The sequence below is a fragment of the Pongo pygmaeus genome, chromosome 14, assembly GCF_028885625.2.
Source record: "Pongo pygmaeus isolate AG05252 chromosome 14, NHGRI_mPonPyg2-v2.0_pri, whole genome shotgun sequence".
Lineage (NCBI taxonomy): Eukaryota > Metazoa > Chordata > Mammalia > Primates > Hominidae > Pongo > Pongo pygmaeus.
The window spans coordinates 124,210,731-124,282,393 of record NC_072387.2 but is presented as its reverse complement, the minus strand read 5'-3'; the positions used below and the strand labels follow the sequence as shown (position 1 = coordinate 124,282,393).

General features: G+C 44.1%; 2 protein-coding genes and 1 pseudogene across 15 annotated transcripts; all 3 read right to left on the bottom strand.

The window, feature by feature from the left end:
• Positions 1-22,487: 22,487 nt before the first annotated feature.
• On the bottom strand, positions 22,488-35,809 carry CHAMP1 (chromosome alignment maintaining phosphoprotein 1). 3 transcript variants are annotated; one of them, XM_054447134.2, is made up of 3 exons: positions 35,485-35,809; positions 28,565-28,687; positions 22,488-26,023 (listed from the first exon to the last, which is right to left on the bottom strand). In XM_054447134.2, exon 3 carries the CDS (start codon positions 25,966-25,968, stop codon positions 23,527-23,529), a length of 2,442 nt encoding a protein of 813 aa, XP_054303109.1. In that variant the 5' UTR covers positions 25,969-26,023; positions 28,565-28,687; positions 35,485-35,809; the 3' UTR covers positions 22,488-23,526. The 3 variants fall into 3 exon arrangements, with proteins under 3 accessions (XP_054303109.1, XP_054303110.1, XP_054303111.1); XM_054447135.2 differs by having other exon boundaries at positions 22,488-25,976; XM_054447136.2 differs by having other exon boundaries at positions 22,488-26,020; positions 35,485-35,793.
• A 5,708-nt stretch (positions 35,810-41,517) lies between these two features.
• Positions 41,518-44,253, bottom strand: LOC129011840 (galectin-10-like; annotated as a pseudogene).
• A 136-nt stretch (positions 44,254-44,389) lies between these two features.
• On the bottom strand, positions 44,390-69,579 carry UPF3A (UPF3A regulator of nonsense mediated mRNA decay). 12 transcript variants are annotated; one of them, XM_054447125.2, is made up of 10 exons: positions 68,568-69,579; positions 68,160-68,266; positions 67,340-67,446; positions 63,863-63,961; positions 63,634-63,744; positions 58,691-58,746; positions 58,443-58,601; positions 51,283-51,443; positions 48,256-48,550; positions 44,390-45,407 (listed from the first exon to the last, which is right to left on the bottom strand). In XM_054447125.2, exons 1-10 carry the CDS (start codon positions 68,772-68,774, stop codon positions 45,279-45,281), a joined length of 1,431 nt encoding a protein of 476 aa, XP_054303100.1. In that variant the 5' UTR covers positions 68,775-69,579; the 3' UTR covers positions 44,390-45,278. The 12 variants fall into 12 exon arrangements, 11 of the variants coding, with proteins under 11 accessions (XP_054303100.1, XP_063506756.1, XP_054303101.1 ...); XM_063650686.1 differs by having other exon boundaries at positions 48,414-48,550; XM_054447126.2 differs by lacking the exon at positions 63,863-63,961.
• Between the last annotated feature and the right edge of the window lie 2,084 nt (positions 69,580-71,663).

Here is a 71,663-nt window from a genome sequence, read left to right as displayed (position 1 = left end):
GCAGGCCACACCTTCAAATGTAAACTTATGTTTAGTTTAATATAGACACATACAGTTCCACCTAGAAACCTTTATAATTAGGTGTGTGTAGGTAGGTTAGATACACACATATACTTCCTAGCATTGCTAATGAGGGACAAGATACAATGTGCTCATTCGGCAGCCAGATGTAAGTTTTCCTACCATTCTGAAAGGAATCAGGCTCTTTGAAGAAATGTCTGATACTAGAACTGGGACAGTAAATATAGGAGCCAGGATAATCTTGAAGTATCAGAAAGTAAGTAAGTACTAAAAAATTTTAACATATATCAAAGAAAGAAAAATAAGAGCCAATAAAAACAGCTACCAATGGCCAACACAGGAATGAATTGTGCAACATAATGCTGCAGTGTTGAATAATAACTAAAGCATAAAGTAATTATCTAGGTGTCTGTATTTGCATACATACGTGAATAAGCAAATGGAGTTGCATAGAAATCTCCTTTGCAAAAGAATTTCAGATAACTGATGTAGACACTCAGCCATCAAGAAGGTGGAGCCAACTCCTCACTCCGTAAGGAGTGAGGCTCTGCATAGTGACTTGCTCCAAAAGAACACATGCAGTATGGACAAGGAAGAAAAATAACTTCACAGTGAAGAAACCTGACAAACAGTAGCTCTGCCAAATGATCCAAGTGAACATCAAAGGTGACAGTTCACCTTGAGAACATGAAGTGACAATGGGGGACATTCTACAAAATGCCTGACCAATCCTCCTGAGTACTATCAAGGTCATCATGAGATGGAAAGCCTGATACACTGTCACAGCCAGGAAGAGCCTACGTGATGACTTCATGTCATGTGGGATCCTGGATGGGATCCTGGGTCAGAGTAAGACAGAACTAAGGGAATCCAAATGAAATGTGAACTTTAGTTAATAATAGTCTATCAGTATTGGTTCATTAACTGTGACAAATTATGTAAGATATTAATAAGCCATGTGAGACACACTGATAGAAGATGTTAATAAGAGAGGAAACTAGGTTGCAGCTACATGGGAAATCTCTGCTTTTTTTTTTGGTAATTTCTGTGTAAGTAAAAAAAATGATGTAAAATAAAACTTTATTTAAAACATTGTTATATTTTTGAACGCTTCCTTGTTTAATTATTTATACTGTGAATTACCAGTAATTGACATTGTTAACTAGTCCTGTTTTTTAAATAAGAGCATTTATGACACAAAATATTAAACAGTGCAGAGTGGTATATAAATCAAAACAAATGTTCTTTACCTGTTTTCTATTACAGTAGTAACACATATGTTTAAACTTAATTATCATATTTTTCTCTTGTGCTGTGGTTCTGTCCTGGGTTCATTCTCTAAAATGCTGTTCACCTTAGACAAGGAAAAAAAATAACCTTACAGACTCTGTTTCAATTCATGGCTAAATATTTTCAAAATGGCAAATTGATTCATTGTGATGGGATCACTTACTCCAAAGACTTCTTGTCTTTATTTTGTTGCCATGTCTACCTTTTAGCCATAATACAACAGAATCAAATATTGGCCACTGGGAAAAAATATTCAAAGAAAAAAAGAATGTGAACAGAACTTATGACCATGATGATTCAATGTTTTACCACAATGCTTTCTAAAACAGAAGAGTGTAAAAGGATATTCAAAGTCAATTTCCTCAGCGAGGCTTTGCAGAAAATGAGGAAACTAGAAAAACAAAAATGGCAGGACATTCTACGGGTGATTTTAAATGTTGCTGTGTTTTATGGGGAAAAAATACTTTACCTTTTAAAGAATTAATCACAAAGAATTATTGGAAACCCAAACTCTGGAATGTTTCCAAATTTAGTTGAACTTCTATGTAATTATGTCTATATAGTCACGAAGTTGATGATTTTTTTTAAATCTGTGCCTTATTTGTGCAATAAAATACACAATGAATAATTAATGCTCATAGGAAAACATGTTACACCTTGTGAAAGGAAAATCAATCTTGGGGGCCCAAAATCACTAAGCTAAAGGGAAAAGTCAAGCTGGGAGCTGCTGAGGGCAATCCTGCCTCCCATTCTATCCAAAGTCACTCGTCTTCTCACCGAGATAAATGCATATCTGAGTGCCTCATCTGGAGAGCATAATTGGCAACTCAAAAGAATGAAACCATTTGTCTCTTACCTACCTATGACCTGGAAGGCCCATGTCTGGCCTTCTCTTCAAATTGTCTCACCTTTCTGGACTGAACCAATGTACATCTCTCACATATTGATTGATGTCTCATGTCTCCCTAAAGTGTACAAAACCAAGTTGTGCCCCGACCACCTTGGGCCCATGTTGTCAGGACCTCCTGAGGAGGCATCAAGGGCAAGCATCCTCAAGCTTGGCAAAATAAACTTTCTAAGAAATCTGAGACCTGTCTCAGATTTTCAGGGTTCACACATGTAATGTAGGATGTCAATGTTTATAAAACAGACATTATTCTATCTGCTATTACAAATATACTGCCAATTAACCTTAGACTTTCTCAACAAAATAATGTTGATGAGGTACAAATAATATATTTAAACTTAAATAATGTTGCAAGATTTAATATGCCTACTTTTCAATTTTTCAATACTGTTTTTACTACTTTAACACTGTAAGAAAAATGAGTAATTAAAACACGAATTAAAGTGTTTGCAGGGGGTGCACATGCTTCCTCCAGCCTCTGCCCATCCCCAGCTTTCATCCCATGCTTAGAGTCCTGAGGGTGGCTCTAAGCATTTCTTCTTTCTCTACACCAAGATCTCTCCCCAGAAGCAAACCCAAATCTTACAAAATGTTATAGCATGCTATGACGATGAGCAGCCAAAGCCTCAAGGAAGGGATGCTTTTGTAAAACAAGACTTGTAGAATATAACGTGTGAAAGTAAAGCCCATGGCAGAGCTCCCTCCTCAGCACACAGGGAGCAGACAGGAAGCTTTTGCCTCACCTTCCTCAATGGCCTGCAGCCACGTCTCCCCAGGTCAGTCTTGAGGAAAACGAAACTCTGGTCTTCACTGTGGACATGCTACCAGGGGCTCCAAAGCCATGGCCTCTCCTCAGGTGGGTCCTAACCTCTGGTTCTAATCCTAACCATAACCCTGTCCCCAGAATTTGACCCTGACCCTAAACCCTGATCCCTACCCTGGTCCCTAATTCTGACCCTTACTTTGACCCTGACTTTGATCTCGACCCTGACCATGACCCCACTTCTAACCATACTTCTGGCCCTGACTCTGAGGCTGACCCTAATCCTAACCCTATTATTATCTTTATATCTCTAATCTTACCCTCTAGTGGTAAATAGTTGTACCCAAAAGCACTTTTAAATTATTTAACTTCTTTTCCTTGAATTCTCTAAGGACATCCTAAAGGAGATATCATTATGTATTTTGCAGTCTCTCTGAGTGGTATGGCTTCAGATAGGAAGTTCTAATACTTTGCAAGACATAAAAAGTTTGGAGGGTAACAGCACTGGGTTGTTAGGGATGCATGTTGGGATTCAAGAGAGTCATTGGTGCTGTTCTCCAGATATTTTCAGTTCATTTTTTATGAATGCATTCTGACTGTTCCATCCCAACTACTTAAATTTTTGCATGGCACATGACTTTTTTTTTTTTTTTGCCGATGGAGGTGAGAAGAAATAACATGTGAATTTTTCAGGTGAAATCGCCAAGAAATACAGTTTTATTCACCATGCTTTTTCTCTTTTCTATAGCAATGGGGATCTTATTGATGGTCCCTCCTTCTGCCTGGATTCCTGTGTTAGGATGACACAACACAGAGCTACCTCTCACCTGACCCATGATGAAATGTAAATAAACGAGGAAGAAGATCTTTGAGCCACTGAAATTTGGAGGTTTTTTGTCATCATGGTTTAACCTAGCCCCCACTGGCTGATGCAGGGCTGAAGAATGAGTCAGAACTGGATCTAGACGAGACATGTGAAGAGCACTCCAGGCCGAGTAAAATTCAAGTCTTGTCTCGAAGATAACAGTGAACATGATGTGTTATTGGGGTGGTTGTGGGATAAATAAGGTATGTCAGGTGAGAATAATGAGAAACTCAACTTTAAAAGACGGTGCTAATTTGGACTGTGGAGAGATTCAAATGGCCTGCTTAGCATTTGAGATTGTGATGGTTGAACAAACTAATTAAGAGCCCTAAATGAAGGCTTGGGATATATATATCTGAGGATGTCTAATATCCCAGTTTTTCTTCCTAGAATGGGCAAAGTCCTTGACCCCATTCTATGGAGACTTCCAAAAGAAAAAAGACCTGCATTTCTGCAACAACTCACATTGAGAGACTTTCCTGCACTTTTGACCTGTGGCTAACACTCCTCACCTTTCATTCTAACCTCAGTATTTTGGGGAAACACCTTTAACTCTCTATGACTTACAGGTTATTAAGTGGCCCTTATAATTCCCTCCAGAGGTGGAAAGGACTAGTGATGAGGGTATCTGAGTTCACAGCAGCAAGCAGGCATGTGCGCTCAGCAGCCATGTGGCTCATCTGCTAGGAGCTTATGAAATACGATGTTCTACAACATTGCTTAACACAAGGGGAGGTGCTCCTGACTCAGAGGGTTTAATTTCTCACCTACTTCTTTTTCTGCCCTCTTGGGCTCCTAAAATGGAAAGAATCCTGGGGTGATAAAGTGAATCAAAGGGGTGCCAGCTGCATCACAGCAAAATAAAGATGCCTAAAAAATCCCTGGCCTAGGATGACAGCCTTGGCTGGATACGTTTGAATGTGCTGACAGTGGACACGGGAGAGTGAAGGTGGTTAAAACGTTCATATTAAAGAACTTCCACCCAGATTGCAAGAAAAGAGAGGGGAATGGAGATGGCAGCACGAGTCCCTACAATAGAAGCAGATGTTTTGAGATCAGTTATATTTGTTCTGACAAAAATTAAAGACAGAAACCAAAGTTTAGCCTGAGGCTACAATTAATTGGGCAATAAGGCAGAGGCACATATGGCATAGACAGATTTAAACATTTCTCCCTTATAATAATACAAATACTAAAATTACAAATAAATTGATTTCAAACAAAACAAATATTTAAAAAATTTAATGAATAAACACTGGGGTCTACAGTAGTATTTCAAGGAGATCTCACAAACAGGTTTGGTTTGTGAAGGTTAGAACTGATGGTCTAGAGAATTTATTTCATTCCAGAGACAGAAAGAGAGCAAATTCTTGGGTTCCTTCAGGAATGTGTCTGGCTTTGCCTCATCTTTGTATGTGTGAACTATGCATATGGCAGAAGAAAACATGAGGATTTCACAGACTGAAGGTGCAAAAAGTCGCTGGGTTCTCTAAGAAGCCCAGGATTCTCCTGCTGGAAAAATAAGTTTGTTGAGAAAAAAATGAGTTGGAGGAGGCTGTTACAGAAGTGAAGCAGAATTGTTTTAACTAATCTGCTTATTATCCACTCTGTAGTGTGCAAACAAATTATTCATGCACAAGGTCCTCTTACTGTTCCTGGAATGCAGTGGGAAGAGAACAGATTAGTTTTTCTCCCTCAGAATGCAACCACTAGAAACGTCCTAACTCAGATGAGATATTGCCTAGTTATTTTCAAAAGACAGTGAAAAATGATGGATGTAAATGTTTGCTGCAAAATAAATACATGCTAGAAACAGAAGCATCTGGGTCACAGCTATATTAGAGCTACCTGTATTCCCCTGTCATTGAGATTAAACAAAAATGTCCAATAGAAATCATTCACAGTGTGGGAGAGGGGAAGTTGAAGGATGGAAAGGCCAGGCATAAAAGGATTTCAGAATTTCAGTCTGTAAGGAAGTGGCTTTGTGCACTGTCTGTTGCTGTGTGCAAGGTGAAGGCTGGGGCAAGAAAACGTGCAGTGAAAAGGGCTCCTTTGTCCATCTCACCTCTCTAGATACCAAGTTTCAGACATGCTGCATTTTAATTGAAAGGTTGATATAATTTTTTTAACAGAACACTAGTGGTGTTTGAAGTGACAAAGGCTGCTGTGACCAAAAAAGCAGGGAAAGGTTTTTAAGAAAAAGCAAACAACAAAAACCCCACAAAAAAAACCAAAAAAACAAAAAAACAACCAAACAAAAAAACAGAGGAAGAAGTTGAAACACCCTGGGCTGTGACTACTTCCGGGAAGGGGCTATGAGAAGCAGTTAGAAATTCTATTTGCTTTGCAACTGTGGGTTTTCTGGCCTGCTTCCTTTCTAAAGCATATTACTCTGCTTTTGGTTCATGAAGTTATCCCTTTCTGTTTTATGGAACAGCTATGTATTTTCTTTATCTATCATCTATCTATCTACCTGCCTATCATCTATCTATTTACTATCTTTTCTACCTTTTGCTATCAGGAGCTTGGGTCAAGCAGGATAGAATTCCAGTGTATGTTCACTCTACCATTTAAAAGAAGAGCTCTTGTAGGCATTCTCTATCACATCACAAACCTGAGCTTCCTAAAACTGGGTGTGGCAAACTACCATGCATGGGCCATGTCTGACACAGTCTGCTTTTGTAAGTAAAGTTGTATTGGGACACAGCCACATACATGTGTTACACAACATCTCTGTCTGCTTTCATGGTACGATGGAAGAGCTGAGTCATTGAGAGAGAGACCATATGGCTTGAAAAACATAATATTTAACATTTAGCCCTTTGCAGAGAATATTTGCTGACTCTTGTTCTAAAAGATCTCTGTTTAGAATTCTACCTATTGCCTTCTGGATAGAATCACAACTCTTTACCACAATCGACACAGCTTCAGCCCTGCTTCTATATCCAGCCTCATCTATTTCTGCTCCTCCTCCATATTTTGCTTCTGGCCATGCTGATGGACTGTCAGCTTCCCAGATGTGCAAGAATCTCTCTTCCCTTCCCAACATTCTCATGCTCTCCCTTTGCCTCTAGAGAATTTCCTGTCCCATCTCTCATGACAAATCCCTTCTTCATTCTTTATGATGCAGCCCCTTCTGCATCTCCTAGAGCCATCCTGTGTCTGTCAGCTACTGCATTCCTTTGCATTTCTGTGTCATATATCACCAAATCTGCCTAAGCCTGCATGAGTCACTGCATGACAACTTCAGACTCCACCAGTATTGTCCCCACTAACCACGAGGCTTATACATTTCTCCAGTATCCTCGGGGTTGTGGGGTGGTAGGAGTAACCAGCTGGTGAGCATCATCTCTTACAACAGAATCAAATCTGTAGATCTCTGCCATTCTTAAGTATTTGGAGTTTAAAGTTAGCATAAAGATTTTCCTTAAAATAAGAACAAATGGCTTGAGCAGGCTTTTGGAATGTATGAGATTTCTGCTGGTTCATTTTTGTGTTTGGGAAAGTCGCTCAATCTCCCTCAGCTAAATTTTGTTGTGTAAGTAATGAGAAGAGAGCTGTTATTTCTATTTAGTGAATAATAACAAATACAAGGCATTTACCCTTCTGGAACCTGGTATGTAGTAGATCCTCATGAAATACTAGCTCTGTTGATAAAACTAGACTGAAAGGAGCTTTCAAAGTCAACAACAACATCATGCAGTGAAGGACATAGATGAGAAGCTGCTGCTGCAGCCTGGAGCTCCTGGAGGCCTGTTTTGTCCAGGACTTAGCAGGAATGCACTACCTTTCCATGAGGAGACACTGCCAACAGAAACCAAGGCCATTCTTTGAAGACAAACATGTTTTAATAGCTTTTACATTATGTAATGGTGTAATATAAATAATATTAATAAGGTAAAATTATTTACATTATTATGTTATGACTTTTGTACAGAGCTTTACACCTAGATATTCTGAAGTTGATGGTCTGTGAGTGGCATCAAGTGATGACTGACACACTCTGACCTGGGGTGGAACAACACGTGCCCCATGCGGTTTGCTGAATTTCAGGGCATCACCACCTGTTTTCCAGAGTGTGTTTTCCTATCCTCTAGAGTTTTGCCCACTTAAGCAATAGCTTTGCTGTAATACAGAACTCCACAATTTATCAAAATATGAATTTGGAGAATACTGGTTCACATAGTTCATTTTCAAGTTTTCTTAAACTATCAGGCCCATAGCTGATACCAGCGGCTCCAAGGATGAGAAGGTAAAAGCCTTTTTTGTTTTTGTTTTTGGCAAGAGAAAAAAACACATTTCAAACCTTACTCTCTCATGCTATTCATTGGAAAAGTAGAAGTGAACATACTCCCCTCCCAGCCCAATCACAGCTACTAAATAACCAAGATCTCCTGCAGGTGCCTTTGCTTTGGCTTTGTGAGCCTGGAGTTGCTGGCTGGCACTGGGCAGCAAGAAGCAGAGCTGGTCCCATTCCTCCGTGCTTTCCCCATGCTGTGGGGACACAGACACATTGAAAAACCTGGGTCCTGGTCTGGCACTGGCTGGGAAGCTATCTGACGTCAGGCTCATAGTGGACTTCTGAGTTGAAAAGAGAGTATGGGTCACCCAGCCCCACTTACTCATTTTACAAAGAATGAAAACGGGTCTCTATGCCAGACATGAGAGTACACATTGTAAGGCTGTGCAAGCTCGCCGCACTTGTATTCGCTCAGCACACACTTACTGAGTGCCGAGTGTCTCCAGCATGAGAGGGGCTCTAGTTCCCGGGGTCCCACACTCCACAGAGGACAGCAGCACCTCAAGGGACAGAGGTGCAAACAGCAAGGTGGGGGCCCTTCTGCTGGAGAGGCAGCTAGAGAGGGTCCTTACAGGAAGTGACACCTGAGCTCTTCTCTGAAGGATGAAGCTGAATTACTTGAAGCTTAGGGTGAAGGGGTGTCCGCAGAAGTGGAGCCTGTGAGCCAAAGGCACGAGTATAATGACTTGTCCAGAGAAGTGTAACAAGTTCCATATTGTTTCTACGCCAAATCTGCACAGGAGTCACCAAAGGAAAGAGCAGGATCCGGGAGCCAGGGCCTTGCATTTCACCCACTGACAATGGGAATGTTCACTGGGAATTTTAGGGGGCAAAACGTGAAAATGTTTCCTCTTAAAAATAAATAAAAATAAGAAGGAAAGTGTTTCCCTTAGCTCCAATTCTCTCTCTCTCTTTCTGTCCCTCTCTCTCTCCCGTATCTTTAATTTCTGTATTATCATAAGAAAACACAGACGTGTCAGACGTGGGAATTAGCAGCCTGCTTCTTTCTGGATGACTCAGGGGAGCACTTTGGCCTCTGTGAGCTTATTTACAATAATTCACGAATCTTGCAAAAAAAAAAAAAACAAAAGTCATGGCAGCAGAAGTTAGAAAATCTCCTAGTATTTCTTCTGATACTTTGAATTTATGATTAATATGTTTCATCTTCATCTTCTGAAAAGTCACCAGTTGCACAGTGAGGACCATAAAGGGCTTGTGTTTCTGTGGTTTGTGGCTTCAACAGTCAGTGGTTTTGCAGCAGCAGCACTGCATGTGGGTTTTAGGCTGATGATGCTCAACAGTGGACAATTCTCTTTACCTGCCTGAACCCCAATGCCCACCCTTTCATACAGTGCAGGGTCACAGCTGAGCTCTCCAAGACACCTCGCAGGATCTCGGTTTCTGAACTGTCGGGTGTCTTCTAGGAGAAGGCTTCATCTCATAGCCTTTGTGGCTTCCTCCAGGTAACACTTGGTTTTCTGACCTAATCCCGGTATTTGTGTGACACGTGTGTGAATGTGCTCCCTGTGGCAGCACTGAGAAAAGACTCAGTCATCACAGATGCCGAAAGGCAAACGCAGTGTGCTTTTTTCCAGCATCTCCAGTCTTGCATTATTTTTACCCATCATCCCATTTGAAAAAGAAAAAAAAAAGCCTCGTGTTATAATTAAATCCCCTCTAGAGGTAACGGGTATTTTGTAAATCTTTCATTTTTTTTATAGTCACATTTGCGCCAGAATCCACTAGAGGGCAGACACACCCATGTGTATTTGTGTGGCACTTGCTGAGTGGTAATAAAAACAGACACCCTGCCCTCCAGGAGCCAACCTCCAGTGCCAGGGCCAGCGGCAGCAAGTAAGAAAACCTCAGTTTCCACATCTGCATCAGCTACACAGTGCTCACACACAGGAGGCATCAGTTTTCTCAGTTACAGAGACAGAAACGAAACGTGTCCTCACTACTTTTTTGAATTTACCACGTTATCCAATGTTTTAACTTAATTGAATGAATAAACTCCTTATGCATCTGGACACATGCATGGAAAATTCACAAACACTTCAAAACAAAATAGTTTGCTAAAAGAAAATTTCTTTGATACATGAATTTCACTTTTTTCTATCTTTTAGTGATTTTAATGTAATGAAATTGAGAAGTCTGTGCCTCTAAAAGACTTTTTAAAAAGCACGGTTCTTCTCCATTTTGAAAAAATATTGGCAAAATATCTTCTACTGCAGATAGAAGTTAATTGGCTGAGGGTAATAAACAGAAGATTAAAAAATGAGCTTTATCTCCTGCTATTCTGTCAAGGGCTACAGTGAATTACACACCCTGGCATGGGTTTGCATGCCACGTGCTGGAAGCCAGCAGTCATGCAGGCCATGCTCTCCTACACTTGGAAAAAAAGCCCATGAGAAAGAGCTCCATCAAGTTCACACACAATGACCTCCAGCCAGACCTGGAAAATGCTCAGTTCCACAAAATACCTGTGTCCAAATACTTTCAGCGCACAGCTCTGGCATCAGGTTCCTGTGAGGACAGACCCTGAGATGAATTTCTGGATAGAGGCTGCTGCCAGAGGAGACAATGTGACTGCAGATGGCTCACACTTCTCCCCACACTGCAGGGGCCAGTGACTTGGGGCTCCCGCCCACCGTCCTGTTGGGTAACTGTGGAGATTCACCCCAGCTGGGTGGACTCTGCTGTGTCCCCTGTCAAGAAGCCCCTCAGCTTACCTTGGTTTTTCCTTTTTAAAACTCTCTGGTGTTTTTCTCTCCCGTGGGGGCTGCATCTCACCTTAGAAGAAAAGATTTTCCAACTAGGGGCTGTCTTGGTAGCTGGTCCAGAGGAAGGTCTCCTCTCTCGGGAGTGAAGCCCAGCCAAGTAACTCCAGCCAGAACTCTCACTGAGTGGGGCTGGATCTGCCCTGTTCTCCTCCCATCCTCATGACTGTGAAAATCCATCCATGCCCTATGCAAAGTCCTGCATCTGGGACTGTAAAATGGCAAAAGCCGAATTTAAACTAGATGATTATATTGACTCTATGAGGAAAAGAAAATTCTGAGGTAGACAATTGGTAAGCAAGCAATTATGTGTAACTTGTTAGAACACTAGGGTGTAGTTTATTTGTCTCTCTGATTATTTTCTGTTTAACAGACTGGCTAAAAGCCAGAGGGAGAGAAGGCTGGCTGGGAATTGAGAGGCATGAGGTCACCTCAGCCCCAACATTTCCATGTAAATGATGATGCGAGGTGGGCTGGTGGCAGGAGTCCCTGGAAATTCTCACAATCTCAGCTCTTAACTTCTGTAAAATATTATGTCATTTATGATCTCTTTAACAAATAACTTTTTTCTAATTAAAAAAGTGTACAATCTCTTTGGAGGATCTTTGGTAAATATAAAATGAGTTATCAAAGAAAGAAAAATTATTCATAATTTTATCACTCAAATTTTGATAATTATATTCCTGCATTTTTAACAAAACATAGAAATTTTAGATTATACTGTACATAAAATATTGTATCTGTTTTTTCATCCAATATTAGATTATAAACGTTTTACATGGCATAAACTATATATGTAAGTCAGCTATTTCCACACCAACTTGATTTAACCTTCCTTATACTGTTAGCCATTTAAATGATTTCTACTTTATCCTATGAATAACACTTCAACCAGTTATTATTCTTATATATAGCTCAATCACTCATAATCTCGTTGAGCATTTATTTATAATTTAATTGCATATTACCTGAATGGATTGTGGTTATATGTTTATATGCTTATTCCAAATATAGTGCTAAGATTAGCATTAGAGACAGGAAAATATTCACAGGTTTTGAAACTAGAAGGAGCCAAACAAATCCATGATCCAGCTCTGCATACTCTCACCCATCCTTAGTTTTCTCACACAGAAAGTGAAGACAGTGCTATTTGCCTTGTGGCATCTCTGTGAACTTAAAGAAGGCACCGATTGTACACGCAGCAGTGCATGGACAGTGGAAGGCTGGGCCCCGACCAGCTCTAGGGACAATCACCATTGAATGCCCCACGATCCTACTCTCAGGATGCTTGTATGCCACATGCCATGTGAGTGTCACTTACTCAGTGAACACATATTTGTTGATTATAAATTACTCCCGTACTCTTTCTTTTACATGTTCAAATATCTGTAAAAAAAAAAAAAAAAAAAAAGATACAGTTATGAAATTAAAAGTTAACTAAAGAGGGATGTTTTCATTATCTCTGAAATTTAACCCCCTAAATCCAGATTATAAAGCAAGGAAATGGCTTATGGCCCAACACTTGCCATCAATATTTTTTCGAAGTTAGTGGGCAGGGCAGGGTAGTGGAAGTGAAGGAATCAGAGCTCTGATGGGTGCACATTGTCTTCCCTACAAATCCATTTCTTGTCTGGCCTACCTTCCTCATTGGGGCTGCTCTTCCTCTTCGGAACATTTAAACTGCTCCCCTGTGAGCTATTCTCATTTGCTTCACTTCCTAATCTGAATTCCATGGGACCCGCATTTAAGGAGAGGGGAACCACTTTGGGACTGGAGGAAGTTCACCTTATGAGTTATGCCTGCCTCTTTCCTCTACAGTGGACGGTCTCTGGTGTCCCTAGGTGTTCAGTTTCTTTCCACTCATGTGTTACTGACTGTTCAGGTGGCAAATGGCCCATGACCTTTATGGTATTAAAGAGAAAAAAATAAAAAGCTGTGTTTCTTTTTTTTTTTTTAACTTTTATTTTAGGTTTGGGGGTATATGGGAGGGTTTGTTACATGGGTAAACACGTGTCACAGGGGTTTGTTGTACATGTTATTTCATCATCCAGGTATTAAGCCCAGTGCCCAATAGTTATCTCTTCTGCTCCTCTCCCTCCTCCCACCCTCCCCCCTCAAGCAGACACCAGTGTCTTTTGTTTCCTTCTTTGTGTTTACAAGTTCTTATCATTTAGCTCCCATTTATAAGTGAGAACAGGCTGTATTTGGTTTTCTGTTCCTGTGTTAGTTTGCTAAGGATAATATCCTTCAGCTTCATCCATACTAATGCAAAAGACATAATCTTGTTCTTTTTTATGGCTGCATAGTATTCCATGGCATATATGTAGCATATTTTCTTTATCCAGTCCATGACTGATGGGCATTTGGGTTGATTCTGTCTTTGCTATTGTGAATAGTGCTGCGATGAACATTTGCATGCATGTATCTTCATGGTAGAATGATTTATATTTGTCTGGGTATATACCCAGTAATGGGATTGCTATGTCGAATGGTAGTTCTGCTTTTAGCTCTTTGAGGAATCACCAGACTGCTTTCCACCATGGTTGAATTAACTTACACTCCCACCAACATTGTATAAGTGTTCACTTTTCCCTGTAACCTTGCCAGCATCTGTTAGTTTTTTACTTTTTAGTAGTAGCCATTCTGACTGGTGTGAGATGATGCCTCACTGTGGTTTTGATGAGCATTTCTCTAGTGATGAGTGATCTAGAGCTTTTTTCTATATGCTTGTTTGCCACATTTTTTTTTTTTTTTTTTTTTTTTTTTTTTAGCCGGAGTCTCACTCTGTCGCCCAGGCTAGAGTGCAGTGGCGCGATCTCAGCTAACTGCAAGCTCTGCCTCCTGGGTTCATGCTATTCTCCTGCCTCAGCCTCCCAAGTAGCTGGGACTACAGGCGCCCACCACCACACCTGGCTAATTTTTTGTATTTTTAGTAGAGACGGGGTTTCACCATATTAGTCAGGATGGTCTCAATCTCCTGATGTTGTGATCCACCCACCTCGGCCTCCCAAAGTGCAGGAATTACAGGCGTGAGCCACCGCACCCGGCCCACATGTTTGTCTTCTTTGGATAAGTGTCTCTTCATGTCCTTGGCCCATTTTTAATGGGGTTGTTTTTCTCTTGTAAATTTAAGTTCCTTATAGATGCTGGATATTAGACCTTTGTCAGATGCATAGTTTGTAAGTACTTTCTCCCAATCTGTAAGTTGCCTGTTTACTTTGTTGATAGTTTCTTTTGCTGTGTAGAAGCTCTTTAGTTTAATTAGATCCTACTTGTCAGTTTTTGCTTTCTTTGATATTGCTTTTGGTGTCTTTGTCACGAAATCTTTGCCTGTTCTTGTGTCCAGGATGGTATTGCCTAGGTTGTCTTCCAGGGTTTTTATATTTTTGGGTTTTACACTTAAGTCTTTAATCCATCCTGAGTTCATTTTTGTGTATGGTGTAAGAAAGGGGCCCAGCTCCCAGCACCATTTATTGAATGGAGTCTTTTCCCCATTGCTTGTCAGAAAAGCTGTTTCTAAGGCTTTGCCCAACATACATTTAACTTTTGACCACATCTTTCCCCCAGTCAATAGGCTCCAGGAAATGGGACAGGATTCTTGGAAATAAAGAGCTGACCCTGAGACAACGCAGGTGAACACAGACTAACTGCTGCATAAGTAAACCAAATTTGTGTCTTTCATTCAATATTAAACAATGATAGACTGAGTATGTAAGCATGTTACCATCACAGGTATGGAAGTGCCTAACTATGACTTAAATTGTAGAGCCTCAGATTTTAGATCTGGAAGAGCCATGGGTTTTAATCCATGTTGGGAGAGGCTCAAGGTTACTCTGGAGAAACACGTAGTTTGGGGAGGCTGGAGACTGAGGGGTGGGCTCCCATTCCCCAGCTCCTTCAATGAATCTGATCTATTTTATAAATCAGTTATTGGAAAATGATTCAAACAACTCAACCCAATTCCCTATTATTTGGTCAAAGCCATCAGCCCGTAGACTTCTTGCCACTGCAGCTGTGGGCTCCTGCTCTCCACCTGCTCTCCTGCTCAGGTTGGGGCAGCCAAAGACCTTCTCTTCCTAGGGAGAGAGGTTAGGGAGGGACCGTTTTTTGATTATTTGAGGGTGTGGTTCAGTTGTAAACAGTATAAGTTTTAGAATTTGTGTTATTGTGATGGCAAAGACCAACTGCAAAATATTTCCCATTTGCCTTGTAATAACAAGAGGACATATTTTACGCAATTGAAGTTTCTGGATCCTACTTAATTAAGAATAGTGACGTTTGAGCAGAGTTCTAATTTTGCATCAGAGTCAAAAGTGAAAATGAAAGGAACTGACCCATGAAGGAACAGGTGAGCTATTTACTTCATTCCTGCCCGTCCTGGTTGATGTTGAGCTCTTGCCCTGCATCCCACTTTCAAATGTGGTGAATGCCTCACGTAGGAAAGGCCCTCGCCACACTGGCTTGCTCTGCTCACCCAACTGTACTTACTTCTCTTAATCCCCTATGAACACTGTTTTCTAGGTTGGGTGTGTTTTCTGTAATAAAAAGGTATTCTTGCACCACTTACTGAAGACTTTTTGGATGCCATGCTAAGCATTTCATAGTCACGAGCTCATTGTATAAACTACCCTTTATAACACTCCTATGAATTTATATTCCCATATGAATTGGCCTGAGGAAGTGGCGTGCTGGAGAGATTAAGTAATTGAATGACAGCATACAGTTAATTACTGAGGGGATTTGGGTTTGGACCTGGATCTGTGATTCAAACACTCATGTCTATAACCACAAGTGCTGCCACATCATTTGCATCAGGATTTAGAATCCCTGCTGGCAGGCCTGGGAAGATGCATTGTAACCAGATAAGAGGTAATTACCACATTTGCTGAGTTGTGAGAACCACTGTACTGCCTCTGAGAGAATGCCAGGCGCTCCTGTGTTTGTCTCAGTGTCTCCAGCTTGAATTGCTTCACCCCTGGCTCTGGCAATGCTGCTCCTCTCTCCTGCATGGATCACCTGTTGCTGGAATTCATTCTCCTATTTCTTAGGTTGCCACTTTACTGTAGCTTCCTGATCAAAGGTAAAGCTTTGATGCTGTGCATGTCCCAAAATGCCTGAGCACGATTCTCACACTGGGTTGGCAGTTTAGTTGGGTTTAAAATATATATATTTCTCTCAGAATGTTAAGGCCAAATTTCATTTTCTTATTATATCTAAAATTTCAATGAGAAACTTCAGTGCCATTTTGGTTCTTGATTCTTTGCAGGTGATCTTTTTCTTTCACTTCTCTGGAAGCTTTTCAGATCTTTTTCTCTGATGTTATCAAATTTCACAACAATGTGCTTTAGTGTAGAAGAATTTTGAAATTCATTTTGAAGGGAACTCAATAGATCTTTTAAATCTGAAAATTCTTAAACTTTACTTCTGGAAAATGTTCTTGATTTTTAAGTTGAGATATAATTCACATACTACGTTTTATTCATTTGAAGTGTACAATTTAGCACTTTCTGGAAGTAGCACAGACTTCACCACTATTTAATTCTAACATATTTTCAGCACCCAAAAAAGAAATACTGTATTTTCCATTTTTTCCTCCTCCAACCTCTGGCAACCATTCTTTTTGAGGCTGAGTAATAGTCCATTGTATGAATATACTCCATATTATTTATCCGCTCATCAGTTGGTGGACATTTTGGTTGTTTCTACCTTTTGGCTATTATGGATAATGCTGCTATGGACATCTGTGTCCCAGTTTTTGTGTGGACATGTTTTTAATCCTCTTCAGTATGAAGACTTCAGTAGAATTGATGGGTCAAAGAGTAATTCTATGTCTTACTTTCTGAGGAACTGCCAGACTGTTTTCCAAAGCAGCTGTACCATTTAAATCCCATTGATTTCTTTTCTGACATTTTTATTCCTTCAGTCTGCTTTTATTTTTTTCTTTTTGTGAAATTCTATTTTAAACTCTGAAGATGAATCAGGAAAATCAACGCAGCTTCTTCAACTAATAAATTACAAGAAAATGATATATAGGAGATACAGGGGAAATGTATAAATTACATAGACTAAAAAACACATCAGCTAATCACAATGTATGAATTTTATTTGGGAATATAGACAGAACAGAATTGGCCATGTGTTTCTGGTTGTTCTGAAAGCTTATAGACATATAGGGGTTTGTTAAATTCATTGTTTATTTACACAAATGTTTAACATTATCTATATAAGGGTTTTAAAAATTCCATTGGAAGCCTTATGTTTTAAGATGTACTCAGAATTTTTTTTTTTTTTTTTTTTTTTGAGACGGAGGCAGTGGCACAATCTCGGCTCTCTGCAAGCTCCGCCTCCTGGGTTCACACCATTCTCCTGCCTCTACAGGAGCCTGCTACCACGCCCGGCTAATTTTTTGTATTTTTTAGTAGAGACGGGGTTTCACCGCGTTAGCCAGGATGGTCTCCATCTCCCAAACTCGTGATCCGCCTACCTTGGCCTCCCAAAGTGCTGGGATTACAGGCGTGAGCCACCACACCCGGCCGAGCACAGTGCTTTAAAGACGTATGTGATGCTGCATGGAGATAATGCAATGAGTATAAGACCTGCAGGAGCACACTTACCTCACCCACCAGAGGGTACAAATCAGAGGCTACTCACCCTGCAGGTTTGGGCAACCCCAAGCCAGAACAGATCTAGGCCTCTGTCTTCACCACTTTTCTTAGATTATCACTAACTGATAATGGGCCTCATGTTATTATTTTTCAGAGGAAAGAGTGCAAAGGTGTACTCATGAGTAAATTTCAGTCAGGCATTCTCCTGTGAAATCATTTTCCAAGTAAAGAATGTGCACCCCATATGTAAGTGAAAAGATTTTGAAGCTAGATTAGAAGACAACATTCAGGAACCAGTGTTGTCTGTAGGGAGCTTCCTGAATTTAGAGTTAGGCCTAAAGACCTGCCGGTGAGACCCTGTAGACTATGTCGGTGGGCCCATGACATAGAACATGGGGAGATATGCCATCCCTTCTGCAGACCCCTGGGAGCAGCCTCTGCAGTTAGAAGGTTCCAGATGCAGGCTCTGGGGCCTCAGGCTCAAAAGGAGCCATGGGCTGCTTCCTGTTATCTTGCCTTCTGCTGGGTCTGGTGCCAGGAAAGGTGAGACTGAAAGGAAGATGCCATCTCAAGAATAACAGCTGGGCCAGGCGCGGTGGCTCACGCCTGTAATCCCAGCACTTTGGGAGGCTGAGGCAAGCAGATCACGAGATCAAGAGATCAAGACCATCCTGGCTAACACGGTGAAACCCCGTCTCTATTAAAAAAATACAAAAAAATTAGCTGGGTGTGGTGGTGGGCGCCTGTAGTCCCAGCTACTGGGGAGGTTGAGGCAGGAGAAAGGCATGAACCTGGGAGGCGGAGCTTGTAGTGAGCTGAGATCGCGCCACTGTACACCAGCCTGGGTGACAGAGCAAGACTTCATCTCAAAAAAAAAAAAAAAAAAATGACAGCTGTAGGGATCAAAGGTTGGCACCTGCAAACACAGTGAGGCTGGGGGCACCCTGTGCTCTAAGAATGGCTGTGTTCTTCTGGGTGACCAGCCATCCCAAGTTGCTGGGACAGTCATGGGCAAACCAGAGCAGGTGGTTGCTGTTATTTACAACCATCTACCAACAGAAATTTAACCAAATCAGAATGCCCATCGGGTCCATTATACCCAGTACTATACTTGTATTTGTGAATATCAGTGCCTCAGCCCCACGCAAGTCAAATGGAGACCTTATTGCCTGTATCCAACTCAGTAAAGTAGTAAATATAGAAAAAGTGCTGAGTCCTTGAAATCCCACCCCCACACAGACCCTGTTTGTATACAGTCGGTTATCTCCATGGAAGTGGAAGGCACTAACCCCACAGTCTTGGCTGGAGAACAGATTAGGGAATAATGAATAATGGGGTCACTTGAACTCCTTGATACCTTCAGGCCACTTATTACCTGGTTTTCAACCTTCACATGTCCTCCTCAGGGAAGTCATAGTCCTCTGGATGACCACTGCCAATTGTGTTTATTGCTTAATTATTTTACCTGCTTTTATTTTTTTATTTTTTGACAGAGTCTTGCTCTGTCACCCAGGCCGGAATGCCATGGCATGATCTCGGCTCACTGCAACCTCCACCTCCTGGGTTCAAGCGATTCTTCTGTCTCAGCCTCCTGAGTAGCTGGGACTACACGTGCGTGCCACCACACCTGGCTAGTTTTTGTATTTTCAGTACAGATGGGGTTTTGCCATATTGGCTAGGCTGGTCTTGAACTCCAGACCTCGTGATCCACCCGCCTCAGCCTCCCAAAGTGCTGGGATTACAGGCTTGTGCCACTGCGCCTGGTCACCTGCCTCTTATTAATTACTTGTATCTAGTCTAGGCTTGTCACAGGCCTGTTCAAAGTGGGTGATTTGCAACAGCCTGAGCGTGGCTTTCCTGATTAAAGACAAGTAATTTTCTAATGCTAATAGAGCATGCAAAAAGCTGGAGTTACAGAAAATCCCTGGCTCTGGGACCAGGAGTGCTAAGCGCATGGGAAGAGAACGTTGGGTGGAGAGAGAGAGCTTATTTTCACTAATGTGGTGATTTCACTTAGGGGTGTGGTGGCTTTTACGGCCTTTCACAGAGTGTAATGAAGAGCCATCTCATTTCTGGGTGTTTATCCACAGAAAAATGAAATCGGGATCCCAAAGAAATAGCTGCATTCCCACGTTCATTGCAGCATTACTCACAATAACTAAGATATGGAATCTACCCGTGTCCATCAATGAATGAACTGATAAAGACAATGTAGTATGTGTGTGTGTATATATATATATGACGGTAATACATACACAGATAAAGTAGGTCGTTAGGTGTATGGGTTCTGGATTGGTAGTTTAATTGCCTGGCCCTGGAAAAGGCGATCTTTTCCCAGTAAACCCCAGATGCTAGAGCATCAAGAAAACAGAAAATAAGAAAGTATAATCAATGCAGTCTGTGTGCACTGATGGAGTCTTCCTTTGCTTCCCCAAAGGAACAGTGCACAGGAGCCTGGCACTCCTGGACCTGAGGAAACCCTGAAACTGTTGGTATTTGCAGATCCTCTCCAAAAAAAAGAGTTCACCAATCTCCTAAGACTGCAAACCTGACCCCAACATGCTGGGAGCCAAGAGGGTCTGCGGATCTCCCTGCTTAGCAAATTGTGTGTATATATATATATACACACAATGAAATACTATTCAGCCAGAAAAGAAGAAAATCCTGTCACTTATGGCAACAGGGATGAACTTGGAGGACATTATGTTAAGTAAAATAAACCAGACACAGAAAGACAAATACTGCATAATCTCACTTGTATGTGGAATCTAGAAAAGTTAGACTCATAAAAACAGAGTAGAATGCTGGTTACCATTCTATACCATATATATATCCTATTGGTTCTGACTCTCTGGAGAACCCTAAAACATATGGCAACTTGAAAATATAAACTGGTTCACAAATTATTTAAACAAACTAGTGAATGGCATACATTGAATTGGTAGGGGACTAATAAGGTTAGAATAATAATTACCACCACGGATTGAGTGCCTCCTTGGTGCTCAGTGCTTTTAAATACGTCTCCATCCTCCACTTTGGGAGGCCAAGGTGGGTGGATCACCTGAGGTCAGGAGTTCAAGACCAGCCTGGCCAAAATAGTAAAACCTTGTCTCTACTAAAAATACAAAAATTAGCTGGGCGTGGTGGCAGGCGCCTGTAATCCCAGCTACTTGGGAGGCTGACACAGGAGAATCGCTTGAACCCGGGAGGCAGAGTTTGTGGTGAGTTGAGATCACGCCACTGCACTCCAGTGTGGGAGACAAGAGCAAAACTCAGTCTCAAAAAAAGGAAAAAAAGAGAGTGGAAGCCAGTGAGGTAAACCAACAACACAGGGATTTAGCCAAATAGAGTTAAGGCCTTAAAGCCAAAACTACACATGCATCACTACCACTTACCCAGGCAATTAACCCTTATCCTATGGCACTATTATAAAAAACCACACATCAGATGGCAGGTCATGTGACTTAGTTGGTGCCACCTGGAGCAAAGGTCTAGGATGAACTGCCAGGTTTGCACCAGACAGGGTGAAGTCTTAGAAAAGAGTCTGTGTAACAGGGTTGGTCTGAGACTGCAGGAGCCAGGAGAGTTTCTAGGTAATGCAGACCCTTTTTGTTTCTCAAAAACAATTTCAGTCAGTCAGTATGGACAAGAAAAGGACAACTAATATGTCCAAGATATCTTACCTGTCCTATTTGTTGGCATCACTGCCTAGAAGGGAACTCCTGATCTGGAAGCTCGTTCTCAAAGTGCCATGTAAATTGATAGCAGCAGCTACTCAGTGCTGTGTTCACCAAAGTTAACAGATCTGAGGCTTCTAAGACCTTACTTGGTATTATCTAAATGTATTACCATGTTCTTACACCACTGCAAAGACCTGAGACCAGGTAATTCATAAAGAAAAGAGGTTTAATTAGCTAACGGTTCCACACGCTGCAGAGGAAACACAGCTGGGGCAGGAGGCAGGGAGGCTCTGGAAACTTACAATCACAGCAGAAGGCGAAGGGGAAGCTGGCACATCCAACATGGCTGGAGCAGGAGGAAGAGAGCGAAGGGGAAGGACTAAACACTTTTAAATAACTCACACACTATCACGAGAACAGCAAGGGGAAGTCCACCCCCCTGATCCAATCACTTCTCACCAGGCTGGCCCCTCCTCCAACACTGGGGATTACAATTCAATATGACATTTGGGTGGGGGTCAGGTGTGGTGGCCCACAGCTGTAATCCCAGCACTTTGGGAAGCTGAGGCAGGTGGATCACTTGAGCCCAAGAGTTCAAGACCAGCCTGGCCAACATGGCAAAACCCCATCTCTATTAAACTACAAAAATTAGCTAGATGTGGTGGCACACACATGTAGTCCCAGCTACTCAGGAGGCTGAGGCACGAGACTCCCTTGAACCTGAAAGGCGGAGATTGCAGTGAGCCAAGATCACACCACTGCACAGCAACCTGGGTGACAGAGCAAGGATCGATCTCAAAATAAAAAATAAAAGAGAGATTTGAGTGTGGACACAGAGCCAAACCATATCTCTAAATATTGTTAAGCTATCCCAATGGGCATATTAATAGGGAAACCAGCGGGTGGGGAACTAGGACAAAACTGTTCCTTGTTAAAAAATGTCTGGGAATAGCTAAATTAAACCCAGTACAGCATCTCAATCCTGGCTACACATCAGAATCCTTTGAGATTAAATGCCTCACACTGTTTAGAGGCAGGCAGGATAGGCAACCACTAGAATTAAAAAACCTTTCATATGAAAGGATGAGATTTTTCACATGCAGTCCTCCCTATACAAGCATTTCCCTAACTTACTTGACCACAGAACTTGGAGAAAACACAGCTAAGAAAATGCTGCTCCAGATATGAAAACTCCTATGTTGAAAACATGGAAATAATGGATTTGTGTATCATGCAATGAAAATTACACAAAAGAAAACACACATGAAGATGTTGCTGACATGAAAGCCTTTCTTTTTAATTTGGTTGATACACATTTGACAGAATATTTTAGAATAAAATAATCCATGAACAGGTACAAGGTATTTACAGTAACATAACTGAAAAACATAAAATCGATATATTTCTTTAACAGAAATGTCTATAAAATTTTCTACTGTGAATCTGGAAGACTTTCAGTTCCTACTTATCAACCTGGTCTTAAGCCCCAACAGGTGACATGTAAGGCCCAGGAGTAGAATATACAAACTCTAACACATTTGGCAATTAAGAATCATCTATTAGTGTGAGCTGGCAGGCGGTGGGTGGGGGGTGGGGATGGGGAGGGAAGAACCAGATCTTAGGGTAAGATACAGAATGGAAGACTCCACTGAAAACAACTATGGACAAGAAAGATCTAAAATCACACTTATCTTTCACTTGTCTCCTGTGGGAGAAGGCTGCAAACTATTTTAAAGACTTACTCAATTTTTCCCATTAGCAGAAAATCAGCAACCCTGAGACTGCAACATTTCATGACATAAAAGCTAATAAACATCTAGAAGCTGATTAAGATTTATAAACTAATTTTACATCAGATAGAAAATAACTCTTATGATTTAAAAATACATGTAAGGAAACAAAATTTCTCAAATTTGTTTTTCATGCCTAATTCTTAAACATTTCAACTAATATTTTCTATTGTCTGAAATTAGTTCCACACACAGATATACTTTAACTGAATGCTTTGAGTACAACTTGCTCTTGATTATTAAATGGAATGCCTACTTCCTTGTATTATTATTCATACATATTTAAAAGAAATGAGAAGTTTAATCCATCTGGACTATATAGAAATTTATTGATTTACAAGATAGTCACATAGACAAAGACCAAAAAAAAAATCAAATGCTCATTCTTAGTAACACAACTGAGACAGTGAAACACGGTACACTATACATGTCATCTACTGATCCAACTAGGCTATTTGATAAGCTATACTTACAAAGAACGGTTTCAACAAACACCTTTGTAGACAAATATTCACAACTGTGTTATCAAATTTGCTGCTCCTCCAGTGGCGGTTCAAGAGCTTCCATTAGCTTTTTATTTGCCTCTTCATTATGCCGGCTTTGACAATGAGTTAAATGTTTCTTAAAACCTCTTGGGAAATTTGATTCAAAATTACAACGTGGACATTTAAGTAAGCTTTGCCCATGGGCTGCTACATGATTTTTAAGGAGAGATTCCAAAAGAAAAGCCTTTCCACAAATTGTGCATTTGTAAGGGCTATGAACATTATGCTTGTTAACCAAATGATGCAAAACAGCACCTTTTTTCATAGCACGACAGCAACAAATTTTGCAATAATACTTTCCTTTTCCACGCTTCATATATTTTGCAATCTCCTCTTCAGAGATAAAAGCTTCTTTTTCTTCAGTAAACTGTAGCACATTTCTAGACTGCTCTGGACTAGTCATGTCCATTTTGTTCTCTTTGCTAAAATCAATGGATTCCACATCAACCTGCTCTTGATCACTGCTTGATTCCTGGCCCTTAATATCCATTGCATCCAAATCTGTTTTTATGTACTCACTACTACTAAGCTCAGCGTCTGAGCTCTCTTGGTTGTCTTTCTTGAGCTTCTTTGAGGAAGGAAATAAAGTATCTTCTAAGAGTTTCTTAGGTGAAGCTAGAAGTTCTTCCTGAACCAAAATATCACATTTTTGATCATCTATGGCATCTATTTGTAGTTCATCACCAAGCTCAACATCCTTCTGTGATTCTGAGAATAGAGCAGATTTGGGGAGTTCAGGGAAAAGGGCATGCTTCCGGGGCTCTGGAAAAAGGGCACGTTTGCGTGGTTCTGGAGAAGCAGGAGGGGCTGTTTTGGCAGGCTCGGGAAACAGGGCAGGTTTTCTAGGCTCATTATCAATAGAGAGAACAGGCTTCCAGATATCTGAGGCTGCTTTGGGGGACTCAGATGGCCCAGAAGGACCTGGTTTTCGGGTCTCAGGGAAGACAGGTTTCTGAGGCTCAATAAAAAAGGAAGACTTCCAGAGATCAGGAGAACCACCACGGGAACTTTTCTGGGACTCAGGGAAATCAAGTGAAGCAGGAGAAGTTTTCCGCTGATCAGGAGAAAGCTTCCAAAGATCTGGTGACCCTGAGGGTTTTCTGAGCTCTGGAGATCCTGCTGGACTACGGATCTCTGGGGATAGTGGTGGCCCGGGTTTGCGAAGCTCTGGAGACACTGGGGGAACTGCCTTCCAATGTTCAGGAGACAATGTGGGAGCTGTCTTTCGGAGTTCTGGTGGGCCAGACTTCCATGACTCAGGAGATGCAGGGGGAGACTTCCAGGAGCTGGGTGAGACTGATGAAGATTTCCAGGATGCAGAAGACACAGATGATGGAGTTGGTTTCCAAGGTCCAGGAGATATAGAAGGAATTGGTTTCCAAGGTCCAGGAGACACAGATGGAGCAGGTTTAGCTGGCTTCCAAGGTCCTGATGACGCTGAAGGACTGGATTTCCAAGGCCTAGGGGACCCAGGTGGCCCTGGCTTCCAAGAGCCTGGTGACACAGCAGGTGCTGGTCTCCTAGGCTCTGGGGAGACAGCAGGGAATGGCTTCCAAGGTTCAGGAGACTCTGAAGGGGATGGCTTCCTTAGCTCAGGGGAGGTAGTCCGGGCTGACTTCCGAGATTCTGGAGATGCAGCTGGGGATGGTCCCCAAGGTTCTGGGGAAGCAGCTAGAACTGGTGACTCTGGAGATGAGGCTGAAGGTGGCCCCAATGTTTCTGGGAAATGAGAGTGCTTCTGGGGTTTGGGATTACTAAGAGTAGCCTTTACTGGCTCAGGAGATACAGGGGCAAGTTTCTGTGGTTCTGGAGAAGGAACAGGGGCAGGTTTCTGAGATTCACAAACAGGGACTGGTTTTGGAGGTTCAGGAGAAGAAACACAGGCAGGTTTTGAAGGCTCAGGAGAAGGAAGAGGTGTCTGTAGCTCAGGAGAAACAACAGAGCCAGGTTTCTGAGGCTCCAGGGGAGTAACAGGAGTAGGTTTTGGCGATTCTGGAGACAAAACTGAACCAAGTTTCTGTGTTTCCATTGAAAGGGCAGGTATGGATTTTGGTTCTGCTGAATTGCAGGGTATTTTCTGGTGTTCAGGAAGAGGAGGGCTTTTCACAGGATCTGTTTCTTTGTTCAACTGATTTTTTGGTTTATCATTCCATTTGTCTGGGGATGCGTGTTTGGATGTGATGTGATAGTATACGTTAGAGTACATCTTGCTGGTGAAGAAGCATTTATGGCAGTGAAATAACTTTGCACTTTTCTGGTAAAATATCATTTTGCCTAGCCCACCAGCATCCATGTCATCACAAAATTCTGGATGGATGGTACCCATATGTATTTGTACATTTTCATAGTCTGTGCCTCTGAAACTGCAATGGTCACACTCCAAACGTGCTGATGGTTTACGAAGTTCCTGGAATACTTCCATTCTTCTTTCTGTTACCAACACATACGGTTATATTCTTTAAAAACTTTCAATACTGCTGCAATAAAGTAGGAATAAATTATTTTCATGAACTGTAATTCTGAATAAAATGCTGTCAGTCCATTCTATAACTGCATAATTTTAAGTCTAGAATGGTGCGTGCTTTGATAGTATCTCTAGGGAGAATTTGAAGAAAAAGGAGATATAGAACAGTCCCAGGCACTCTGCTAGGAGTTTCACATACACCATCTCATTTACTCCTAATGATATGACTCAACTATTATTTTCACTTACAGATGAAGAAACAGGTTCAGAGAAGTTACATGACTTTCTCTGGTCCAGGCTATAGGACTATCAGTGATCTGAGCCTGACTCTAGAATTAGCTATTGCATGTGCTTTATACTTTGACTCTCAAACTCCAAGTACAAAAGTCCTCGGCACACAAAGATGAGTGAATATCAAAATTAAATCTTGGCTATTTAAGGATGAACAACAGACTAAACCTTTTGCAGAAAGCACTTAATAAATTAAATCTAGCTATAAAAAGATGACTTTAAAACATGATGCTGGCTTGATTTCATGTCAACATATTTTGTAACGTTTAATCTATCCCAATATAGTATTTTATTAATTCATTTAATAAATAAATTACTTTGTGTCCTACAATGTTCTAGGCACTTAGGCTTAAAGCAGTGCTTTGCAATATGGCGTTCACAAGTTGGGAAGATAAGGTGGAGAGTGATGTAGAGAGGCCGTTGGAAAAGACATCTATGCATGGGACATTCCAGCAGAGATCCTGAATGATGTGAAGGCACATACCAAGCAAAGGGCAGATCAGAGGACACCCCAGCAGCTGGAACACAGTTGCCGGAAAACATGAATTTAAAAAAATTGTAAACCAGTCTTCTTAAGTAGTAAAAGGAACAGAAGCTCACAGTTAAAAACACATTCACACAGTACGAGATACAGTGTCAGTCCCCGGGGGTAGCCAGTGTACTCATGTGTCCTGGAAGAAATGTCCTAAGCATATATTGATCAACACACATGCTTTACACAAATGGGATATTAAACATTATCTGGCAACTTACTCTCATTTAGAATTTATCTCTAAGACATTTTTACATATGGAGTAAGCACTGACTTTCCCTGTACTTATCTTTGCATGTGAGGGTATTTCTGCAGGGAAAATTCCTAGAAATGGATTACTTGGCCAGTTGTGTATAAAATTGATACATTTTACCAAACTCTCAAAAACTTCTATTACTGCGTAACAACAGTGTATATGAGATACAATTTCCTATAAATTCCTAATCCTTGCTACAACCTAGGTAAAAGCTAGTATTTCACTATTGTGTTAATGTGCTTCTCTTTAATGAGAAAGACTGAACACCTTCCCTTATTGATGGTAATGATATTTACTGCTCCTCAAAGAACAGTACAGATTAGAAATGCAGGTTCTCCCTTTATTAATTACAAAACCATTAATTTAAAAAAATGTATAGGCCGGGCACGGTGGCTCATGCCTGTAATCTCAGCACTTTGGGAGGCCGGGCAGGCAGATCACGAGGTCGGGAGATCAAGACCATCGTGGCCAACATGGTGAAACCCCATCTCTACTAAAAATACAAAAATTAGCCAGGCATGGTGGCGTGCGCCTGTAGTCCCAGCTACTTGGGAGGCTGAGGCAGGCCAATCGCTTGAACCAGGAAGTCAGAGGTTGCAGTGAGCTGAGATCATGCCGCTGCACTCCAGCCTGGTGACAGAGCAAGACTCCGTCTCAAAAAAAAAAAAAAAAAAAAAAAGTATTAACATTTCTAACTTTCATAACTTGTTTTTAAAGATGTTCTCACTGACAATACTGTTTCCTAACACTTTTATCCAAGGTGTATCATTTGCCTTTTTTATTTTTTGGTCTAAAGCTAAAAAGGTGACAGATACTTGAGGAAACAAACACTTTTCTTCGGAAACTATTTACTCTTTCTGAATTGCCTGCAGTTATCCTGTATTTTAGAAAATTGTTTTGGGGCCAGGACTGTAACAAAACAAAAATAAATAATTCAGTACTGAAGAAAAATCTCTGAAAATGATCTTTAACGTACAAACGTAATTGAATACATGGAAAAATAATGGGTTAACCATCCATCTCAGAGCCCATTGTTAAATAAAACTAGAAGACTTTAGGGGAAAATGCAGGATATGTCTCAATAATCCCATGCGGCTATAACTGGCAATAATGAACAGCCAAGCTAATATTAAAGAGCACTATATTACATACTGTAATTACAATAGCGACTAAGAGCTCAGGTGTGCTGGGTTTGAGTCTAACTCACCTACCATTCCCCATTCCTCCCAGCCATCCCTCCTCTTCCCGCTGCCTACCACCAGCTCTTCAGGCCAATCTCATACTTAAATCTAAACAGAATGCTACAGAATTCACTTCTCATATCCCAAATTATGTATATCTAGCACGCAACACACATTATATCCATAAGGGCATGTACACTTTTAGAGATTTTCCTCAAGAACTCCAAGTATTTTTTTTTTTAATTTTCTCTTCATAAAATATTCTCCTAAGCATGCTTTCCCTACTAGACTTACCTGCTGTCTTACTAGACACCTTAAAAGTGGTCTTCAAAAGGCAGGCATTCTACATGGCTTTTTGACTAACCCACAGCAAATAGCCTATAGTATATGAAGAAGAACAAAGATGAGAAGTTGAACCTGGAAAAAAAAAAAAAACAAAGAAAAGTAATCAACACTACATCTGTGATCGTGTGTGTCCCCTGTAATGAAATTCTGTGTATTTCTCTCACCATCCTGCCCTAACAGTGAGAGGAGTCCAGTCCACTAAGCCTGCTTACTTTTTTTTTTTTTTTTTTGAGACGGCGTCTCACTCTGTCACCCAGGCTGGAGTGCAGTGGCCCGATCTCGGCTCACTGCAAGCTCCGCCTCCAGGGTTCATGCCATTCTCCTGCCTCAGCCTCCTGAGTAGCTGGGACTACAGGCGCCTGCCACCACGCACGGCTAATTTTTTGTATTTTTAGTAGAGTCGGGGTTTCACTGTGTTAGCCAGGATGGTCTCGATCTCCTGACCTCGTGATCCGCCCGCCTCAGCCTCCCAAAGTGCTGGGATTACAGGCGTGAGCCACTGCGCCCAGCCCAAACACTTACTTTTATGAAATGACACCAAAGACTACAGTACATACCACTCCTGACACCATCCTTGTCTACTTTCTCTTTAATGATCCACTATGGAATTATGCCCGTGTGTGTAATCAAATCCTTCTCAAACCCACCAACTAACTTCACTTCTCTGATAAGCACTCAGAAGACTGCTGGTGTGACTACTGACTATAACAATGGCTGACTTTTGTCAATTATTGATATTACACAGCAGAATGCCAAATTAACAGGCAGTGGAGGAAGGGACACCACAACAAACAGGACCAAGAGGCACAAAAAGAAAGGACTCTGGGAGGAGCAGGATGGCAGTGTCCTGACCCCAAGGAAGAACACATGGACCTGCTTCAGTGATTGCTCTGCCCTCTTCTCTTCCTGCATGCATTTCAAAGATAAAGCATCATGGTGTGGGTGAGTCTGCTGACAAGAACAGAATGCGATAAACTGGCCATGCACAAGCTACACAACAGCTCATATTATGCTTCTGATTAGCTCCAGCACATTCATCTACCCCTTCTCTATCCCCCACCCCATCACTGCTTTAATTCTGACATCTGAACTCCCTGCCACTAGTCTTTCTTCCAACCCATTCATCGTACAGCTACCAAACCTGTCTTCCAAACAGAAGCCTAATGTGATCTGCCTGTTCACATTTCCTCCAAGTCAACTAAGACACCTACAGTATACAATTTGAATACGGCATATAAAGCTCTTCACAGTCTGGCCCATGACCAGACTGCATTCTCAAAATACTGGCCCACATGTAATTCCCTGACTATTCCAGCGTCTGGGCCTTTGTATAAACTATTTCCTCTCCTTTACACTCCCTGTCTTGCCACCCAGCCATCAGGCAAATTCCTTCATCCTTCAGGCAGGACGGCTTTTTAAGTGAGCTGTCTCTCTGTAAACACAGGGACCTGGTTCCATCCAGGACTTCCCCCATATGCCAAAATCCACACGTACTCAGGTCCTACAGTCAGCCTTGTGGAATTCCCATATATGAAAAACCTGCCCTCCATATAAATGTCTCACATTCTGTAAACGCTCTTTTTTATTGGCATTTGGTTGAAGTTCAAACCTGTTATTCATGGGTCAACTGTACTGGCCAATTCCCCACTTCCTCCCAATCTTCCTAGAAGCCCCAGCTGTATATCTCACCCTCTGGCACTACAGCCTGATACCACCAACAGGATGCCAGCTCCTGGAGAGGAGGGACTATCCATTTATTCACCTCTGGAACCGCTGCACATCCCTGGCACACAGTATGTGCTCTGTTCAATCCTAACATTCTCTCAATCTTAGATTCACAGGATTTTAAAACTAGAGGAAACCTAAGCTACCATCTAGTCTCAAAGTCATAGGATTTGGGGGTAGGAAAAGACCTCAGGGATCATCTACTTTAAAACTTCAATTTATAGTTAAGGAAACTCAAGCTTGACATTAAACAGCTTGCCCAAATCAGACAAATGATCAGTATCTGATGAGAGAATAAAGTTCTGCTATCTGTCCAGGTTCTTTCTAGATATACACAAACTAATACAGTGGAATTTAGTAAGATCTTTTAAAGCCTGTACAATAGGCCAAAATAAACAAGATGAAACAAACACTTAGAATCCACATTATCAAGTGCATGTATACAGGACTATAGAGAACTATATCCCATATTCTGCACTAGGCAGAGTACACCATGATCACTGTCCCCAGCTCTGGGCAGGAAGGACACTTTAAGAGAGTCTCTAACAAACTAGGGAACATAAAAAAAAAAAAAAAAAAAAAGGCAACCAGGATGGCAGATGGCCCTTTAAAAAAAAAAAAAAGTCATTTACGAATACAGACATTTAACTTCCAAAGGGGAAGAATTACAGATAATATATGAGCTATCCTAGAAGTGACAATCAGAAGCTAGCAGGAAAAGAATTGTGGCTTAACACAGTTTACAATCTACTCTATCATGAACTAGAACGAGTTCCTTTGTCAGGTAGGAGTACTCCATAATTAGAATCTGATGATCAGGCTGGGTGTGGTGGCTCAGGCCTGTAATCCCAGCACTCCGGAAGGCTTAGGCAGGTGGATCCCTTGAGCTCAGGGGTTCAAGAACACCCTGGGCAACATGGCGAAACCCCGTCTCTACAAAACATACAAAAATGAGCCGGGTGCAGCAGAATGCACCTGTAGTCCCAGCTACTCGGGAGGCTGAGGCAAGAGAAATCGCTTGAGCCTGAGAGGCAGGGGTTGCAGTGAACCAAGACTGCACCATTACACTCCAGCCTAGATGACAGAGTGAGACCCTGTCTCAAAAAAGAAAACCAAAAAAAAAAAAACAAAAAACAAAAAACTGATGATCAGCATAGGACTAGAAGGATCTTCAGAGGTCTTGAGTTCAACCTCTTCATTTCATAACTGAAAAGACTGATGATGAGGGAAAGAAGTGACCTGTCAAAGATCACAACACTGAGGTCAGAGGAAACAGTTTTTTTTTTCTGGTTTTCTCAATTCTGGTCTCTGCTGTAACAAAATGCTGTCTTTCCCACAGTAGCAGAATGATCCACGAAGATGTTACAGAATTCAGTCCCAGAATTCAACTTTTAGCCAAAGCCTAGAGAGCTGGGCGTCCTTCCAGCTTTAAGGTTCTAGCAAAATTTCTTCCTAAATTGAAGAACTCCTAACCCTAACTAAAAATTAACTCGGAATTGTCCAGATTAACAAAAATTTCTTTTTGTCTTTGAGACAGATTACATCTCGTCTCTAAAAAACCTAAATTCTAATCATTGGTGCTCTGCCAGTCTGTCACCCAGTATTCTTCAATGCAATGTTATGCCATATGGTGTATCATACCTATTTCCCATCTCCCATTCAATTTCTTCTTTGAAGTCTAACACCACTGATCATCTTTTAAAATACATCTGATGTATAGTTTTTTTAATTAAAATTCAATATGTAGAACATGTTTAAAGCTAAATGGGTTCTATTAGTCTATACACACTAGCATTGTTCTTTATCTTAGCGGACGTTTTCTCTTTTTTAAAGACAGGGTCTCGCTCTGTTGCCCAAGGTTTTGGTGCAGTGACACCATCACAACTCACTGCAGCCTCATACTCCTGGGCTCCAGAGATCCTCCCGCCTCAGCCTCCTAAGTAGCTGGGACTATAACATGCCACCACATCTGGCTAATTTTTTTTTTTCTGTAGCAATGAGGTCTATGTTGTCCAGGCTGGTCTTGAACTCCTGGCCTCAAGAGATCTTCTTGCCTTGGCCTCTCAAAGTGCTGGGATTACAGATGCGAGCCACCATGCCTGGCCTTTAAGAAATTAATAAACTGGGCGGGCGCAGTGGCTCACACCTGTAATCCCAACACTTTGGGAGGCCAAGGCATGTGGATCATTTGAGGACAGGAGCTCGTGACCAGCCTGGCCAACATGGTGAAACCCTGTCTCTACGAAAAATACAAAAAGTAGCTGGGTGTGGTGGTGCACACCTATAATCCCAGCTACCTGGGAGGCGGAGGCAGGAGAATCGCTTGAACCCGGGAGATGGAGGTTGCAGTGAGCCAAGACTGAGCCACTGCACTCCAGCTGGGCAACAGAGTAAGACTCCATACTCGCCCCCAACCAAAAAAAGAAAGAAATTAATAAACTAATTTTCCAAGTAGTTTTATGTTTGAAGAAAAACTGAAGAGAATGTACAAGAATTCCCACCTATCTTCTTGTCCCCAGTTTCTCCTACTACAAGCTGAGGATCCCTAATCTGAAAATCTGAAATCCGATTATGCTCCAACATCCACAACTTTTTGAGTGCCAAAAGGAGCACTTTAGATTTCAGATTAGGGATGTTTAACCAGTAAGTACAATGCAACTATTCCAAAATCAAAAAAAAAAAAAAAAATCCAAAGCACTTCTGGTTCCAAGCATTTCGAATGAAGGATATTCAACCTGTATTAACACCTTGCATTAGTGTGAGACATCTGCTACAATGATGAGCTAATATTGATTTATTAAGTAGTCTATAGTTTACACAAGGAGTCATTATTGTTTATTTATTTATTTATTTTTTTTTTGAGAGGGAGTCTCGCTCTGTCACCCAGGCTGGAGTGTAATGGCGCAATCTTGGCTCACTGCAATCTCCACCTCCCAGGTTCAAGCGATTCTCCTGCCTCAGCCTCCCCAGTAGCTGGGACTACAGGCGTACGCCAACATGCCCGGCTAATTTTTTATTTTTAGTAGAGACAGGGTTTCACCATATTAGCCACGATGGTCTCGATCTCTTGACCTCGTGATCTGCCCACCTCGGCCTCCCAAAGTGTTTGGATTACAGGCGTGAGCCACCGCACCCCACCAAGGAGTCACTTTTCATGATGTGCAGTTCTATCGGTTTTGACAAATGCATAGCATCATGTATCCACCACAAATAATTTCACTGCTTAACATCTTCCTGTGCTCCTGACAACCACTCATCTTTTTATTGCCTCCATAGTTTTGCTTTTTCATGTGTATTTTTTAAAGAGTGGTAAAACAGAACATAAAACTTGCCATTTAGGGCCAGGCGCGGTGGCTCACGCCTATAATCCCAGCACTTTGGGAGGCCAAGGTGGGCGGATCACCTAAGGTTGAAAGTCAGAGACCAGCCTGACCAACATGGAGAAACCTCGTCTCTACTAAAAATACAAAATTAGCTGGGTGTGGTGGCAGGCGCCTATAACCCCAGCTACTTGGAAGGCTGAGGCAGGAGAATCGCTTAAATCCAAGAGACGGAGGTTGCAGTGGGCCAAGATCGCACAACTGCACTCCAGCCCAGGCAACAAGACCGAAACTCTGGCTCATTAAAAAACAAAAACAAAAACAAAAAACTTGCCATTTAGGCCGGACGTGGTGGTTCATGCCTGTAATTTCAGCACTTTGGAAGGCCGAGGCGGGTGGATCACCTGAGGTCAGGAGTTCGAGACCAGCGACCAACATGGAGAAACCCCATTTCTACTAAAAACACAAAATTAGCCAGGTGTGGTGGCAAGTGCCTGTAACGCCAGCTACCTGGGAGGATGAGGCAGAAGAATCCCTTGAATCCGGGGGCGGAGGCTGCAGTGAGCCAAGGTCGGGCCATTGCACTCCAGCCTGGGCAACAAGAGCCAAACTCCATCTCAAAAAAAGAAAAAAACTTGCCATTTAATCATTTTCAAAAGCACAATTTAGTTAGTTTAGTACTAAAACGTTGTGCAAACATTACCACTATCCACTTCCAGAACTTCTTCACCACAAACAGAAACTCTGTACCCATGAAACAGTAACTCCCACTCTCCACTTTCAATGCTGGTCATCTCAATTCTGTGCCTGAGGGGGAATCATACAGTATGTCTTTTTTGTGTCTTATTTCACTCAACATAATGTGTTCAATGTGCTCGTTTATATGGTATAATGTGTTCATTTATATTGCAGCATGTATCAGAATTTCATTCCTTTCTAAAGATGAACAATGGTCCATTATATGTATATACCATAGCTTGCCTTTCATCCACATGTTGATAGACATCTGGATTTCGAATAATGCTGCGATGAACATTTGTGAACAAGTATCTGAGTCCCTGCTGTCAATTTTGGGGGGTATAAACCTAGAACTGAGGAACGACTACCAATTTCCATAGCTGCTGCACCACCCTACTTTCCCACCAGCAATGCACCCAAGCTTCAATTTCTCCACGTCCCCAACACTCATAATTTCCCTTTTTTTTAACAGCCACCCTAACAGGTGTGAGGTGGTATCTCATTGTGGATTTAATTTGCATTTTCTTAATGGTTAGTGATGTTGAGCATCACTGCACGTGCTTATTGGCCATTTGTCTCTCTTCTCTGGAGAAATATCTATTCAAATTCCTTGCCCATTCTTGAACTGGGTTGCTTTTTGTTGGTCAGTTGCATCTCTTCTTGTATTCTAGACACTAAGTCTTTATCAGGTTTATGATTTACAAATGTCCTCTCCCACTCTGAAGGCTGTATAGCGGATTTTTAAACAGTAATAATGACAGAAGAGGAGGCAGTCTAGAACTAAAACAGAAAGAATGGCTTTCGTCTTGTGCTGCCCCCAACTTCCCAATGGTTTCAAACGCAACGTTTCCAGCCTCGGCAGCGACTGACACCGGGCCTCCCCGCTCCCTGCACAAAGACGCACTCCCGCCCGGGTCTGTGGGGGCGGGCCCTTCCCGCCGGCCGTGTGGGAGGCGAGGCAGCGCAGGCCCCCTTCACTCGGACCCGCGGCTTCCCGGGACCGGCCCCGCCAGGTCGGCGGCCGACCCGGGGCTCGGGGATGCAGGCCCCAACCACGCCCCTCCCCCGCTCGCTCTCCCTCCTCACCGGTCCGGCCGCGGGCGGCGTCTAGTGGGCGAAGGACCGCGCGGAGGGCCCGGCTCGCGGTCGCGGGCGGCTCCGCGAGGCCCTGCAGCGCAGCGGCCTCCCGAATGGCGACTGGACGCAGGAGCCGGGATCCGGGTGCGCGAGCGTGCGCGCTCCCGCGGGACGGGCGGGGGCTGACGGGAAGCAAGTTTGGCGCCGCGCGCCCTCCCGCGCGGGCCAATCAGATCGCCGATCGCGTGGCGCGGCTGTGCCAAAAGTGCGTGGGCAAAACTAGCGGCTCGCGCGGGCCTTCAGAAGGGCTGCGCGCCCGCCCCGCCCCGGAAGTGCCGCACGTGCCCACTCCGCCTCCGCTTCCCGCGCGCGCCCGGGCCCTGGCTCCGGGCGGGTTCCGCCGCGTCTGGCCTGTGGCCTCCCGCCAGGCCCATGGAGCTGCCCCGGCCTGTCGCCGCCGTGCGGATCTCTCTTCCTTTTCTTGCTTTTTTGATTGTGTGAATGAATTTATTAGGAAAAAAAGAGCTGGACCTGCCCCATACATTCTCAGGGATATTACTGGCATAATACCTATGACAAAAGTACAAGACAAAGTTGTTGGATGACAGTAAATATTCCTTTTCGCATCACCCCGCCTCCACTGAAAGTCCCCATTCCCAGAAGTTATCTTCTTCGTTTTTTGTTTTCAGTTTTATGAATGTTACAATTCTAATTAAAATGCATGCACCTCTAATGCTGATGCCATCAGTCTATATGCTTTGAAAGACTGAAATTAGCTCACACTGCTCTCTACCTTTGTACCCTTCTGAAGTTTTGCTTGTTGCGAATTTCATTTTTGTGTGTGTGGTGAAAATAAACTATAGAATGGCCGGGCGCGGTGGCTCACGCTTGTAATCCCAGCACTTTGAGAGGCCTAGGCGGGTGAATCATCTGAGGTCAGGAGTTCGAGACCAGCCTGTCCAACCTGGTGAAACCTCGTCTCTGCTAAAAATTCAATATTAGCCAGGCGTGGTGGCGGGTGCGTGTAACCCCAGCTACTAGGGAGGCTGAGGCAGGAGAATCCCATAGAACCTGGGAGGCGGAGGTTACAGCGAGATCGCGCCACTGCACTCCAGCCTGGGCGACAGAGTGAGACACTGTCTCAAAAAAATAAACAAATAAAAATAAAATCCACAGAATTTACCGTCTTAACTATCTTTACGCGTACAGTTCAGTGGTGGTAAGTATATTCATAACACCACCATCCATCTCTGTACCTCTTTCATCTTGAAAAACAAACTGCATTACATGTTAACTCTCGGTTCCCCTCTACCTTCTACTTTCTGGCAGTCACCATCCTACTTCCTGTGTCTCTGAGTCCGACTACTCATAAGAGTGGAATCATACAGTATTTGTCTTGTGACTGACTTATTTTACTTAGCAGAACATTCTCAAGGTTCATCCATGTTGTAGCACATTGTGGAATTTCCTTCCTTTTTAACACTGAATACTATCCCATTGTATGGATATGCCACATTTTGCTTATCTGCTCACCTGTTGATGGACCTTTGGCTTGCTTCCCTATTCAAGATATTGTGAATGATGCTTTGACATTTTCAAAGAACCAATTTTTGGTTTCATTGGTTTTCTCTATCGTTTCCTATTTTCTATTTCATTTATCTTGGCTTTAATCTCTATAATTTCCTTCTTTTTGCCAGCTTTGGATTTAGTTTTTCTTTTTATAGTTCATTAAGTTGTAAAGTTAGGTTGTTAATTTGAGATTTTCTTGGTGTTTGATGTATTTATAGCTATAAACTCCCCCTTTAGCATTGCTTTTGCTGTATCACAAAAGTTGCTATATTGTGTTTACATTTTCTTTTTTTCTCTTTTCTTTTTTTTTTTTTTTTTTTGAGACAGAGTCTTGCTCTGTCGCCCAGGCTAGAGTGCAGTGGCGCGATCTCGGCTCACTGCAAGCTCCGCCTCCCGGGTTCTCGCCATTCTCCTGCCTCAGTCTCCCGAGTAGCTGGGACTACAGGCTCCCGCCACCATGCCCGGCTAATTTTTTTGTTTTTTTTTTAGTAGAGACGGGGTTTCACCGTGTTAGCCAGGATGGTCTCGATCTCCTGACCTCGTGATCCGCCCGTCTCAGCCTCCCAAAGTGCTGGGATTACAGGCGTGAGCCACAGCACCTGGCTCTACCTCCCTTTCATGCAAAATTTAGGATCCTGTGTTAATTTCCGGAATGATTCTGATTTCTAGGATTCAAATATCAATATTAAATATTTTAGGATTTTTCTAAGTTTTGTTTTTGCAGCAAAATTGATTAAATTTAATAGATTTCTTAAAAAAGTATCCACCTAGTTACAAGCTTTTAAAAATGCCAATGAAAACACTTTGTAAACTGTAAATGTTAAATGCAGAAATGAGAGGATCTTTTATTTTCTCTGAATAGCAAAGATTTACTGATTGAGAACTTTTTGAGATCCTGACTCTTACTATGAAACAGGTTCGTTGTGGCTGCAGGACCTAATTTGAATGGCTGCTTCAGTTGTTTTTTCCTGAAGTGTCAGAATGAGTTGATGATCCCAAGAGACCTATCCCAATTGAACGCTGAACAAAACTCTAGCATAAGGCAACTCTTGGAAGCCAAAATCTAGACTATGATGGGGCAATAACTCTGGGTCTTTTTCATTGATGTTTCTTCCGTAAATAACGACGAAATAACAAAAACCGAAACACCCTCTGCTATTACTCTGAATTGAAATCATGTAAAAAAAGGTATTGTAGTTATAGAATATTAAATAGTTCAAGATGAATAATGCAAATAAACTCCCAATTTGGCCTTTTGAAAGGTTCCCAGTATATTGCACTAAACTTGAAAGTAACCAAAGAAAGCAGAAATAACTCTCATAAAATCCTGTACTAAAACCAGACCCTTATGGACTTTCAAAATTTCACTTAAGGATCTATTGAACATATACTTCTCAACAGTTTATTTAGATGTTTTCTCAACCTATACTATGTTCCAAGGGCCACACTTGAATCAGGGAATGGGTAGAGGCAGGTGTATACAATTGCAGTAGAAAGTGGCAGCTTGACAGCCTTTGAGGAGGAACCGCAAACTCATTAGCTGAGATGGCACTGAACTTTGTCATTTGTCATGTGTATAAAGAATAACAGTGCTGAGTGTCTGCACATATTCAAAACCTACATAGAATCATGTTGTCAAATGAAGCAGCCAAAATCAGACTGGCTTTCTGTCAGAAAGTCAGACTTAATTTTTCCATTCAAATTGCTGCATTAATATGTATTACAAGGAACATAATAAAAATTAGAAATAAATTATTAAATGCTTCCTGTAACAGAAATAATAAAAGCAGTCCAGCTTATAATTTAAATCTAATATAATCAACTTAGCTACTTTATAATAAAAAGGACAAACTATTCTGCTATTTCTACTTAATTTATAATACTGCTAAATAATGGGAACTAAAATAAGTTACTTAATGGGAAGTATGACAAAATGGAATTCCTCCTGAGTATCTAGCTCTGTTTTTGGGCTTTCGGAAGTGTCAAAGTATAGTTCTCAAAAGTTAAACACATGACTCATACGAATATAAAGTGAACACATATCAGAGGATTTATTTCATTTTGTATTTTTTTTGAGACAGAGTCTTGCTCTGTCGCCAGGCTGGAGTGCAGTGGTGCGATCTCTACTCACTGCAACCTCCACCTCCCAGGTTCAAGCGATTCTCCTGCCTCAGCCTCATGAGTAGCTGGGACTACAGGCACTTGCCACCATGCCCAGCTAATTTTTGTATTTTTGGTAGAGACAGGGTTTCACCATGTTGGCCAGGATGGTGTCAGTCTCAGAGGATTTATTTAACTCATTCATGAGGGAATCCAGAGGAGGATGAAGCTAGTTCAGAAGGTTCATAAAGCTGAGTACGTGCAGCCACTAGAAAAAGTGGAGTCAAATGGCCAGTTAGAAACAAAAGTGATTAGGATCCTACAGGGAAGCACAACTGCCACCTTTGAGGCCATCATACAGAAATCACTCACATCTCTACTGGGCAAAAATCCATAAGGAAACATGTAATGTCACAGTGTGGGCACAAATGTGGGTCAACCGTTAAATAATCCTAGCTTGTCAGACATGACACAGCCATGCAATCACTCTTTTTGGCCTTATTTCCGAGTTTTAGACATTTTTTTAAATAGGACTGAAAAATAAAAATCAAATATAAAAATTAGAATCAAGTCCATTAATATTTTCTTAAAAAAATTTTTTTTTTTTAACCATTCACTAGCCCCAGTTTTGGAGGGAGGAGAGGATGCCCAGGCCCCAGAAGCCTTTGCTGATGGGCGTGGTGCTCTTCCTTTCCTCTCAGGCAGAGCAGCAGGCTTTGCTGAAGGGCAGTCTAGGTCCACACGGCTGCCAAGGGTGGCAGACGGGCACTGACTGCTGCATTGCAGGCACTCAATCAATGCTAGCTGAGCACCAGTGAGCAAGTGAAACGCAACTGGGAGCCTGGTGCCGGCCGGCAGTGCAGCTAAGTTCTCATATGGCCAGTTTACCGTGTAAGTGCAAAGCCAGCCTCAATCAATCCTGCTACACTCTCATGAAAGGAGCAGCAGAGGGCACTTTGTTTCAAGCAGGCTGCCCAAGAACTATGGTCACCTGCTCTGCTGGTTGAAGAAAAAAAAGCAGGAGTGGTGAGCATAGAAACCAGCCTGGCCCTGGATACCGCTTGTGGTTGCAGAACTGCAGAGAGAGCCCATGGCGTCTCTCCTGCCCAACATTGTGTACCAGGTGTGCAGCCAGGCTCCCTCTCCGAGCAAGGACTTCTACCACCTGCCATCACTAAAGCTGAGGTAAGGCACTGGCAAAGCTAGAGACCTACAGCTTTAATGCTGGTTGAAAACATACTTTCTCCTGTTCTGGGAATGGCAAGCACAGTCGCTGAGAGGTTTGGCTGTGAAGTCAGACCAACCTACTTTAGAATTTGCCTCTATAACTTACTGTGTGCGCACATGCTTGAATGTGAACTTGGGCAAGCTACTTTCTCATATGTTTGCATGCAGTAGAACAATAGTACCCACCTTATAAGCTTGTTTTGGCATAAGACAGCATGAAGTGTTCAGAGAACTTAGTGCTAGCACACTGAACAGAATCAATGTTAGATGCCATTATTTTATACTGATTTAATTACAGTAACAAGAACTCTGACCATTAATAGAGAATACTTACTTCATAGGATGAGTATCAGGACCCAATAAGAATAAAAGATTTGAGAGACAGTTTGGGGAAACAGGTAAGGGGATAGGCTTAAAGTATGATTTTCAGAAAGGCAAAAACATCCACTTGAGAGGCTGAGGTGGGAGGACTGCTTGAGGTCAGGAGTTTGAGCTGCAGTGAACTATGATCACACCTGTAAATTGCCACTGGCCTCCAGCCTGGGCAACACAGCAAGACCCCAGCTCCATAAACATGACTCACAGACACAGAATGAACAAGGAACATATATCAAAGTTTGAGCAACTTGCAAATGAGGCTGTTTCCAAAATACATCCTATAAAACCTAAGGGTAAGTTTTTATGTGGTTTCATCCTAATAAAGTGTGCAGTAATCATTAAGACAGTTAAAACCTGTTTCTACCAAATGTTTCCCAGTTGTAGTCATTCTTTAACCAATTAAATATTTTATTTCTGGCCGGGCACAGTGGCTCACGCCTGTTAATCCCAGCACTTTGGGAGGCCGAGGTGGGTGTTATCACCTAAGGTCAGGAGTTCAAGACCAGCCTGGCCAACATGGGGAAACCCTGTCTCTACTAAAAATACAAAAAATTTAGCCAGGCGTGGTGGCGCACGCCTATAGTCCCAACTGCTCAGGAGGCTGAGGAGAGAGGATCATTTGAACCTGCGAGGTGGCAGTTGCAGTGAGCCGAGACTGCACCACTGCACTCCAGCCTGGGCAACAGAGTAAGACCCTGTCTCAAAAAAAAAAAATTTATTTCCACCTTCCATTAGTTAAAAAAGTTATAAACTAAATGCTAAATGCAATTAATTTTCAGCAGTATATACTTTAATGTTTTCTTAAATACATGTAAAACACTTCGTCATGTTGTAAAACAAAATTATAACTTTAAAAATCAATCTTTTCATTATTCCCAAAAGCCCCATGCTACAGTTTTACATATTCATACACATATTTACTGAAGAAATAGAACTCCCATTATACATGGCTGGCCTCACCAGTAACTCACACATGTAGCTGAACATTATATTGTATTATTTAAATTAGGTAATGAGAAACAGACTATTTGCTCTATATAATTTTAATCTTGACTTTATTGCATTTTCCAGAAATTGGATGAATTAAATCTGCAATCCAAGGCTTTGGCAAATACGCATTGAACACTTTATAAAAATATTGCACTGACAAAGATGTGCTGAAATCACTGCTAATCCCCCAAACCTTTCTGAATATGTCAGATTGAGCTGTTTCTCTCCAAGAGTGGAAAAGCAACAGGTGTAATTATAGTTAGCTGATAAGTCCTGGGAAACCTTTTATATTTACTTTTCAGAAATAGAGAAACTGGATGATTTTAGTGATTGAATAACAAATCCTTTTAAAAGTTAAGTGGTTCCCAATCATTAGCTTTCAATAAAATTGAAAGAATTATGAGATGGTACACCATTAGAAGTAATACTGATTATAGATAACTGAACATTTTGCAATATAACTTGAAAGAAAAAAATTTTTTTTGAGATGGAGTCTCACTATGTCACTCAGGTGGGAGTGCAGTGGCACAATCTCGGCTCATTGCAACCTGTCTCCCCAGTTTAAGCGATTCTCCTGCCTCAGCCTTCCCAGTAGCTGGGATTACAGGCACGTGCCACCATGCCCAGATAGTCTTTTTGTATTTTTAGTAGAGACGGGGTTTCACCATGTTGGCCAGGCTGGTGTTGAACTCCTGACCTCAAGTGATTAGCCTGCCTCAGCCTCCCAAAGTACTGGGATTACAGGCATGAGCCACCGCGCCCAGCCAGAAATTAAAGAATTAAGTGGTGTTAACAAAAATCCTCTGTTCCTTTTTACTATGTGAGCAAGATTTCTCAGTAGTTATATTAATAAAATTAAAAACTGGAATAGAATTGTCCAACACTATCTTATTCTATTAGTAAAAGGTATCCAACTCATCCATTGATAGATAAACCAACTGGGAAAATACATCCCCATCCGAGATGAATTTTCTTTTTAATGCATTATTACTAGAAATTTTAAACATTCAAGGAAGACAGGGTAATATAATGGACTCAACAGTTTTATCAGCTATCAACATTCTGCCTGAGAAACATAAAGAACTTCATAAATGCAAGGTACTGTTATTTAAGCAATCTAGAAATTCTTAAAGATCACCGACTTTCCAGTGTGAATATGGCTTTATTTTACAGATAAGATATTCCCTTTGTGAAGAAGCATGGGCGTATGTGTTTTTAAAATCCAGTGTTTTTTGTTTGTTTGTTTGAAGTTTGGCAAAGTTTTAATAAGCAAGAGTAAGGGTTGAAGTGAGGAGGAATTATGCTGTTAGCTGGCTCTGGGAATCCCATGGCCACACAGTAACGGGTTCCTTGTCAACAGGAAGTCTGGTTATCACCCTCAATTGCAGTCACTCATTTTGGTCAGGGAGACATCTCTCCACACTTGCACCATCTTCACAGACTCAGGCAAGATTCGATGGTCAAAGCTCTAAAAGCATTAGCCATCGACCATTACCTGGTACTTATTGTCCAGCACCAAGATGCTCAGGTCAAATTCTTTGCCATTCTGAAAGGGCATATTTTTGGATTTCATCTCAGGCTTCCAGGCCCCATTCTCACGCTGTTCATGACCACACAACGGCCAAAGAACACTTGGAAATGGAAGGTGGTGTCTGAGTCTTCATTCATCCTGGTGTGGAAATCCACCTGCAGCTGCGGTTCATTGATGAAACAAACAACTAGTCTCCCTTTAATGTCAAGTAGAACCAATAGACAAGAGCACAGCTTGTGTGTGTGGCACAAGTAGTTGTGACATTGTTGTCTCCCTCTGGGTGGTGCTTCTGAATTGTGTTTAGTATTCTTTTTCCTTTTGTTTTTTTTGAGACGGAGTCTTGCACTTTTGCCCAGGCTGGAGCGCAGTTACGCGATCTTGGCTCACTGCAAGCTCCGCCTCCCAGGTTTATTCTCCTGCCTCAGCCTCCTGAGTAGCTGGGACTACAGGTGCCCGCCACCACGCGCGGCTAATTTTATTTTTTTTTATTTTTAGTAGAGACGGGGTTTCACCGTGTTAGCCAGGATAGTCTTGATCTCCTGACCTCGTGATCCACCCGCCTCGACCTCCCAAAGTGCTGGTATTACAGGCGTGAGCCACCATGCCTGGCCCTGAATTTTTTTTTTTTTTTTTTAAAAGAGTGGGTGGGTGAGTTTGCTTGTCATAACCTAGTGTTTTGTCTTTCTCTCTCGCTCTGATAGTTAGGGCAGATGTAGACAGTGTTTGTTTAAGAAAAATTAGCCAGGTGTGATGGCGCACACCTGTAATCCCAGCTACTCTGGAAGCTGAGGTAGAAGAATTGCTTGAACCCAGGAGGCGTGAGTTTCGGTGAGCTGAGATCACGCCGCTGCACTCCAGCGTGGGTGACAGAGTGAGACTCCATCTCTAAGAAAACAAAAAAAGATTCTCTAAGTCATTCTCTGTCCTTTTGAAAGTCTGTGTAATATTTACCAGTAAAATATTTTAAGGCCTTATCTTTTGGAATTTTTTGCACGTTTTTGACAGCTGCTTAGTGTCATCCAAACCAAGAAAAGAGAAGATCTGTATGATTATGCTGTCAGGCATCTGAACTAACAAATCGGAATTTCCCTGACACAGATTCAAAGAATATTTCAGTACTTCTTTAACAAAATTTTTATTTAATAAACGGTTAAAATCGCAGTGCCAAAAATACATTAACATTTAACAATTTCACTGAAAGGAAGAAACTACAGAATGCACGGTTTCAGAAAGCTATTTTAAGTATTTACAAATAAAGTATCTAAAACTCAAACACATGCTCTATATGCTATACTTAGTTTATCCCTTCCCGAACAAAATTTCTGTTATTTGGGCAAATTCTTAAACCATGGTTTAAACCTAACAGTTACAAACCACAAACACATCTATCCAAAGACTGAAACCGTTTTTATCCGGTCAGTGGCAAAACTGTTGAAAGGGCAATAGTTGCAGCTGTTGGGTTTTAGATAGTGTGAGCTCTGATAAATATTCCTACCAGGACTAAAACACAGCACACTCTGCAGGCATGGCTGACTCACAAAGGTTTTAACAAACAAGAACTGCTCTTTACTCGACACTATGGCTCAGAGGCCACCGAGAAGCACGAGTGACTGACAGCTCCTCTGCTTACAAACGAATGAAACCCAAAGTGGATGTCGTTCTCACAGCACTGAAAGTGCTTCAGGACTCACACTGATCCAATACTAACTTTCTTCCCTATTTTACACGTATTTTTCTACTATCCAGTGGAAATCATTTTCTGTTTTGGCTAAACAACAAATACTAGTTTATAACAGGAATGGTAAAATCTGTGAGAATTCTGCTCAATTTAATACAAGATCACTACTTTCTTTAGAATGGTTTCTGCGTGTTTCTGTGTCATCCTCTGTATTTTTAGCTTCCAGTTTCCTGGTAAGGAGTAAGTTCTCCTTCCCAGTCACACTCACGGTCATTTACACGTTTCTGGGATGCCCTCGCTCGTCCATGGAGGCCAGGTGCGTGCAGTGACTCACTCTGCCTCTTCCCTCCTCTCAGGACCAGTCCCCGAACCTTCTGCCTTGCAGATCCTCCTGCTTCCGCCACACTCTCGCGCTCGGAAGCGAGCTCCTGGATCATACAGCTGCAAGGCTGGCCGGTCCTGCCAGGATAAGAGGGCATGTTACTCTTCCAAGAGGTGGCAACACAGAAGGGTCAATATCTCCCTGTACTTCTAGAACTTGATGATATGAATTGTCCAAAGAAAATCAACCAGGCAGCTAAAAATCAGCCCTTTTTTCACAGCACTATCTCAGAAACCAGGCATTCTAAGGCAATTAAAAAAGCCATGTAAACACTGGCTATCTGGGCAAATGTTATTGCTCAAACAAGAACATGTAATCTGTGGGAACAGTACAATCACGGCATCCCCCTCTGAGTTTGGAAGTGAACATGTAATCTGTGGGAACATGTAATCTGTGGGAACAGTACAATCACGGCATCCCCCTCTGAGTTTGGAAGTGAACAAAAGTGGACCCTCAGAGATGGTTTCAGATCTGCCAACTAAAACTTATTAACATGAGTAGTAAGCAATTTCCACGGGGCTTATCCCTGCCTAGCATCTACCAGCAGGGAAACTGAACTGGTCCCTTTTTAGAAAACATCACCCCATCATTTTATTAAACTCCTGGAGGCGAAGCAATAAAAATGACCCATGAAGTCCATGAAGGGCAGCTGTTGGGGCCTGAAGAAGGCAACAGCCAGGAAGCATGGAGTGGCCCTGAAGGCCAGTGTCAGCAGCGACAGCAGCACAATTCCTCCCTGATGGGGCCACCAGCCCTGCCCCAGCACTGAAGGGGTGGCAGAGGAGGAAGACGGCTTCCAGCTTCCCTGAGCCTCCTGCTCCACGTGCCTCCCGCTCCCTGCCTATTCTCCCTGCAGAGCTGCAGCCTTAGCCTCCAACAGCTACCAGGAGCCCAAGTGTGGGCTGCAAGGACGGCCATGTGGGCACATCTCATGCACTCCTTCTCCAGGATTCACCAGCTCACCTCTACCTCCTCCTGGACTGTGTGTGGAAGCCCACATCTGGTTACCACCAGGGGGTTTAACTTAATTTTCTTTTCCTTGGTATGAACCTGACCAGTGGGAGGGGTGGAACAGGCTCAGCAGGCCCCTGGACCTGAATACTCCTGTGGGGCAGAGACAGGCTGCCTGGAGCCAGCATGCACAGCTCTGTTTTTTTTTTTTTCTGAGACAAAGTTACACTCTTGTTGCCTAGGCTGGAGTGCAATGGTGCAATCTGGGCTCATTGCAACCTCTGCCTCCTGGGTTCAAGTGATGCTTCTGCCTCAGCCTCCTGAGTAGCTGGGATTACAGGCATGTGTCACCATGCCCGGTTAATTTTTATATTTTCAGTAGAGATGGGGTTTCACTATGTTGGCCAGGCTGGTCTCGAACTCCTGACCTCAGGTGTTCCACCTGCCTTGGCCTCCCAAAGTGCTGGCATTATAGGCATGAACCACCGCACCGGGCCGACAATTCTTCTTCTAACCAGGGCAATACCTGTATACACAGATGGAGCATGGAGCCTGACCTTAGAAGTACATGACAAATGCCATGCTCCCGGGAAAGTAGCTCCTGCACACAGCGCCTCATTCCCATCACAGCACTGTGAGGCTAAACAGAGGAGCAAATCCCCCCCCCCCTCAGGTCGGGGGGAACACCAGGCCATTCACCACTGCTAAAATAAGGCAACTGAAGACTGAGGACTGCTATGAGCAACTCCCTATCAAAAAGACGCATGGCTGTACTTTGTGCACCCCGAGGTCCAGGCAACCCCAGGAAACTGTGGAGTATTCTAGAGGTGTTCATTCAAGGGTGAAGACAAGAAGGCTCTCCTCTGGCTTTCAGCCTCGACTTCACTGAAACTTTTTTTTTTAGACGTAATTTTGCTTTTGTTGCCTAGGCTGGAGTGCAATGGCATCATCTTGGCTCACTGCAACCTCTGCCTCCCAGGTTCAAGCAATTCTCCTGCCTCAGCCTCCTGAGTAGCTGGGATTACAGGTGCGCCACCACGCCCAGCTATTTTTTGTATTTTTAGTAGAGACGGGGTTTCGCCATGTTGGCCAGGCTGGTCTCGAACTCCTAACCTCAGGTGATCTGCCCGCCTCGGCCTCCCAAAGTGCTGGGATTATAGGCGTGAGCCACCAAGCCCAGCTACACTGAAACATTTTCAAAGTGAACATCGTTCATACACACAACCTGGAAGGATCTGAAAGGAATTAGGCTGAGTGAAGAAACCCACTCCCAAAGCTCACATGCTGTGTGTTTCCATTTATCAAGCATTCTTGAAATGACAAAATCACAGAGGCAGAGAACAGACAGTGGCTGCCAGGGGTTAGACATGGGGAGGGAGGTGAGTGGCAACTGGAACCCCAGGGAGCCTTCAGTTTGCTGGGAGGCCGGGGTGGGGCCTGGTGCTGTCAGAAAGGTGATGCCATCTGTAGTGCTGCGCTGGGAAAATGCAATCTGAACAAAAATTAGCTTCTGGAAAAAAAAAAGCTGTTTGCTTGGCTAAGGGGGTAACCACAGTCCTGTGCTCACCATCCATGCAGAACTAACTTACAGGTGTTTGTCAGCCATGGGAATATTCACTAATAATCAGAATGTTGTTAATAATGTGGAAGAAATCTCCATGAAATATCATTAAAACTTTCCTTCCTGTCTCAAGGGTAAACTTAATAATCTTATTCTCAAGTGAATCATATAAACGTGCTAGTTTTATACTAAATAAAATCTTTCTTTTTCCTGGTGAAAAATAATTTGATTCTCTGAGAAAAGATGGTGACTAGTCTCACTCTAGGATCTGACTTTCAGGAATAACTGCTCTTGAAAATGCTCAAAGCACCGCGTTCCCCAAGACACAAGGTCAAGTGGGGGCGACATGGTCAGCGTGCAGCCTGGACCTTAAGACAGCCAGACACATTTTTCTTTTTGGGTTTAATAAAAACCTTGTTTGCCAGTCGCTCTTTTCTGGGTGCTGGACTGTCGTCACACCTCTGCGCTCTTCCCAGTCTCTCCACGGCCTCCCCTGGAGCCCCGCTGTCCTGGCTCCCCTTCTTCCCTCTGTCTTGGCCAGGTCCTTTCCCCCATCTCTGCTCATCCTCACTCCTTCTGGAAAGCCGGTCAGGCTCATGGTGAGCTCTGTGCCTCCTGCCGTCATCCACATGGTGTCTTTGTGCTTCAGATTCTTGTTCTTGAGATCTCTCCACATCCCTGTGCTCTTTATCACTGCTGCTGTGTGACCTATGATTCAACACAAATGATCAGCAATTGCAGTAAACTGCCGGTTGGCTGCCCACCCTCCTTTCTAGACCGCAGGTTCCCAGACAACAGGGACCGGTGCGAAGTGCTCAGCGCTGCACTGCTGAGGCTGCACTGCAATGGGCACACAGCAGACACTGATAAAAACCACTACAAAGAGGAATAAATCATAGTAATAATATCTGTCATTTCAGTTGAGTGACAGATAGGCAATATGCCTTACACTAAGGTACTTTTTTTTTTTTTTTTTTCTTTCTGAGATCGAGTCTCACCCTGTCACCCAGGCTGGAGTGCAATGGCGCGATCTCAGCTCACTGAAAGCTCCGCCTCCCGGGTTCACGCCATTCTCCTGCCTCAGCCTCCCGAGTAGCTGGGACTACAGGTGCCCGCCACCACGCCCGGCTAATTTTTTTTGTATTTTTAGTAGAGACGGGGTTTCACTGTGTTAGTCAGGATGGTCTCGATCTCCTGACCTCATGATCCCCCCATCTTGGCCTCCCAAAGTGCTGGGATTACAGGTGTGAGCCACCGCACCTGGCCATGCTAAGGTACTTTTTATACATATTTTCTAATTCTCAATAACCCTCCAAAGTAAATACCTTCTTTTGACCAGGCGTGGTGTCTCACGCCTGTAATCCCAGCACTTTGGGAGGCCAAGGTGGGTGGGATCACCTGAGGTCAGGAGTTGGAGACCAGCCTGGTCAACATGGTGAAGCCCCCTCTCTACTGAAAATACAAAAATTAGCCAGGTGTGGTGGCATGTGCCTGTAATCCCAGCACTCTGGGACGCCAGGGGCAGGCAGATCATTTGAGGTCAGGAGGTTGAGAGCAGCCTGGCCAACATGACGAAATCCTGTCTCTATTAAAAATACAAAAATTAGGCCAGGCACAGCAGCTCACGCCTGTAATCCCAGCACTTTGGGAGACCAAGGCAGGCGGATCTCCTAAAATCAGGAGTTCGAGACCAGCCTGACTAACATGGAGAAACCCTGTCTCTACTTAAAATACAAAATTAGGCAGGCATGGAGGGGCATGCCTGTAATCCCAGCTACTCAGGAGGCTGAGGCAGGAGAATTGCATGAATCCAGGAGGCAGAGGTTGTGGTGAGCTGAGATCGCACCATCGCACTCCAACCTGGGCAACAAGAGGAAAACTCCGTTTCAAAAAAACAAAAATTAGCCGGGCATGGTGGCAGGTGCCTGTAATCCCACCTACTCGGGAGGCTGAAGCAGGAGAATTGCTTAAACCTGGGAGGCGGAGGTTGCAGTGAGCCGAGATTGTGCCACTGCACTCCAGCCTGGGCGACAGGGCGAGACTTTGTCTCAAAAGTAAAATAAAAATAAAATAAAATAAAATAAACCTTCTTTTCTACAGATAAAGTGACTGAGACTAAAGTGGTCCAGTGGCTGTCCTGGGAGCCCAGGTGCACATCCATCATGATGTGCAGAGTAAAATTAACTGACATTTAATAATGGCAGATTAATTATCTTTATACATTTATCAGAATATTAAGTGAATAGTAAATAAATGGCTGCTTCGCTCATTTGGCAGGGCTGGTGGGGACCATAAGGATCTGTAACTAAGTATGAATTCACACCAGACACGTGGCAGTAGGCACTGCTGTGTCATAAACAGTCACAGTAACAACACCTGGAACATAATCACAGTGCTTCACAATCATGGATTTGATAATCATATATAAATTTTATAAACAAAGCAATAAACCAAAACTCCCAAGAAGTAGAAAAAATACTTCATCAACTCTGAACGAAAGGCAGTGAGAAATCACACCTATGACCGTGACTCTGGGAAGTTGGCAGCCTAACCCCATTAGTCTCCCCACCTAAAATCCACGTCCACCATCCCCTGTGAGCCAAGTGGCCTGGGCACCAGGAGACTGTGGGTGGTGAGATGCGGTGAGTGGGCAGGAGTCCTGGAGGGGAAAGTAAGCCCAGGTGCCTGGGGCCCTGAGGATGGTGCGTGCCAGGAGCAACAGGGACAGGATCCCTCCTGACTGGCATCTGGCTGGTCTCTCTGGCCCACTGGTCAGATACTGCTGTGTCTGTCCCTTTCGCAGATGAGCTCCCTCCACAGAGCTGTTCCCTCCACAGAGCTGCACTGTCATATGCAGCAAAGGAAAAGAAAAAGGGAGGACCCACAGTGCACAGCCAAAGCTGCTGGTCAAGATCCACAGCCAGAGGAGCCAGGGACAGCTTCAACCAAAGGATCACAGCACTTAAAATTCTGTTTCTCTATCACAAAACATCTGCCAGCCCTATAAGAGGGGTTCCCAAATATGCAATTCTGTAGATAAATTGCAAGGGGGATAAAAGAGCAAAGGGCAAGATATCACAGAGAAAAATTAAAAAAAAAAACAAAAAACAAAGAAAGACTGTGAAGACAGATCCTGAAAACCTGACATGCAACAGCAGGAATCCAGGAGGTGGCTCAGGAGTAAAAGGAGGACATGGAGGCAAAAGCAAAGCAAACAACAGGAAGAAATACCCCGATCTGAAGACAGACTTGAGACTGCAGACAAGACGAGCTCACCAAGTTCCTGCCACGCTGATGGGAAATGAAGGCTAACGTGTACTCGCACACTCTGGAAAGTCTTGGATTCCAAGAACAGTGTGAAATAGGCATACTCGTATTGACAAAACCTACGTCACCATGACTGGGAGCTGACGAGGTCATAACAATGAAAGCAAGCTCACGTCTCCTGGGGCTCCTCCAGCGAGCCTTCCACGAGCCTGGCTTTTACGACTGCACCGGGGGCACAGGATTCCTGCTTGCCACCTCCAGTATCAATCTCCTCTCCTCTTTCTTTTGGTTTCTCTGTGGTTGGTTCCTCTCCCTTTTCTGGTTTCTTAAGAAGCTGAGAAATTACAATGTTAGTAAAATGTCACCTCAAGAGCATATTTTAAAAGAAGCTGTTAAAGAAATAATTACAAATATACCCCAATGTTGAAGCCAAATGTTTGCACAGCAAAGAATTAAAGCTAAAGGTCCAAAAATGAGGTTTTTGGTTTAATACGTGGTGGAACATTCAGTGAATGAAGTATTTTTTAGTCATGAAAAGTAAGGTAGGTTAATGTGATACAAAGATGTTCATGTAATGAATAAAGGGCTAAAAAACAGAACATGCACCACAACCTCACTTATACTTTTTTTTTTTTTGAGACAGAGTCTCGCTCTGTCGCCCAGGCGGCTCACTGCAGCCTCCGCCTCCAGGGTTCAAGTTGATTCTCCTGCCTCTACCTCCTGAGTAGCTGGGACGACAGGCATGCGCCACCACGCCTAATTTTTTTTTTTTTTTTTTGAGACGGAGTTTCACTCTTGTTGCCCAGGCTGGAGTGCAATGGCACGATCTTGGCTCACTGCAACCTCCTCCTCTCGGGTTCAAGTGATTCTCCTGTCACAGCCTCCCAAGTAGCTGGGATTACAGGCGCCCACTACCATGCTCAGCTAATTTTTTGTATTTTTAGTAGAGACGGGGTTTCAGTATGTTGGCCAGGCTGATCTCAAACCCCTGACCTCAGGCGATCCACCCACCCTGGCCTCCCAAAGTGCTGGGATTACGGGCGTGAGCCACCGTGCCCAGCCCCCACTTCTATTTATGTTCACACACACACCACCATCTAAAGGGCTCTGCAGCACTGTGTTAATAGTGATTATTTCCTTTTTTGAGATGGAGTCTCGCTCTGTCGTCCAGGTTGGAGTGCAGTGGCGCAATCTTGGCTCACTGCAACCTCCGTCTCCTGGGTTCAAGCGATTCTACTGCCTCAGCCTCCTGAGTAGCCAGGACTACAGGGGCGTGCCACCACACCTGGCTAATTTTTGTAGTTTTTGTTTTTTGTTTTTTTTGAGACGACGTCTCACTCTGTCACCCAGGCTGGCGTGCAGTGGCTTGATCTCAGCTAACTGCAACCTCTGCCGCCCTGGTTCAAGCAATTCTCCTGCCTCAGCCTCCCAAGTAGCTGGGATTACAGGCTCCTGCCACCATGCCTGGCTAATTTTTGTATTTTTAGTAGAGACGGGATTTCACCATGTTGGCCAGGCTGGTCTTGAACTCCTGACCTTGTGATCCCCCAGCGTTGGCCTCCCAAAGTGCTGGGACTACAGGCATGAGCTACCGTGCCCGGCCAACAGTGATTATTTCTAGATGGCAGAACTGAAATGACCTTATTTCCTTTCATCTATAGGGTCTAGTTTTCCTGAAATAGACAAGTATTAGTTTTGTAATAAGGAAAAAAAATTTTTTAAAAGGCTGCTTCCTATTGATTTTTAGAATAGTTTATAGTTTTCAAAACACTGATTATTCTCTTTACTGAAACAGAATTAATGAACAAGTCGCCATGACATATTTCATCTGCCCTGTATGCCCCTGGGCCTTTCTCCCTGCTCTCTGTATAGTTTTTGAAACTAAAGCACCTCAGCTAACTTGAGAAAAGGGAGAAAAAAAAGAAAAAAAAAGAAATGGAAGCACCACAGATCATTTGTAGAACAGAAATGGAAGGTGTACATCTGAGAATTCTGTTCTCACTCATAATTGCAGCATAGCAAGACCATACACAGATGCATTCAATCACACGCGTTCACTTGGGAACACAACGCATCATGCAAGGTGGAGCACTGGAAGCCGCTTCTCATCAAGCGTGGGCCCCGTGTCAGCTGTGAACGTCCTCTTATTCTGCCTATGTGGAATCTGGGAACTTAAACATTTCCTTTCTGGTAACTGTCCATCTTTTATAAAAATTGCAACAGTAATATGTCTGCAATAAATGTGAGCCATAGGAAGTGCAAATCTCCATCCACCCATTCAACAAATATCCTGTGTGCCTAGGAACTGTTCTTATAACATTTCTGACACTGTACGTCTTTTTCAATACCACCTCTCTGACACCAGCTGCGTGCTCCACATTCAACTCAACTCTGAGACCACCGACCTGGAGTTAGCACCAGAACCCACAAGTCAAGGGCTCAGTCCCACAAGACTGCCCCCCTTTCAGATGACAGTTCCAAGTCCCAGTGTGTCACCGGTACTTCTGACCAATCAGCAATAAATTCAGGGGTTCCCGATGGCCTCTCCTCAGATTTGGTAAGTTGCTGAAATGACTCACGGAACTCAGAAAGGCAATGTCTTCTCGATTATTGGCTTATCATAAAGGATACAACCCAGAACAGCCAAACGGAAAAAATGCACAAAGTGGGTATGGGGTACAGTGCAGTGGTGCTTGGAGCTTCCATGCAGTAATCGCGCCCCCAGCACCTTGATGTGCTCACCAACCCGGAAGCCCCGTCTTTTTTTTTTTGAGATGGAGTCTTGCTCTGTCACCCAAGCTAGACTGCAGTGACGCGATCTTGGCTCACTGCACCTTCGCCTCCTGGGTTCAAGCGATTCTTCTGCCTCAGCCTCCTGAGTAACTGGGACTACAGGCATGTGCCACCACGCCTGGCTAATTTTTGTATTTTTAGTAGAGACGGGGTTTCACCATATTAGCCAGCCTGGTCTCAAACTCCTGACCTCGGGATCCACCCGCCTCGGCCTCCCAAAATGCTGGGATTACAGGTGTGAGCCACCGTGCCTGGCCCCTGGAAGCCCTGTCTTTAGGCATTATTAAAGTTTCATGATGTAGGTGTGACTGATTAAGTCACTGGCCACCGGTGACCTCTCTCTAGGCCCTCTGCCCTCTCGGAGGCTAGGGTGGGACTGAAAGTCCCAACCCTCTAGTCCTGCCTTGGTCTTTCTGGCAATTAGTCCCCATCCTGAAGCTGCCTGGGGCCCCCAGCCCCTAGTCCTCTCATTGGCATATAAGACACTCATATTACTGCAGATTCCCGGGGTCTGAGGAGCTGTGTGCACGAACCAGGGACTAAGACCCTGTGCTAGGCACTAGGGAATGGCTGTGAATGAGACAAGAGGTGCCCCTGCCTTGAAGGGACTCGTGCCTGATGCGCCACCTGAGGCAATGGTGGTCAAGGGGGAACGCTGTGAACAGTGGCAAAAATATGAAAAAGGAAACAAAGGAATAAGAAAACCTCAGGTAGCATCAAAGGCTATGAACACACACGAAGGGAGAGTAAAGCATCAGAGATGCAGGAAGAGGAGGGTCCAGGAGGGCTCTCTGCAGAGCCAAGACGGGAACTAAGACCAGATGCCAAGAAGGAGCCACGGGCACATCTGGGGAAGTCCCTGTGAGGGAAACGTGCGGAGGCCTGAGGTGGAATCCGCTGGTGCATTCAAGAGAAACCAGCAGGCCAGAGCCGCTGGAGACGAGCTGGGGAGCAGGCCAGTGCCGCTGGAGACGAGCTGGGGAGCAGGCCAGTGCCGCTGCAGACGAGCTGGGGAGCAGGCCAGTGCCGCTGGAGACGAGCTGGGGAGCAGGCCAGTGCCGCTGGAGACGAGCTGGGGAGCAGGCCAGTGCCGCTGCAGACGAGCTGGGGAGCAGGCCAGTGCCGCTGGAGACGAGCTGGGAAGCAGGCCAGAGCCGCTGGAGATGAGCTGGGGAGCAGGCCAGCTCTGCCACGCCCTGCAAGGCTTCCGATGGCCAAGTGGAGCGAATGGGCAGCTGTGCTCCCTCCCAGCCCTCACCTGTGTGTGTTCACCCATGTGGCCACACATAAGCTCACTGCTTAGCATCCTCAGAGGAACATTAAACAGCTGAGCTGTTCTGTGTGCCATATTTCTTTTTTTCTTTTTTTTTTTGAGATGGAGTCCTGCTCGGTCGCCCAGGCTGGAGTGCAGTGGCACAATCTTGGCTCACTGCAAGCTCCGCCTCCCGGCTTCACGCCATTCTCCTGCCTCAACCTTCCGAGTAGCTGGGACTACAGGCTCCTGCCACCACGCCCGGCTAATTTTTTGTATTTTTAGTAGAGATAGGGTTTCACCGTGTTAGCCAGGATGGTCTTGATCTCCTGACCTCATGATACGCCTGCCTCAGCCTCCCAAAGTGCTAGGATTAAGGTGTGAGCCACCGCGTCCAGCCTTTTTGAGATGGAGTCTTGCTCTGTCGCCCAGGCTGGAGTGCAGTGGCGTGATCTCAGCTCACTGCAACCTCTGCTTCCCAGGTTCAAGCGATTCTCCTGCCTCAGCCTCCTGAGTAGCTGGGACTACAGGCGTGTGCCACCATGTCCAGCTATTTTGTATTGTTAGTAAACATGGGGTTTCACCGTGTTAGCCAAGATGGTCTCGATCTCCTGACCTCGTGATACGCCCACCTCGGCCTCCCAAACCATATTTCTCTTTATTAAGAATAGCCATGAGTGCTACGCATGGTGGCTCATGCCTCTAATCCCAGCAGTGGGAGGATCGCTTGAGCCCAGGAGTTCAAGACCAGCCTGGACAACATAGTGAGACCCCCACTTCTACAAATCTTTTTAAAAATTAGCTATTGAGGTATGATGGTGCACCCCCGTAATGGGAGGCTGAGGCGGGAGGATCACTTGAGCCTGGGAGGTAGAGGCTGCAGTGAGCTGTGACTGCGCCACTACACTCCAGCCTGGGTGACACATTGAGACCCTGTCTCAAACCCCCCCACCAAAACCAAACAAAAAAATAGCAAAACAGCCATGAGCCATCTGTCTTTAAGCTGTTGATACACCTTCTTTTGCATTTCTCCACAGATTCCATTTTTCAGGCATTAAAAGAATTTCAATTTTCCACATGATTTAGAAGTGAAAGACCCCCATACTGAGCACAGATGCTTATTAAAAGCTAAACCAGGCAAGGCACGGTGGCTCACACCTGTAATCCCCAAACTTTGGGAGGGTGAGGCAGAAAGATCACTTGAGTCCAAGAGTACAAGACCAGCCTGGGCAATATAGTGGGACCCCCATCTCTACAAAAAACAGAAACAGGGTCTCTCTCTGTTGCCCAAGCTGGTCTTGACCTCCTGGGCTAGAGCAATCCACCCGCCCTGGTCTCCCAAAGTCCTGAGATTACAGGAATGAGCCATCATACCCAGCCAGCTTTTCTGTTTTTGACTGCTGACCGTATCAGAAACAAATCTATGGTTCAGTGATCTCTTCCCCACCTTTTCCTAACCTATCTTCCTTCCCCAAGTCCTGACATTTCATTTTTTCCCTCATATTATACAATTTTATTGAATATAAGGTATTCAATAAATAATAAGTAATGAGTGATACCTTAGGTTCAAATCTAGGTTTAGTACTGAGGAGGTAATGGCTGGTCCCAATTCTGGCCAACACATTTCACACAGAGAAAAATTCCCTCTATGTATTAAACCACCCTCATAAATGAATGTATCAGTCACAGAAAGAACTCAGCAAGAAATACAGAAACTCATTAGTGCTACCACAAAAGAAATGATAAAACCCGGTTCTGAGTCAGCCTTCACACAGAAAGGCAAAACCAGTGGTTTTCAAATGTGTATTTTTTAATCAGGAAAACTTTTTTTTTTTTTTTTAAGACAGAGTCTCGCTCTGTCGCCCAGGCTGGAGTGCAGCGGCACGATCCCGGCTCGCTGCAACCTCCACCTCCTGGGTTCAAGCGATTCTCCTGCCTCAGCCTCCTGAGTAGCTGGGATTCCAGGCACACACCACCACGTCCGGCTCATTTTTGTGTTTTTAGTAGAGATGGGGTTCCCCCATATTGGCCAGGCTGGTCTCAAACTCCTCAACTCAAGTAATCCGCCTGCCTCGGTCTCCCAAAGTGCTGAGATTATAGGTGTAAGCCACCCCACCCGGCCAGGAAATTTTTTTTCTTTTTGAGACGGAGTCTTGCTCTGTCGCCCAGGCTGGAGTGCAATGGCGCGATCTCGGCTCACTGCAACCTCTGCTTCCCAGGTTCACGTGATTCTCCTGCCTCAGCCTCCTGAGTAGCTGGGATTAAGGCGTCCGCCACCATGCCTGGCTAATTTTTGTATTTTTAGTAGAGACAGGGTTTCACCATGTTAGTTAGGGTGATCTCGAACTCCTGACCTCGTCATCTGCCCACCTTGGCCTCCCAAAGTGCTGGGAGGAAAACTTTTTTTTAAAGGAAAATGTAGAGGGTGGAGAATGGGAGGAGGGTGAAGACTGAAAAACATCAGGTACTGTGCTGATTACCTGGGCGACAAAATTATCTGCACACCAAACCCCAGTGACACTTGATTTACCCATGTGACACACCTGCACGTGTACGCCTTGAGCCGAAAATGAACACGTAACACACCTGCACATGTATGCCTTGAGCCAAAAATGAACACGGGACACACCCGCACATGTATGCCTTGAGCCAAAAATGAACACGTAACACACCTGCACGTGTACGCCTTGAGTCGAAAATGAACATGTGACACACCCGCACATGTACGCCTTGAGCCGAAAATGAACACGTAACACACCTGCACGTGTACGCCTTGAGTCGAAAATGAACACGTAACACACCTGCATGTGTACGCCTTGAGCTGAAAATGAACATGTGACACACCTGCACGTGTATGCCTTGAGTCGAAAATGAACACATAACACACCTGCACGTGTACGCCTTGAGCTGACAATGAACATGTAACACGCCTGCACGTGTGTGCCTTGAGCCGAAAATGAAAGTTGCAAAGTTAAAAAACAAAACAAAACAGAGCATCAGCAGCAGCCCAACGTGTGCCAGCGTGGGGCTCTTGTGGGGTGTGCTCCCCACTGCACACCCAGGAGGACAGGCACCCAACAGCAGCCTGAGGACTCCCAGGGCTCAGGACACACTGTGAAAACCACTGCTGTAGGATGGAAAGAAAGATGGAAAAGATGGAAAAAAATATCAACACAATATTAGATTAATTCAGAATGTTTTCAAAATTCTAAAGAACTAAGATATGTAAAAATATAATTACTATAGCAGAACTATTTGTGGAAAAAGGAAATGTTTCCTCAGAATTACCTTAATCCTTACTTCTTTCTCTGCAATTTTCTTCTGTTTATCTGTCTCTTTTTTTTTGCATCTTTCTTCTTCTCTTCTTCTTCTTTTTTCCTCTTCCCTCAAACGTTTCTTTTCTAACTCTCTCCTCCTCCGTTCTTCTCGCTTCTCTTCTCGAATTCTCTAAAAACATGGAAGAGCATGTGTATAAACTGCCTGGATGAGAATGGCAGAAGCAGGGAGGGTGTTCATCAGGTAAAGGCCAGACCTACCTGCTTTTCTAATTTTCTATTTTTAATATATTCCAAAAGAGGTGTGGTTCTTCTAGCTAAAACACAAAAATTGTAATACTGTATTTAACTCCTAAAGAAAGATTTATTTTAAATACTTGTTTTCAATGTAATCATTAAAATAAATAGGGGAACCATATCATTACTTTTTAAATTTACACACTGTCTCCAGGGGAGTTTTTATTCCATTACTGTCAGGTCAAGTAATTTGAAAGTATCAACAATTTTATAGATAGTAGACATATAATTCCTGATTCTTAAGAGAGGCTTAAAATATTACAAGATGATATTTTTGTAGGTGCCTTAAATCATTAAATAACATATATTTACTTTGATACATCACATATTCTGAGAACTTTTTCGTTTTCCGTTCTCCAAGCAACGGTTTTAACATAACATGGATTCCTGTAATGTCTTACAATATATACTCCATAAAATCCCAATGATAAGACACACAACTCTGGATTGCAGTTTAGAAAATCACTCCACATGGGCCGGGCGTGGTGGCTCACACGTGTAATCCCAGCACTTTGGGAGGCCAAGGTGGGCAGATCACCTTAAATTGGGAGTTCAACACCAGCCTGACCAACATAAGGAAACCCCATCTCTACTGAAAAAATACAAAATTAGCCGGGCATGATGGCGCGTGCCTATAATCCCAGCTACTCGGGAGGCTGAGGCAGGAAAACTGCTTGAACATGGGAGGTGGAGGTTGCAGTGAGCCGAGATTGCGCCAATGCACTCCAGCCTGGGCAACAACAGTGAAACTCAGTCTCAAAAAAAAAAAAAAGAAAAAGAAAAAGAAAATGACTCCATATGGCGCTGCTGATTTCAGAAAAGGCACCAACTACTAGGGAATGAACATTTCTACAGACTCTAACTTGGTCTTTCACTTTCATGCCTGACCTGTCAGATCTGACCTGGATGTGGGTGCCCAGGCAAGCTGGAGGCCCCACAGGCCCCGCCTCAGAGGGACTCGCACTGAGGTGGACAGGCCCCACATCCCACCAACACAAGGACACAAACAGGATGGGGGATGACGGTCTGGGTCTATTCTGTGGGTCTGTAAGATCTCAGACTAAACACGGCTGGGAAGAATCCCTGGATGTACCTGAAAATTGACACATCATCTCTGGAATTCTGAGGACCAGGAATGAATCAGGAATCATAGGAGAAGCCCTGGCCATGGATCCATTACTTGGAACTGAGGACCCCTGCCACCCTGACATCATAGATGAAATGGCACCTGTCCCAGGAGCCCTTCCCCAGGGACAGTCTGTGGTTGTAGGGAAGAGCTGATTGTCCCAGGAGCCCTGCCCCAGGCACAGTGGTTGTAGGGAAGAGCTGATGCGGGTACAGATGCCACATTTCGTGGCAGACACAGTTGCCACAGAGAACACTCCCCCGGGGTCCCTGGGCTGACCATGAACTCTGGCTCAGGGTGAGTACAGCACACTGGCTCAGGTAAATGGTCAGCTCTTTGCAACGGGCAAATTATCTCAAATCAGCCAGGGTTCTGCTCTGCTCTGTGGAAGGCCTGAACTTGTCAGCCAGGAGGAGCAGGGCAAGACCACCTGGATGTGCGGGGAGGCTGACCCCAGACTCCGCTTGCCACCTTCCTCTTGCTATAAAATGTCTGCCCCATCACCCCACAGGGATCACGGGAAAAGTACATAAGACCCTGAATAAGAAAGTGTTCTACACATCATAAAAGTATGTTATTTATCAGACAGAATACGCACAACCATGCAACAGAACACAGGTAAACAGAAGTCTCAGAGCTGAACCCAGGCCTGTCTGCTCTAAAGGCCTATGCACCAGACTAACCCAACAACTCCAGAGTCCTTGCCAGTAAGAGCTTATAATATTTCCATTTAACACAGACTAACCCAACAACTCCAGAGTCCTTGCCAGTAAGAGCTTATAATATTTCCATTTAACATGTGCTTCTCAGACCTGTGCAGAAGAATCCACTGGAGGCCAAAAGCTTAGAAAAGAAAAAGGTAATCTGCCATGAATTGCCTAAATTTTTTTTTTTTTTTGAGACGGAATCTCACTTTGTCGCCAGGCTGGAGTGCAGTGGCGTGGTCTCGGCTCACTGTAACCTCCGCCTGCCGAGTTCAAGCGATTCTCCTGCCTCACCCTCCCAAGTAGCTGGGACTACAGGTGCATGCTACCACGCCCAGGTAATTTTTGTATTTTTAGTAAAGACGGGGTTTCACCATGTTGGCCAGAAAGGTCTCAATCTCTTGACCTCATGATCTGCCTGCCTCAGCCTCCTAAAGTGCTGGGATTACAGGTCTGAGCCACAGCACCCGGCCAACTTTCAATTTTTAATACATAGAGACAGCAATCACTAAAACAAGGAAGACTCTACAGCCAAGTCCTGGAATGAATTAATCGCTCCCATCAGAGATGGTGGATTCTAAGCCACATTAATTCATTCATTCATTCAGTCAACTTTTGTGAAGCACTAGCTGTGCAGCAGACTCTCGGGGAGGTGCCAGGACATGCCCCCCTCTCCCCACCCCGGCAGGAGCCAAGTGTCTGCCCCAAAAAGGTATGTCTCAAAACAGCCCTAAAGTGACCAATCCTATGCAAGGGGACATTTAAAACAAAGTGAGATGGAAACGGGAGGGGCAGAGAGGCGAGGCCTGTAATTAATGTCTAATTTCCTTCTTCTAGCTCTTCTTCAGTTTATCAAGTTCTTAAGTGAAATCTTGACTTTGCCCCCAATATTGTCCTACCCTCATGTTCCCTTGTGTGTAATGGTGCCACAATCCACCCATCTGTTCAAGCTAAGCACTGGAGTCTTAATTCTTCCTGCCCCCTTACCTCCCACACCCTATCCGTCTGTCGGTCCTGTCCAGTCCACCTCCAAAACACACGCTTATCTCTTGGCATCCACAGTCTATCCCATGTGACACCACCAGAGTGACGGGGACAAATAATCAGACCATGCCACTCCCCCAGTGGCTTCCAGTTGCCCTGGAATGAATCTAAACGTCTTGCAGTGCCCCGAACCTCCAACCACGCTGCCCTCACCCATGTGTGCCAGCCCCACAAGCCTGCACTCTGCGCCTGCAGTGAAAAGCAACAGCAGCCGGCCCTGCCGCTGGCACTTCCTTCCTCCACTGCTCAGCACGGCCAGTCTCAGCTCATCTCCTGACCTCTTTCCCTCCCACAGCCAGTCTCAGCTCCAGCTCCACCGTCTTGGAGGGAGTCTCCCAACCTCTTTCCCTCCCATATTCCACTTTGTCACATCAGTGGCACTGATTACAAACTGAGGTGCCCTGGCTGGACTAGTCCTGCTCTTGCTTCCTACCTGTCATCCCCGATGGCAGGCAGAGGCCTTGTGCGACCTGTTCACCACTTGGCCCCATGCTGAGGCCCAGAGTCAGTGCCCAGGCAGCATGCAGCCTCAGCATATTTTGTTTACTTTAGTGATCAAAAGCTTTATTACGGCTAGGCGTGGTGACTCACGCCTGTAACCCCAGTACTTTGGGAGGCTGAGGCAGGCGGATCATCTCAGGTCGGGAGTTCAAGACCAGCCTGGCCAACACGGTGAAACCCATCTCCACAAAAATATAAAAATTAGCTGGGCATGATGGCAGGTGCCTGTAATCCCAGCTACTCAGGAGGCTAAGGCAGAAGAATGGCCCAAACTGGGAAGGCAGAGGTTGCAGTGAGCCGAGATTGTGCCACTGCACTCCAGCCTGGGCAACAGAGTGGGGAAAAAAAAGCTTTATTACCAGACAAATGAAGAAAGTGAATGGACTATTTCAGTAATATTGATCTTTTTTTATTAATTCAATCAACATTTACTAAATTCCTGAACTTTTCTGTGCTGCAACCGTGAAGATGAAAATATAGTTCCACTGGGGAGACAAAATAAGACGGGAGTTTATGTGGTGGGAGACAGACAGGAAGATAAACGATAAACAATGTGGCTGTCACGTCACATCAATTTTGTTTGTTTGTTTTTTGAGATGGAGTCTCGCTCTGTCACCAGGCTGGAGTGCAATGGTGCGATCTCGGCTCACTGCAACCTGTGCCTTCTGGGTTCAAGCGATTCTCCTGCCTCAGCCTCCTCAGTAGCTGGAACTATAGGCGCGCATCACCATGCCCTGCTAATTTTTTGTATCTTTAGTAGAGATGGGGTTTCACCATGTCGGCCAGGCTGATCTCGAACTCCTGACCTTGTGATCCGCCCACCCTGGCCTCCCAAAGTACATCCATCTTGATGGATGGGCAGGGCACAGCCTGGGTGGGAGAGATTAGAGGTGAAGAACGGGGGCTTTGAGGAAAGGAGATCCACAGAGAGGAGAAACACTGCCAGGTGTGTCTGGGACTAAATGACAACAGTTTGCCTGATTTTCATGTCGATGCTACTGGGAAGTAACTATTTCTAAAGTACACCACTTGTGGGCATGGGGTGGAAGGCTGGATTTAAACTCGATTCTGTGCTCTGGCTGGGCTTATCCACAAGTTGGCCTGGCTCAGGGAGCCTGGCATCTGTGTTGAAGCAGCACCATGACCTCACCACAAGCAAAACATCTCATTCCTATGGGCTCCTGAGGCATCCGTCTGTGACCGCTGACTTCAACTACGTGACACAACATGCCTTCCCTGACGCTCAGGAACAGACCATTCATGTGTCTTCTCCACTGCTCATTCAGAAGCATCATAACTTAAAATGCTCGTAACTAAAAAAATCACGTGCTCTCCATCAACCAATGCTCAGAAATATTTTCCCATGCTGCCATCTTGCCATTCTTTTGTCAAAACTGGAAATCACTCTACATTTCTGTCAAGCCTGTAACAAGTTTCAACTTGTTATCACAATCAAGAAAAAGAGAAAAAACGTATATCCTCTACGAGTAAATCTCTCAATAAAGAAAAGAGAAGAAATGAGCAAAACAGACCAATGAGCTCTCTTGTCTTCGCCTCCATCTCCCCCAGCAGAGTCTCAGGGTTGGCACTGGTCTTCTCTTCCTCCACACAGTAGGTTTCTAAAAACTTCTTATATTCTGGATCTAGACATTAAAAAGCAGAAAGAAAATAAATACACACTTTCCCAACTACGGGAGAATTACATTTGCTCAGTGTTCTTAATTTGGCAGCTTCATAACGTAGCACTTGGAAAGGGCTCACCATCTTCGATGCTTCCAGTCTTGGCATCTTTTTTTCTCAGCTTCTTTTTGGCTATCTTCTGGAACGGAGCAAACTCTACCACTGCAGGATATTCTAGGCCTTTTAACAGGAAACATGTTCCAGAAGCCATTCTGAAATTCTACTACATTCATTTTGGAAAATAATGACCTAGCTTACTTAAAGAGTAAGTGTAACAACGACAATGTATTATTACTATTTAAACTATAATTCATCCTTCCAGTAAGAGATTAAAAAAAAGATTAAAAAACCTACAATTTTATTACACTTTCAAGCGCCTGCAACCTTAACATGGCAAACTCCAGACTTAAACAAGGATGAACTCATGGTAAGAAGAACATTTACTAAAACAATCCATCATGTTATGGTGGTTGCGTAACTGAAGTTGTTCAAAATTCATCAAATTGTTCACTTTAAAAGGGTGACTTTTACCATATGTAACTTACACCTCAATAAACCTGACCTCCCCAGCCCCATCCCAAATAATTTATTGTTGGAATACCTTTAAATAATCAGATTTCTTAGCTACACTTAATATTTTATTTTAAAAGGTTAATTCAACTATCAATTTGTTATTTAAGTTCAAAAAAATTACTTTGCTTAGAAGACACCATGGCTAAAATAGAGGGTTTCAAAGGGTTTATAGAATATTCCAGGTGAAATCTGCTTCTGATAAGAGTAGAGAATGGAAGTCATTAGAAACTAACTTTGTCGCTACGTGGGGGAAAAGCAAATACACAAAGAGAAACGTTCACTAAGAGAACCGGCTATATGCTAATCATCAAATGGTACACTGCTACCCACTGCTACCTTGGCACTAAACCCACTGAGTCATTTTTTTTGACTTGTCACTAATGGTCAGGTGACTGAATTATAACTCCTTTAACTGGGAGACGTTTTTGTGCCAACCTCCACTATCCAGAATAAAGTCAAGACTCGGGGACGGCAGGGCAATGGACCAGCAGGGACGATGTCCAAGTCACCGCTCCACCCACAAGGTCTAGCACACAGTGGATACTCATTCAATGGCAGATGACATACTCCCTGATTCCAAAGCTGAAAGTAATCAGTGTGGTACTGCCATGCAGACAGACACATCCATCAAGGGAATAAAATAGAGAGCCCAGAAATAAACCTTTGTAATACTTGGTCAACTGACTTTTGAAAAGGGTGCCCAGACCATTCAATGGGGAAAAGAAAGTCTTTTCAACAACTGGTGCTGGGAAAACTGGACATCCACAGCCAGAATAATGAAGCTGGACCCTTACATAACACCATATACAAAAAGTAACTCGATATGGATCAAACCTAAATATAAGACCTGAAACCATAAAACACTTGGGAAAAAACACAGGGGAAAAGCTCCATGGCAATGGATTTGGCAATGGGTTGCATATGACATCAAAAGCACAGGCTTAGGCCAGAGACCATAAAAACAACAGCAGGGCGGCGGCTCACGCCTGTAGCCCAGCACTTTGGGAGGCCAATGTGGGGGAATCGCTTGAGCTCAAGAATTTGACACCAGCCTGGGCAACATAGTGAGACCCCATCTCTAAAAAACAAAACAACAATGACAACAAAGATAACCAGAAATGAGGACGACTGGCCCCTTGCTCACTACTGGTGGGAACCTAAAATGGCGCAGTCACTGTGGAAAACAGTATGGTATAAATTTTTTGACCTTTTTTTTTTTTTTTTGAGACAGAGTCTCACTCTGTCACCAAGGCTAGAGTGTAGTGACACGATCTTGGCTCACTGCAACCTCTGCCTCCCAGGTTCAAGTGATTCTCATGCCTCAGTCTCCCAAGTAGCTGAGATTACAGGCACGTACCATGATGCCTGGCTAATTTTTTTTTTTTTTAGTAGAGACAGGGTTTCACCATCTTGGCCAGGCTGGTCTCAAACCCCTGACCTCAACTGATCTACCTGCCTCGGCCTCCCAAAGTGCTGGGATTACAGGAGTGAGCCATCACACCTGGCCGTGTTACATATATTTTACATACACACACACACACACACACATATATATACACGTACACACACATACATATTTTTTCGCTCCATCACCCCGGCTGGGATGCAGTGGCATGATCTCGGCTCACTGCAACCTCCGCCTCCCAGGTTCAAGCAATTCTCCTGTCTCAGTCTTCCGAGTAGCTGGGACTACAGGCGCCTGCCACCATGCCTGGCTAATTTTTGTATTTTTAGTAGAGACGGGGTTTCACGTTGTTGCTCAGGCCGGTCTCGAACTCCTGACCTCGTGATCCACCCGTCTTGGCCTCCTAAAGTGCTGGGATTACAGGTGTGAGCCACTGTGCCTGGCCCATCAATATTTTTTAAGTGAAAAACGGAAACTGAGTAAGTTACTGAATAAATGAGCAATGAACACAAAGGTCAGTTCAAGCATCACATTTGCTTCTAGTCACAGGAACTAGCTTGGCTAATGCTTATTTTTTTAACATTCTAGTCCTTACCCCTCATTGGAGAAAAAGAAAACACTCATCAGTGTCAAAACACGTGGAGTCGGAAGAGGGTGGCTGGGGATGGGAGGGCAGAAAACAACTTGCTGTGAAAGGTACACAAACTTAACAGCCAGGAACACAACAGCAGACAGCCTGACAGGAGAAGAGAAGGAAAAAGATGAAAGCAGAACCCTAGAAGTACTGGTAAGGGAACTATTCAGAGTAGAGTTGAAGACTGCTGTCTCCCCAGGCAAAGCTGTTTAACAGCAGTCAGTGACTTCCTGGTGACATTATCATAAATGGTACAGTCATGAAGAGTGCTGTTTAGGAAGATAGAAGTCAGTGTACATTTTGGAAAATTCCTATCAAACAGGTAAAATAATTTAGTTTTAGAACCTAAAAAGATCAAGTTCTCTCATGCAAAAAACTCACTCATGAAAACCTTCATTCTCTAATAATACATAAATAGGCTGTCACTATTACACAGAATTTCTGGATTTTTTTTGGATTAAATAATAAAATTAAATAATTTCAATTTTTAATATCTGCACATAATTACAGTAACAATCAAAATTTATCTTATTTTAGTCTGAGAACTTTTTAATTAAAATGCACAAATAGACCAGATGCTGTGGCTCACGTCTGTAATCCCAGCACTTTGGGAGGCTGAGGTGGGAGGATCACTTGAAGCCAGGAGTTCAAGACCAGCCTGGGCAACACAGTGAGACCCCCGTCTCTACAAAATGTTTTTTTTTAAATCAGCCCATCATGGTGGCACACACCTGTGGTCCCTGCTACTAGGAGGCTGGAGGATTGCTTGAGCCGGAGTGTGAGGCTGCAGTGAGCCGTGATTGTGGCTGCTGCACTACAGCCTGGGCAACAGAGCAAGACCCTGTCTCAAATAATAATAATAATAATAAAAAGCACGAATTTTCTAGCAATTCTTCATTAGTATACCTACAGATTATAATAGATTTTTAAAAACCAATAATCCAACCTTTGCTGTCAAGGAAGATATATCCATCAAAACGCTCTCTAAAAAGAAGGATGTCATCAGGATTCCTAAAATTAATGTATGCCCTTGAGTAGAGATGAGGATAAAGACTGAAATAAGAGATAACAGTGAAAATGGTTAGTGAAAAATACAATAGTCCATTAATTTAGCCTCTTTTTCCTTTTCTGGGCACAACAAACTACTTTAGATAAAACTTTTGTGCCAAATCATCTCAGTTAATTGTAAGAACTTGGATATTCTTTAGCAAAAACAAACGCAAAACGTTAACTTTACGAGGCAGAACTCAGGTCCCTCCTCCACTGCCCAGAACCGGTCCTCGGAGGCTGAAACCCTAAGGCAAGGCCAGGGCGCACTCCCAGAGGAACCTGTGGAGCCGAGAGACTCTCCTGACTTGGGGACCCTCTCCGGTACTTAAAGCCGCACTGGCTGCGGTATCGGCGTGGAGGCCACAGGAAGAGCCGGCGCCCTCCCGGCCCCGCAGCGCCCCGTCCGCGGACGAGCAGGGAAGCCCGAGAGGCGCCGGGGTGGGGGCAACGCTGGTACTTTCAAAGGCACCTGTTTTCCTAAGCGTTAGCCGCCTGAAAATCACCCGCATTTTTAATGTAAACCACATCTGTGTTTCTTTGTTGGTGGTATTTTTCTTTGACGGGACTGACACGTTTTACTGAAATGTATTTATTCAAAAAGCTCACACAACTCCCATAAACGAGAAATCAGGGTAAGGAACGTAAGGCAACGAGACGGCCACCGGCGCCGAGCTCTGGGTTCCGCCCTCTCTTCCTCCCCTCGGGGCGGGCCTCACCTCAGGTCGGCGGCGAAGAACTCGAAGTAGTCGTGTGCTGGCAGCGGGCGCAGCTGCTCCTCCAGCTGCTCCTTGGTGAGGCCCGGGGGCAGGCGGCGGATGACCACCTGCGGGGAGCGCGCGGCCGTTCCCACCGCGACGGAGCGTGGACGAGGAGCTCAAAAGGCACCGCGTACCGCGCTGGGAGGCCCGGCCCCCGCCTCCCCCGCCACTCCCGCCTCCCCCGCCACTCCCGCCTCCCCCGCCACTCCCGCCTCCCCCGCCACTCCCGCCTCCCCCGCCACTCCCGCCTCCCCCGCCACTCCCGCCTCCCCCGCCACTCCCGCCTCCCCCGCCACTCCCGCCTCCCCCTCCAACTTAGGGCCGTCCTCTCCTTGCGAGGTTTGCGCGCCCCGCCCCCGTCCCCACCTTGCTCAAGGCCGTCCTCTTCTCCTCGCGAGGTTTGCCCGCACCGCCCCCGCAACCGGAGGACGAGGTTGGCGGCGTGTCAGCCTCCTGCTGCTGCGAGTCGCGGTGGAACTGCACCTCTAGGGCCGACAGCTTCTCCCTCCCGCTCGGGCCCCGCGCGGCAACGGCCGCCCTAGGGCCTCCGGCCCCCTCCTTTTCCGAGCGCATCCCGCGCTCTCCGCCGAGCCGCAGCCGCCAGCCCCCGACGAAACCTCGCGAGAGCTCGGCCGCCCCAGCCCCGCCCCTCTCGGGCCGCGACGCTCGCGGCCGCCCACGAAGGGGTCAGGGCGCTGCGGGACGAGTCGGGGTCGGGGTCGGGCTGGTGACCTCTGGCCACACAGCCTGGCTTTCCGCGGGGCCAGGCCGTCCCTCAGGGAGCGGCGGCCGCGGTTTAGGGCGGCCCCGGAAGCGGGGCGCCGGCGGCTGTGGTCCGGGCGTGGTGGGAGGAGTTCGCGGACAAGCCGCCCTCCCATCCCAGCACCGTTTTTATCCCACTCCCCCAGGCTCTCCGTGGCCGGGGCGCCATGAGATCCGGGTTCGCATTTGAATTTTTTTTTTTATTTTTTTGGAGACAGTCTCGCTCTGTCGCCCAGACTGGAGTGCAGTGGCGCGATCTCGGCTCACTGCATCCTCTGCCTCCTGGGTTCAAGCGAGTCTCCCGCCTGAGCCTCCTGAGTAGCTGGGACCTGCAGGCACGCGTCACCACACTTGGCTAATTTTTTTGAATTTTTAAAGTAGAGACGGGGTTTCACCTTGTTGGCCAGGATGGTTTCTAACTCCTGACCTCAAGTGATCCGCCCACCTCGGCCTCCCAAAGTGCTGGGATTACAGGCATGAGCCACCGCTCCGGGCCGTTGCACATATTTTTTTATGAACACACAGGCAGCAGCACTTTGATTACAGTAACTTACATGGAAGTTATTTTAAAATGGCTTTCCTCTTCTCTTTTTCATGTAGGCTGCATTTTTCATCTGCAACACGCTTTCTCCCAAGAATCTCAAGCACACACAAGAAACCAGAAAGTAAAATCACTGAGGCTTGAACACATCCAGAGACCAAGGGCGTCACTGGCAGAAAAGCTTTTAGGCGGATCCACGGCCCGAGGGCCACCCCGCCCAGAGACGCGGTTTCCTAGGAGCAGTTCACACGCGGCTCTGCAGCACCCACAAGCGGGGCCAGGGGTTGGTTTTCATAGTTCACAGTCTGTAGGGATCTTAGCAAAAACATGGCCGTGGTAAAAGTGCCTAGACCAGGCTTTCGTCGCAACTCAGTGAGTAGGAAGACTAGTTAGGCTGATCAAAAGCCCTGATGATGTGTGTGATTAAAAGTAGGAAAACGTGGTTGCCAGATAAAATATTTTACCATATAGTGAGGGGGAGAGATGGGAATAAAAAAATGTGGAAACCATTTATTTTAAACTTTTGACTGTTCCTGTAGTGTTTAAAATATAGGAGATATATTCTGATTATCTTTAGAAAGAAACTGCTCTCAATCTATTTGTATGTCTTCCCTCGTTTTAAAATATTAAACAATCATCTAACTCAAAAATTTAATTTTACCTCTAGTCATGTTACTAAGTTAGGATAATAAAAAGGACTGTGAACTTCACATCTGCCATCTATAATAGATTCTTATTGTAGCAATCTTGCACCAAGGGGATTTCTTTATTAACTCTGCCAGATTTTCCAAAATTACCAAATGGAGAAAAGAGCTGGTTCCATCTGTCACCAGGCACAACCAGGTACAGTAACTTAAGGTATTTCTTGTGTTCATGTTTTGCCTTCACCACTGCAAAGCCTTGTTCTCGGCCTGGTGCCTCTGCACACCTCTGAAGCCAGGTTGGCCTCAGCCAATGTGAGGGAGGGACCCTTCATTTGACCTTCCCCAGAACCTTGAGTATTTCCACTTCTCCCTTCACTGCACTGTACCCTAAAGGGACTCACATGTTTGCTGGATGTGTATATTTCGTAAACCTAGCCAGCAAAATGTCCAAATGTTTTTCCCCCCAAGTTAATTTTTTAACACCCTTCTGATTCTTTACTTCCTGTTATTGCAAAGTTCTGGAAAATGATTTTGAAAAAAATGGTAGGATTTTAGAATTCAGTTGTTTGATGAAATTATCTTTGAATAAAATCATATGAATTTTAAGATACAGTGAATGAACTACACTTGTAAAATAGCTTATGATTTTACATGACAAATTATATCACAAAGAAAATCTAGCTTCCTACACATTAGCCAGCCTGTTGAAATGTTGTTTGATACATGTACAGAACTTTACAGCCAAAGCAAAGCAGGAAGAAATATCTCCAAATCCTTCTTCATGTGGGCTTATAGAATGTAACTTTACTTTTGCTTAACTGAACACTTCCATCTGTGAACGTGGCCGTGGGCTACATTTTACTTGGTAGCCCCTATCTCATTGGTAGATGACAGTGACTTGAAGCTGGTGACCATAACACTTCCAAGTATTTCCTTTAACGATAACACGGCCGCTGTAGTTAGCAAACAGGACACCTTTTTAGGATAAACTGTGTCCTGAGATACTGAAGAATTGGGTAGTAACAGGAACAATACTTGGCAGTACCATGACACATTGTTTTTACTCTCAGAGGCCTAAACGCTGGTGTTAACACTGCTTCTGATCTGAATTACAGCTTAGTCAAGTGTCTGAACCTTTTGACATTCACTTACAGAAACCAGAAAAATTCTAACAGTGATCAATGAGAAAACTAAATGGTTTTTTTTTTTTGCTCTGGCAGGAAAAATAAATGTAAAAAACTCAGCACTTTATTAATATAATACTTTCATTTTAGTTGTTTTAAAAATAATTATCTTAAGTTCAGTCACTTGATTTTTTAGCCCCAACTCAAGACAGGGGAGGCATACATGATGCCTGACAGAGAGACAGAAAAGCCATATAAAAATGAAAACACAAAAACGCATTAGTTTGAGTCTAATTTAGCGTGGAGTAACTCATGGTCTCTAAGTGTATTACTGGATTAACTTCCAACGCGATACCTGACTTTCGCCATGATGAATGGAGACAGGATGGGT

Bases quoted from the DNA above. Each gene is read 5' to 3' on its own strand.
- CHAMP1 (XM_054447134.2), bottom strand. From the start codon at position 25,968: ATGGAAGTATTCCAGGAACTTCGTAAACCATCAGCACGTTTGGAGTGT.
- UPF3A (XM_054447125.2), bottom strand. From the start codon at position 68,774: ATGCGCTCGGAAAAGGAGGGGGCCGGAGGCCCTAGGGCGGCCGTTGCC. The intron at 58,602-58,690 runs GTAGGTCTGGCC...CCATGTTTTTAG, and splicing joins ATAGAAAATTAGAAAAGCAG to AGAATTCGAGAAGAGAAGCG. The intron at 51,444-58,442 runs GTAATTCTGAGG...GTAATTTCTCAG, and splicing joins AGAAAGAAGTAAGGATTAAG to CTTCTTAAGAAACCAGAAAA.